At 43.9% G+C, this 72,089-nt stretch overlaps 3 protein-coding genes across 3 annotated transcripts; 2 read left to right on the forward strand and 1 right to left on the reverse strand.

The window, feature by feature from the left end:
- The first annotated feature begins 24,215 nt into the window (after positions 1-24,215).
- On the forward strand, positions 24,216-25,367 carry LOC123074375 (expansin-A24). Its single transcript, XM_044497241.1, has 2 exons — positions 24,216-24,790; positions 24,878-25,367. The coding sequence occupies exons 1-2, from the start codon at positions 24,318-24,320 to the stop codon at positions 25,188-25,190; spliced, it is 786 nt and encodes a 261-aa protein (XP_044353176.1). The 5' UTR covers positions 24,216-24,317; the 3' UTR covers positions 25,191-25,367.
- A 6,338-nt stretch (positions 25,368-31,705) lies between these two features.
- Positions 31,706-32,723, forward strand: LOC123074377 (CASP-like protein 1C1). Its single transcript, XM_044497242.1, has 3 exons — positions 31,706-31,983; positions 32,075-32,177; positions 32,277-32,723. The coding sequence occupies exons 1-3, from the start codon at positions 31,829-31,831 to the stop codon at positions 32,487-32,489; spliced, it is 471 nt and encodes a 156-aa protein (XP_044353177.1). The 5' UTR covers positions 31,706-31,828; the 3' UTR covers positions 32,490-32,723.
- Positions 32,724-34,321: 1,598 nt separating this feature from the next.
- Positions 34,322-37,045, reverse strand: LOC123077931 (40S ribosomal protein S15a-5). The gene is made up of 3 exons (XM_044500290.1): positions 36,772-37,045; positions 35,519-35,679; positions 34,322-34,705 (listed from the first exon to the last, which is right to left on the reverse strand). The coding sequence occupies exons 1-3, from the start codon at positions 36,899-36,901 to the stop codon at positions 34,607-34,609; spliced, it is 390 nt and encodes a 129-aa protein (XP_044356225.1). The 5' UTR covers positions 36,902-37,045; the 3' UTR covers positions 34,322-34,606.
- Positions 37,046-72,089: the final 35,044 nt, after the last annotated feature.

Raw genomic sequence — 72,089 nt, forward strand, 5'->3', positions numbered from 1 at the left:
AGTTTTGCTTTTACCTTGCACAGAAGAGGAATCTCAGATATCAAGGACAGCCACAGTTATAACGTCCTGGATCTCCCTCGCATTTTTTTCAAGGGCACGCAACCTCCTTCGCGTGCTTTATTTCTCTGCTCCTCGTATGTTGCAGCAGCAGGTAATTGCATTGGTATTATGTAGACGTTTAACTGAGAGTACTATCTTTAGCACTATCCATGTAGTCTTGCCTTGCACTCATATTAATTCGGATGAAAACGCCGTTGACTGCATACGTGCTTCATCTAGCACTTTCCAAGGACTAGCTGAGTATCAGAAACTTAAACTTGCAGGTGTATGTGCTACCCCCAGCCTCCGCTCTGCTCTGTCTGTACCATATACGTGCAAACACAACTAGCACTTAGCCAACATGGGTGAGTGCTGTGCAGGACACGGAAACGAGCTCGGCGAGAATTTGTCCGTGGCTGTAGAACTTGGCGCTGGCGACTTGATCTGGCTGCTGGCGGCTCACACTGATGTCTAAACTGGCCCGCAGCGGCGGGTTGGAGTCATCTGGCTGGGGGCTTGCAACGACCTCTACCTCCCCGGTTCACCTCGCGTATGAGAAACATCCAAGGCAGGCACTCGTGAAAGACGACTCGCAGACCGGCGGCAACTCGCAGGCCGGCAGTGACTTGGAGCGGCGTCTTGAAACATGCAGACCACGGGTCGAAACGAATCCGTGCAGGGGCGGGTTGAAAATTGATGCAGTGGTTCAGCGAGGCGGGACGGTAGGAAGGCGGCCCTGCAGTTTGTGGAAGCAGAGGCGAGTCGAAGCGGCTGGCGGATCGTGGACGCGCCCGCGACCACAGCAGCAGAGGCGGGCTGACCCGGAATGAGGCGCGGTGGGTTCGATCGAGGCGGGTCACAAGACCCGGCAGCCGCGGCTCAACGTGGTGGCGGCGATGGCAGGGCCGGTTCAAACCGGCGGCAGACACCAGCGGATTGCAGCTCGAGGAGTCCGGCGGCTCGAGGACGAGGCCAGGGCAGTTTAAGGCAGCAGGTGGCCAAAGCTATGGGCGTCGGTAGCTTGGAACGGCGGCACGGAGCATAAGCCGGGGCGCTCGGCAACCAACACGATGACTTGAAGCTGTACGCGAAGCTAGGCCATCGGGGCGAACCAGCGGAGGTGGAGATGGCCAGCGCGATGGTAGGTGGTCAACGAGGCACCGGAGGGTTAAAGCGGAGACGGGGCTCTGAGCAGTAAAGCGGCTTTGGCTAGCGGACCGGCGACTTAGCGCAGGGCGGCCCGCAGGCGACTTGGAGGAGACAAGGCTGCGGCGAATTGTAGCGATGATGGCAACTCAGGACCGTGATAGTGACTCAATCCGAGACCGAGCGGAGACGGCAGTTTAGGCGTGATAGTAGATGAGAGGCGACCCGGATGGTTGCAACATGACAGACCAGCCGGGCGGTCTTGAAGCAAGGCCGTGACGGCGGATTAGAAACAGCCGAGAAAGGCAACTCAGGGGAACGGCGGTTTAACAGCAGCCGCAAGGCGAGCGACAGACACCGGAGCGAGGCCGGGGCATCTCTGCGGCACGGCGCAGGTCCGCGAATAGCCGAAACAGTTTAGAGCGGCAATGGCGACTTGAGGCAGCGGCGACCGGCCGAGTTAACACGCAGCCGTGGAGACAAGCAGAGGTAGGGCGAGCGCCGCGAAGGCAGCTCAGCACGGGACGGCGGAGGAAGCGGGTCGATGTGCCGCGGTGGCCGGCCGCGGCATCAGAGACAGGAGGGCCGGCTTGGTGGCTCGAGCCCGGCCACGGCGATCCGACTCCATCTCCTCTCCACGTCCGTGTCCTGGTCGTTGTCGTTGGTTTGACTATGCACCTCCATGTCTTCCAGGTCGTGGTCTCCCTCCATTTTTTTTGTATTTTTTTAAAAATACCCCTTGAGCCTTGATGCGTGGAGTAGATTGCTTCCTGTTTCCTTGATGTGTGGAACAACCGCAACTTTCAGTCAATCTTTCCAAGTTTTTGAACAGCGTGCTGGTGCATTTTTTCCTCATGTGCACGCGTTGCCGCACATATGAATCGGTAAATCCTTCTGATTCAAACGCAAGTTGTAGATATGGATCAAATCCATCGTCTCAAGAACGCGCTCCAAAAATTGATCTGGCTTCAGACCGCCGGATCTAAGTGTATGCCACGGCGCGCAACGCAACCTTAACTTTTCTTCAATTCTTTTTATCTGATCAACCACGAGCTTCTCGATTCCTGAAGATATCCCTCCAAGAACCCAACACCACCGTGCACAAGCTCCATGGTGGGCGCCAACTGTCGTGGAATTGTCATGGCAGATGTCCTAGTGTGAGGACTTAGTCGTGAGGCCAACACATCTATGTGGTAGCTTGAGAGGGGTTGAGCGGAATCGAGAGACGCAACACAAGACAAGGATTTAGACAGCTTCGGGCCCGGGGAAACATCATCCCGTAACAACCCTACATGTTGTTTGTGGCTAGGTCTCATTATCATCACGAGGGAGTCGCCGTAAACCGGCTCTCCTAGTTATGTGTAGCCCTAAAATTCTTCTCCCCCCTTGGGGTGCCCTGCCCCTCCTTATATAAGTTGAAGAGGCGGGTTACATGTAGAGTCCAACTCGGATTAAGACTTAAAATATTTCGACTCCTCTTCATGGGCTTCTTAACGTCTTGGGCTTCATAACGTCTTGGGCTTCATAACGTCTCGGGCTTCATAACGTCTTGGCGACTCTATCTGCCGGGTTATGACTGTCAACCAGTAATCACTGTCTGTCGGTTTATGATGGTCTGCCAGTTTATGATGGTCTGCTGGGTTATGACTTCCTGCCGGTTTATGATTGTCTACCGGGTTATGATCTGACTTAACAACTCTCGGGTTATCATCTGACTTAACATCCACCGGGTTATCATCTGACTTAACTGTCTGCCGGTTTACCACCTGTCCGGTTTACCGTCTGGCTTAACCATCTGTCTTAACTGTCAGCCGGTTTACCAAGTCCCAGCCACTCCGGCCGGGTCATACCGCGGGGTATATCCCCGACACTACCCCCACTTTGTCACTGGGTGAAATCACAAGATTGAACCAGAAACTAAGCACCTCTCCCAGTGCAAGAAATACCAATCTACACTACAGGAATCAGTCACTTTGCCGTCCGCCAGCAGACGGCAATAGATCCGGCTGAATAAGCTACGGCAAAGGGCTCTTTGCAGTCTGTTGGCGGACGGTAAAGATGAAATGGTCTTTGCCGTCCGCCAGCGGACGACAAAGAGCCTGGACGACACACGTGGCAGCTTAGGGCCATTAAGGGGTTAATGGCGTGCTTTGCCGTCTGCTAGCAGACGGCAAAGATGCAAAGGTATTTGCCGTCTGCCAGCAGACGACAAAGCTGCCAAATAGGCCAGCCCAGTGCACCCCAGGTTGCACAGGTAGCTGCCACGTGGCAGCTTTGCCTTCTGCTGGCAGATGGCAAAGCTCTTTGTCGTCTGCCAGCAGAGGGCAAAGAGCCTATATAGCTCCTATTTTTTCTTAAATTCATTCAATTTGACAGAATTTCACACACACACACACACACACATATATATATACACACACACACACACACACATTTGAAAATAGTTTCAACAAGCATACCAACAATAAGTTTCCAACAACAGATCCAACATACAAGTTTCCAACAACATATCCAACATACAATGATTTCCAACAAGAAGTTTCCAACAACATATCCATATATACATACATATCCAAAACAAGTTTCCAACAAGAAGTTTCCAACAACATATCCATATATACATACATATCCAAAACAAGTTTCCATAAACAAAAATGAAGCCCAAGGAGAAGAGTACACTCCATCAATGCAAGCTTCCTCGTCTAAAGCAAATCTGCAAACTGGGAAAGATGAAAGTTAGAAGAAGAAGAAGACTAGCTAGAAGAAAAAGAAGAAAAGGAAGAAAAAGAAGAAGAATTTATCTTCTCTTTCTTTTTCTCCTCTCCTCTTCTTTATCTTCTTCTTCTTCTTCTTCTAACCAAGGTAGGTAAAAATGCCATTTTTTAGCTAAGCTAGGTAAAAATGCTAAGTGTATAGGTCATTTTAGAGCTAAGCTAGGTAAATAGGTCATTTTGGAGCTAACCTAGGTAAAATGGATCATATTGAAGCTAACCTAGGTAAACTTGGCCATTTTGGAGCTAACCTAGGTAAAATGGATCATATTGGAGCTAACCTAGGTAAAATGGGTCATTTTGGAGCCAACCTAGCTAATTATGCCATTTTTGAGTTAACTAAGCATATTATGTCATTTTTGACATAAGTAAGCTAAGTATGTGTCTTTATTGAGATAACCCAGGTAACTAAGCATATTAGAGCTAATTAGCATTTTAGAGCTAACTTAGAGCTAACTTAGGTCATTTTGGAGCTAACTTAGGTAAAATTGATCATTTTGGAGCTAATTAGGCTTATTTTGTAATTTTCGAGGAAAATAAGCTAACTATATGACATATATGAGGTTACCAAGATTGTTATGCCATTTCAAACCTAGAGTGCTAATTATGCCATTTTTTTACATAAGTAAGCTAAGTTTATGTCATTATTGAGCAAACCTAGGTAACTAAGCATATTAGAGATAACTTAACATATTAGAGCTAACTTAGGTCATTTCGGAGGAAACAAAGCTAAGTATAGATCATTTTGGAGATCTGACATACCTGACATACTTAACATTGACTTGATTTTCTTAAGATCTTCACTCCTCCTTCTTCTCCTTCTCCTTCATCATCCTGATGCGCTTAGAGTGGCGAGGTAGTGGGATGTACTCTTCTACCACAATTGGCATGGTCCTGTCACCCAACCGTGGGATCGCCAGTGCCACCACCATCGCGAGGTCATTGTCAGGCACCACCACCATCGTGAGGCCATCTTCAGGCACCACCATCGCTAGGTCATCGTCAGCCACCACCATCGCTTGCCCATCGTCAGCCACCACCATCGCGAGGTCATCGTCAGACAGAATAGGCTGCACCTCCTCATCCCTACTCTGCTCCTCTTCTTCCCCACTCCGTTCCTCCTCATCCTCGCTGCTGCTTTTGCTGTAGCCAGAGTCGCTGCTGCTTTTGCTGTAGCCAGAGTCGTTGCTGCTGCTCCCATTGCCTGACCAAATGCAACAAAGTTCTTTTAACAAGCGGTGTGAGACAAAGTCAAATGGAGAGGAAGAAGAGGCAGAGCGTACTGGCATCGTCATCGTCCTGGTAGCGCATGCAGCACATAGTCATGTTGAACCCCTTCACGGTGAGCATGGCGTTGCCGTCGTACCTGAGGACAAGGAAGTACCTGTGCCGCAGGTCGTAGGCACGGACGAACTGCTCCCAGCCACGACACAGGTACATGTGGCGGTCGGTGTCGAATACCACCTCCATGTCCCACAGCTTGCGAAGCCCGCTGTCGGCCTGTCGCAGCTTCACATTCTATGGCCGACGGCCATCCATCATCTTCATAAAAGTGCCAGACAGCCTCTGCAGCGTGGGTCAAGCAGTGATGTAGCAACAACAGAGTTATGATAAAGAGATGGGTGAAGGGGAGATCTCTCCTTTTATATACCTGCCTGCTGGAGGAATTCTCAAGTATGATCGTGAAGAACTCGAAACCTTCCAAGTCGGACTCTGGCGTGGCAGAGCGCAGCTGGCGGTGGCGGCCTCCCCCCATCTGTGATAAGCAGCAGAAGAGACCAAGTACTACCCTTACAACATTATCATACAACATTACAGCAGCAGAAGTTTTGAGCAGAAGAGAATCAACTACACCAAGTTATCATTTCACATTCAAAAGGCAATGCACTTGTGGACATTTATGATGGCAAGAACACCTCTGTTTTCTTCTTCTACTCATTCCCCATGAAATGAAATTATATTGCAGTTGAGTTAGTCAATATATGCAAGCAACATAGGAAACTTGGCTCTAATTCAACACTATCATATTTGATAAATGGACATAGTTGGAACAGAGCCAAGTTTTTAGACATGAAAGTAAAATGAGAAAAAAAACAATGCACTTGTGCTCAACAACATCAACAACACTTAATTAATTTGGTAGGTTAGTTGGCAATGGCAATCTAACAAAACATAGTAATCTAACAAAGTACCCTAATCAATATTGCATCCACCAAGAACAACTAGAAAAATTCTAAACCCCTAGATTCTCAAACCCTAGAACAATATGCCTAATCTGCTGCTACTCAAACAACTTTGCATCCACCAAGAACAACTTTGCATCAACCAAGCACAGCCCCAAACCCTAGAAAAATAACTTTGCATCAACAAAGTCAAGCTAGATAGACCAAGCTCCAGTTAAAGCACTTCCAATTTGCTCTCAAGTAAGTAAACATGACTAATTAAACTAAATTACCTAAACTAATTAAACCTAAACTAACTAAACTAAAAAACCTAAACTAATTAGACCTAAACCTAAACTAATTAAACTAATTAAACTAAATAACCTAAACTAACTAAACCGAAAAACCTAAACTAAACATAAAAGAAAAACGAAAAAAACAGGAGAGGGGTGGCAGGGGCTCACCGTGGGGGGCGGCGACGGGGCGGGGAAGGGGCGGTGCTCCTCGGGGATGGTCGACTCGCGGCTGCGGCGAGGAGGCATTGGAGGGGGTGGGGAGGCAGGGAGGGGGCGGCGACGGGGCGGGGAGGGGGCAGGGAGGGGCGGCGAGGAGGCATTGGAGGGGGTGGGGAGGCAGGGAGGGGGCGGCGACGGGGCGGGGAGGGTGCAGCGGCAATGGCACGAGGTGGCAGAGGAAGGAAAGAGGAGAGGAGACAGAGAGACGGGGCAACGGCGGGGCGCGGCCCCGTTAAGTCAATTTTGAAGCTTTGCTGTCCGCCTCTCCTTTGCCGTCCGCTAGTGGACGGCAAAGAAAGCTTTGTCGTCTGCTAGTGGACATCAAAGAGGGGGCCCGTTAGGGTTTGACAGCCAGTGGGCCAAACCCCCTCTTTGTCGTCCGCTAGTAGATGACAAAGAAGCTTTGCCGTCTGCTAGCAGACGACAAAGTGTTGGCTGATGGCAAAGCCTACCTTTTCCGTCCGCTGCCTCTTTGCCGTCAGCTTTGTGGTGGCTAATGGCAAAGCCTACCTTTGTCGTCCACTAGCGGACGGCAAAGAGTGGGCAGACCGCAAATCTGCTGATTCAAGTAGTGCTAGTTGGCCAAAACAAACCGATAATTCGAAGAGAAATACAAAGATATCAAATCATGCATATAAGAATTCAGAGAATATTCAAATAATATTCATAGATAATCTGATAATTGTCCACAATTCAACGGATCTCGACAAACACACCGCAAAATAAGATTACATCTGATAGAACTCCAAGAACATCAAGGAGAACATTGTATTGAAGATCAAAGAGAAAGAAGAAGCCATCTAGCTACTAGCTATGGACCCGTAGGTCTGAGGTAAACTACTCACACTTCTCCGGAAGGGAAATAGGGTTGATGTCGATGCCCTCTGTGATTGAACCCCTCTCCGGCAGATCGCCGGAAAAGGCCCCAAGATGGGATCTCACGGGAACAGAAGGTTGCGGCGACGGAAAAGTATTTTCGTGGATGCCTCTGAGGGTTTGGGAATATTTGAGGATTTATAGAGCTAAGAGGGAGGTCGGTGGACTCCCGAGGGGGACACAAGCCAGGACCCCCCTAGGGCACGCCCCTATGGCTTGTCGCCGCCTCGTGGGTCTTTTGACTTCATCTCCAAGTCTCGTAGGTGTCTTCTAGTCCACAAAAAATCATCGCAGAAGTTTTATTCCGTTTGGACTCCATTTGATATTCCTTTTCTGCGAAACTCAAAAAACAAGGGAAAAACAGAAACGGGCACCGGGCTCTAGGTTAATAGGTTAGTCCAAAACATAATATAAAATAGCATATTAATGCATATAAAACATCCAAAACAGATAATATAATAGCATGGAACAATAAAAAATTATAGATACGTTGGAGACGTATCAAAAACCTACAAGGAAACACAAAATCAAAACAAAGCATTATTGCTTTGTCAAGTTTTGTAATTAATGTCAACATATCTCAAGGAAATGATTCATAAAGTTTATCTCAAGTTAGTTTGAAAGTTGCAACAAAGGAAATGATTGGTGACCCCCTAAAATTTCCATGAAGAGAAGTGTTGGCCTAGTCAAGGACTTAGATTTTTCTATTTTGGTGATCCAATCACATTGAGTTCATAGGCAATGCTCATATTTTCAAAAGAGGAATGAGGTTGCTAGGTTAAGTTTATCTCTCCATGTGCTTAGAAATAAACTCCAAAGCCCTCAAAAGTCTTCATTTCTCTAGTATATCTACCTACTTTCATTCCTTCTGATCCTCCAAAAGGTTTTCTAGATATAGCCATTGCAGAAACCGCCGAAGCACCCTGCTCCCATATATGTTCATTTTTTGGAATTTACAGATAGCTTCGCTCAGGATTTCCGAACATTCCAGAGGCATGCACAGGTGTAAGGTTGGTCAGTCAGAGCCTCTGAACAACCTCTGATGTCTACTATGCAACTTTATTCTTGTAGACTCGTGTTGGGTGATACGTCCATTTTGCATCATGCTTTTATATAGATATTCATCGCATTATGGGCTGTTATTACACGTTATGTCACAATACTTATGCCTATTCTCTCTTATTTTACAAGGTTTACATAAAGAGGGAGAATGGTGGCAGCTGGAATTCTGGGCTGGAAAAGGAGCAAATATTAGAGACCTATTCTGCACAACTCCAAAAGTCCTGAAACTCCACGGAAGTTATTTTTGGAAATAATGAAAAATACTGAGCGAAGAAAATACCAGAGGGGGCCCACACCCTGGCCACGAGGGTGGGGGGCGCGCCCTACCCCCCTGGGCGTGCCCCTGCCTCGTGGGCCCCCTGGTGGCCCTCCGATGCCCATCTTCTGCTATATGAAGTCTTTCGTCCGAGAAAAAATCATAAGCAAGCTTTCGGGACGAGACTCCGCCGCCACGAGGCGGAACCAATCTAGGGCTCCGGGAGGGGGAAATCATCACCATCGTCATCACCAACGCTCCTCTCATCGGGAGGGGGCCAATCTCCATCAACATCTTCACCAGCACCATCTCCTCTCAAACCCTAGTTCATCTCTTGTATCCAATTCTTGTCTCTAAGTCTGAGATTGGTACCTGTAGGTTGCTAGTAGTGTTGATTACTCCTTGTAGTTGATGCTAGTTAGTTTATTTGGTGGAAGATCATATGTTCAGATCCTATATGCATATTAATACTCCTCTGATTATGAACATGAATATGCTTTGTGAGTAGTTATGTTTGTTCCTGAGGACATGGGAGAAGTCTTGCTATTAGTAGTCATGTGAATTTGGTATTCGTTTGATATTTTGATGATATGTATGTTGTCTCTCCTCTAGTGGTGTTATGTGAACGTCGACTACATGACACTTCACCATTATTTGGGCCTAGAGGAAGGCATTGGGAAGTAATAAGTAGATGATGGGTTGCTAGAGTGATAGAAGCTTAAACACTAGTTTATGCGTTGCTTCGTAACGGGCTGATTTGGATCCATATGTTTCATGCTATGGTTAGGTTTACCTTAATACTTCTTTTGTAGTTGCGGATGCTTGCAATAGGGGTTAATCATAAGTGGGATGCTTGTCCAAGTAAGGACAGCACTCAAGCACCGGTCCACCCACATATCAAATTATCAAAGTACCGAACGCGAATCATATGAACGTGATGAAAACTAGCTTGACGATAATTCCCATGTGTCCTCGGGAGCGCTTTTCTCTATATAAGAATTTGTCCAGGCTTGTCCTTTGCTACAAAAAGGATTGGGCCACCTTGCTGCACTTTATCTACTTTTGTTACTTGTTTCTCGTTACCGATTATCTTATCACAAACCTATCTGTTACCTATAATTTCAGTGCTTGCAGAGAATACCTTGCTGAAAACCGCTTATCATTTCTTTCTGCTCCTCGTTGGGTTCGAAACTCTTACTAATCAAAAGGACTACGATAGATCCCCTATACTTGTGGGTCATCAAGACTCTTTTCTGGCGCCGTTGCCGGGGAGTGAAGCGCCTTTGGTAGGTGGAATTTGGTAAGAAAAAATTTATATAGTGTGCTGAAATTTACTGTCACTTTTTACTATGGAAAGTAATCCTCTGAGGGGCTTGTTCGGGGTATATTCACCTCGACTAGTAGAGCAAAGAGTTGCTCCTCAACCTACTGAACCTACTAAAAATGAAAATGTCTACTTTGAAGTTCCTTCGGGTATGATAGAAAAACTGCTAGCTAATCCTTTTGCAGGAGATGGAACATTACATCCCGATGAGCACTTAATCTATGTGGATGAAGTTTGTGGATTATTTAAGCTTGCAGGTATGCCCGATGATTTTATCAAGAAGAAGGTCTTCCCTTTATCTTTGAAGGGAGATGCATTGACATGGTATAGGCTATGTGATGATATGGGATCATGGAACTACAAACGATTGAAATTGGAATTTCATCAGAAGTTTTATCCTATGCATCTTGTTCATCGTGATCGTAATTATATATATAAATTTTGGCCTCGCGAAGGAGAAAGAATCGCTCAAGCTTGGGGGAGTCTTAAGTCAATGTTATATTCATGCCCCAATCATGAGCTCTCAAGAGATATGATTATTCAAAAAATTTATGCTCGGCTTTCTGACAACAATCGCACCATGCTTGATACTTCTTGTACTGGTTCTTTTATGATGAAGACTATTGAATTCAAATGGGATTTATTGGAAAGAATTAAACGCAACTATGTAGATTGGGACCTCGACGAAGATAAGGAGTCAGGTATAACACCTAAGTTTGATTGTGTTAAATCTTTTATGGATACCGATGTTTTCCGTAAATTTAGCACTAAATATGGACTTGACTCTGAGATAGTAGCTTCTTTTTGTGAATCTTTTGCTGCTCACGTTGATCTCCCTAAGGAGAAGTGGTTTAAATATCATCCTCCCATAGAATTAAAAGTAGTTGCACCTATTAAAGTTGAAGAAAAGACTATCACTTATAATGATCCTATTGTTCCTACTGCTTATGTTGAGAAACCACATTTCCCTGTTAGAATAAAGGATCGTGCTAAAGCTTCAACTGTGGTTCGTAAAAGCAATATTAGAACCTATACACCTCCTGAGCAAGTTAAAGTTGAACCTAATATTGCTATTGTTAAAGATCTCTTGGCTGCTAATACTGATGGGCATGTTATTTATTTCTGTGATGAAACTGCTAGAATTGCTAAACCTTGTGCTAAAGATAAACATAGACCTGTGGTAGGCATGCCTGTTATTTCTGTTAAAATAGGAGATCATTGTTATCATGGCTTATGTGACATGGGTGCTAGTGCTAGTGCAATACATATTGACTTATACAAAGAAATTATGCATGATATTGCACCCGCTGAGTTAGAAGAAATTGATGTTACCATTAAGCTTGCCAATAGAGATACCATTTCACCAATGGTAATTGTTAGAGATGTTGAAGTCTTGTGTGGGAAAACTAAATATCCTGCTGATTTTCTTGTTCTTGGTTCCCCACAAGATAGCTTTTGTCCCATTATATTTGGTAGACCCTTCTTAAACACTGTTAATGCTAAGATAGACTGCGAAAAGGATGTTGTTACTATTGGTTTAGGTGATATGTCTCATGAGTTTAATTTATCTAAATTTCGTAGACAACACCGTGAAGAGGAATTGCCTAGTAAAGATGAAATTATTGGTCTTGCTTCTATTGTCGTACCTCCTAGTGATCCTTTAGAACAATATTTGCTAGACCATGAAAATGATATGTTTATGAATGAAAGAAGGGACATAGATGAAGTGTTCTTTAAACAGGGACCTATTTTGAAACACAACTTGCCTGTTGAAATACTAGGGGATCCTCCTCCACCCAAGGGTGATCCCGTGTTTGAGCTTAAACCATTGCCTGATACTCTTAAATATGCTTATCTTGATGAAAAGAAGATATATCCTATTATTATTAGTGCTAACCTTTCAGAGAAGGAGGAAGAAAAATTATTGAAAACTCTGAAGAAGCATCATGCTGCTATTGGATATACTATTGACGATCTTATGGGCATTAGTCCCACTTTATGTCAACACAAAATAAATTTGGAGAAAGATGCCAAACCAGTTATTAATCACCAACGACGGCTAAATCCTAAGATGAAAGAAGTGGTAAGAAGGAAATACTAAAGCTCCTTGAGGCAGGTATAATTTATCCCGTTGCTGATAGTCAGTGGGTAAGTCCTGTCCATTGTGTCCCTAAGAAGGGAGGTATTACGGTCGTTCATAATGATAAAGATGAATTGATCCCGCAAAGAATTATTACTGGTTATAGGATGGTAATTGATTTCCGCAAATTAAATAAAGCTACTAAAAAGGATCATTACTCCTTGCCATTCATTGATCAAATGCTAGAAAGATTATCTAAACACACACATTTTTGCTTTCTAGATGGTTATTCTGGTTTCTCTCAAATACCTGTGTCAGCTGATGATCAAGCAAAGACTACTTTTACTTGCCCTTTCGGTACTTTTGCTTATAGACGTATGCCTTTTGGTTTATGTAATGCACCTGCTACCTTTCAAAGATGCATGATGGCTATATTCTCTGATTTTTGTGAAAAGATATGTGAGGTTTTCATGCACGATTTGTCCGTTTATGGCTCCTCTTTTGATGATTGCTTGAGCAACCTTGATCGAGTTTTGCAGAGATGTGAAGAAACTAACCTTGTCTTGAATTGGGAAAAGTGCCACTCTATGGTTAATGAAGGCATTGTCTTGGGGCATAAAATTTCTGAAAGAGGCATTGAAGTTGATAAAGCCAAGGTTGATCCTATTGAAAAGATGCCATGTCCCAAGGACATCAAAGGTATAAGAAGTTTCCTTGGTCATGCCGATTTTTATAGGAGGTTCATTAAGGACTTCTCAAAAATTTCTCGGCCTCTGACTAATCTATTACAAAAAGATATACCATTTGTCTTTGATGATGATTGTGTAGGAGCATTTGAAATACTTAAGAAAGCATTGATTTCTGCACCTATTGTTCAGCCACCTGATTGGAATTTACCTTTTGAAATTATGTGTGATGCTAGCGATTATGCCGTAGGTGCTGTTCTAGGGCAAAGAGTTGATAAGAAATTAAATGTAATTCAATATGCTAGTAAAACTCTAGACAATGCCTAGAAAAATTATGGTACTACGGAAAAGGAATTCTTAGCAGTTGTATTTGCTTGTGATAAGTTCAGACCTTATATTATTGATTCTAAAGTAACTATTCACACTGATCAAGCTGCTATTAAATATCTTATGGAAAAGAAAGATGCTAAACCTAGACTTATTAGATGGGTTCTCTTGCTACAAGAATTTGATTTACATATTATTGATAGAAAGGGATCTGAGAACCCCGTTGCAGACAATTTGTCTAGGTTAGAAAATGTTCTTGATGACCCACTACCTATTGATGATAGCTTTCCTGATGAACAATTAAATGTCATAAATGATTCTCGTACTGCTCCATGGTATGCTGATTATGCTAATTACATTGTTGCTAAATTTATACCACCTAGTTTCACATACCAGCAAAAGAAAAGGTTTTCTATGATTTAAGACATTACTTCTGGGATGACCCACATCTTTATGAAGAAGGAGTAGATGGTGTTATCAGACGTTGTGTACCTGAGCATGAACAGGAACATATCCTACGCAAGTGTCACTCCGAGGCTTATGGAGGACACCACGCTGGAGATAGAACTGCACACACGGTATTGCAATCCGGTTTTTATTGGCCTACTCTCTTCAAGGATGCACGTAAGTTTGTCTTGTCTTGTGATGAATGTCGAAGAATTGGTAATATTAGTAGACGTCAAGAAATGCCTATGAATTATTCACTTGTTATTGAACCATTTGATGTTTGGGGCTTTGATTATATGGGACCGTTTCCTGCCTCTAATGGATATACACATATTTTAGTTTCTGTTGATTACATTACTAAGTGGGTAGAAGCTATTCCAACTAGTAGTGCTGATCATAACACCTCTATTAAGATGCTTAAAGAAGTTATTTTTACAAGGTTTGGAGTCCCTAGATATTTAATGACTGATGGTGGTTCACATTTTATTCATGGTGCTTTTTGTAAAATGCTTGCTAAGTATGATGTTAATCATAGAATCGCATCTCCTTATCACCCACCGTCTAGCGGTCAAGTAGAATTGAGTAACAGAGAACTCAAATTAATTTTGCAAAAGACTGTTAAGGTCTACAAAGAATTGGTCCAAGAAACTGGATGATGCATTATGGGCCTATAGAACTGCATATAAAAATCCTATGGGAATGTCTCCGTATAAATTGGTTTATGGAAAAGCATGTCACTTACCTCTCGAACTAGAACATAAGGCATATTGGGCCATTAAAGAGCTCAATTATGATTTCAAACTTGCCGGTGAGAAGAGGCTATTTGACATTAGCTCACTTGATGAATGGAGAACCCAAGCCTATGAGAATGCCAAGTTGTTTAAAGAAAAAGTTAAAAGATTGCATGACAAAAGAGTACAAAAGCGTGAGTTTAATGTAGGTGATTATGTATTTATAGAACTCTCGTTTTAAGTTTTTTGCAGGAAAACTTCTCTCTAAATGGGAAGGTCCTTACGTTATCGAGGAGGTCTATCGTTCCGGTGCCACAAAAATCAACAACTTCGAAGGCACAAATCCGAAGGTGGTGAACGGTCAAAGAATCAAACATTATATCTCAGGTAATCCTATAAATGTTGAAACTAATGTTATTGAAACCGTAACACCGAAGGAATACATAAGAGACACTTTCCAGGACGTTTCAGAGTCCGAAAAGGAATAGGTATGTGGTAAGGTAAGTAAACCGACTCCAAAACAGTTCCAATGGCAATTTTTCTCCGTTTTGGAATATTTAGAAAAATAGAAAAATAAGAAGCAGTCCGAGAAGGACACGAGGGTGGAGGGCGCGCCCTACCCCCTGGGCGCGCCCCCTGCCTCGTGGGCACCTCGTGCGCTCTCCGGACTCCGTTTTCTTGCACGATACATATTTCGGTGGTGAAAATTCATTATATAATCTCCCGAAGGTTTTGACTCTCGTATCACGCAATTATCCTCTGTTCTTGTTTCGAGTTGTTTTCTGTCAGGGTTATCAAGGCCAGGCATCATGTCGTCCCCCCTCCTCCAACAATGGTGGCAACGATGCTTGGCTAATGAAGATAGAGCTGAAGAGGGAAGAACCCATGGAGATCAACAAGGATGAAGGGATCAATAAGGCCACGGAGGACCAAGCTCCGGCAGCAGAAGACATCCTTCAACTTGATCACAATATTCTTACCCCAACTGAGATCGAAGCTTTCAAGATGATTGAGTTAGCTCGTATACAAAACAAGTATCTTACACGTGAAAATATTTTGTTGAAGGAGCATATCATCGCACTCAAGGGAATTATCCGCAAGTTGGAGGACCTCTTACGCTCGATGTGCGACTATCCATCATCACCTCCATCTTCTTCACCAGCAAAGGAGATATAATCACATGGGTATGGGCACTCCCCTTGGCAACTGCCGGGGACACTTCCCTCCGGGAGGGGGAAATCATCGCCATCGTCATCACCAACGCTCCTCTCATCGGGAGAGGGCAATATCCATCAACATCTTCACTAGCACCATCTCTTCTCAAACCCTAGTTCATCTCTTGTATCCAATTCTTGTCTCTAAGTCTGAGATTGGTACATGTAGGTTGCTAGTAGTGTTGATTACTCCTTGTAGTTGATGCTAGTTGGTTTATTTGGTGGAAGATCATATGTTCAGATCCTATATGCATATTAATACTCCTCTGATTATGAACATGAATATGCTTTGTGAGTAGTTGCGTTTGTTCATGAGGACATGGGAGAAGTCTTGCTATTAGTAGTCATGTGAATTTGGTATTCGTTCGATATTTTGATGAGATGTATGTTGTCTCTCCTCTAGTGGTGTTATGTGAACGTCGACTACATGACACTTCACCATTATTTGGGCCTATAGGAAGGCATTGGGAAATAATAAGTAGATGATGGGTTGCTAGAGTGACAGAAGCTTAAACCCTAGTTTATGCGTTGCTTCGTAAGGGGCTGATTTGGATCCATATGTTTCATGCTATGGTTAGGTTTACCTTAATACTTCTTTTGTAGTTGCGGATGTTTGCAATAGGGGTTAATCATAAGTGGGATGCTTGTCCAAGTAAGGACAGCACCCAAGCACCGGTCCACCCACATATCAAATTATCAAAGTACCGAACGCGAATCATATGAACGTGATGAAAACTAGCTTGACGATAATTCCCATGTGTCCTCGGGAGCGCTTTTCTCTATATAAGAATTTGTCCAGGCTTGTACTTTGCTACAAAAAGGATTGGGCCACCTTGCTGCACTTTATTTACTTTTGTTACTTGTTGCTCGTTACAAATTATCTTATCACAAAACTATCTGTTACCTATAATTTCAGTGCTTGCAGAGAATACCTTGCTGAAAACCGCTTATCATTTCCTTCCACTCCTCGTTGGGTTTGACACTCTTACTTATCGAAAGGACTACGATAGATCCCCTATACTTGTGGGTCATCATTGGGCCTCAAAGCGCAAAGTTTTGTAGGATAGTAGCAATTTTTACTCAAGTGGATGACCTAAGGTTTATCAATCCATGGGAGGCGTAGGATGAAGATGGTCTCTCTCAAACAACCCTGCAACCAAATAACAAAAAGTCTCTTGTGTCCCCAACACACCAATTCAATGGTAAATTGTATAGGTGCACTAATTCGGCGAAGAGATGGTGACACAAGTGTAGTAATGATAGTAGATATTGATTTTTGTAATAGGAACAATAAAAAATAGCAAGGTAGCAAGTAACAAAAGTGAGCAGAAACGGTATTGCAATGCTTGAAAATGAGGCCTAGGGTCCATACTTTTGCTAGTGCAATCTCTCAACAATGCTAATATATTTGGATCATATAACCATCCCTCAACGTGTGATGAAGAATCACTCCAAAGTTCCTATCTAGCGGAGAACATAAGATGAAGTTGTTTGTAGGGTATGAAACCACCTCAAAGATATCCTTTTCGTTCAATCTATCCAAGAGTTCGTACTAAAATAACCACAAGTTATCCTTTCCGATCGATCTATATAAGAGTTTTTACTAAAATAACACCAAATGATACACATCAACCAAATCTAATGTCACCTAGATACTCCAATGTCACCATGAGTATCTATGAGTTGATTATGGGATATGCATCAAGCAATTTCAGATTCATAATACTCAATCCAACACAAAGAACCTCAAAGAGTGCCCCAAGATTTCTACGGGAGAAACAAGGACGAGAACATGCATCAACCCCTATGCATAGATTACCCCAATGTCACCTCAGGGATCCACGAGTTGAGTGCCAAAACACATATCAAGCGAATCAATATGATACTCCATTGTCACTACAGGTATTCATAGCAAGACATACATCAAGTGCTATCAAATCCATAAAAGTATTCAATCCGCTAACAATGAAATCTCAAAGGGAAAACTCAATTCATCACAAAAAGATACAGATGGATAAACACCATATTATCCAACTATATTAACAAAGCTCGCGATACATCAAGATCGTGCCAAATCAAGAACACGAGAGAGGCAGCTTAAACACATAGCTACTGATACAAACCCTCGGACCCTAGGGTGGACTACTCCTCATCATGGTGGCCGCCGGGATGATGAAGATGGCCACGGTGATGATTTCCCCTTCCGGCAGAGTGCCAGAACAGGACCTAGATTGGTTTTTCGTGGCTATAGAGGCTTGCGACGGCGGAACTTCTGATCTAGGGTTATTTCTGGGGGTTTCTGTATTTATAGGATTTTTCAGCATTGGAATCACGCAAAGATGGGCCACAAGGGGCCCACAAGACACCAGGGCACGCCAGAGGGGGCGGGCGCACCCTGGTGGGTTGTGGCCACCTCGTGCCTCGTCTGGCCCTCCCACGAAGCTTCTAGTGCCTCTTTTGTTCCAAAAAAATCATCAAAAAGTTTCGTTGCATTTGGAGAACTTCTATTTCTGCACAAACAACAACACCACGGTAGTTCTGCTGAAAACAACGTCAGTCCGGGTTAGTTCCATGCAAATCATACCAAAACCATATAAAATTGTTGTAAACATGGCATGAATACTTCATAAATTATAGATACATTGGAGATGTGTCAACCTCGTTCGGATCTTTCGAGCAGTTTGAAAGTTTCCACCTTTAGCATCATTCGATGATTCCAAGCTGATCACTTTAAGCTTCAGAGCAGTAATAAAAAGTGTTTAATGGTCATATTTCCTGTCCCGCCTATTCATACCCCCACCTATCCCATCAGTTCACTAGAAGCAAACTCCACTCTCATCACATTTTCTAAGAGATAACACCACCTTATTGTGTCGAGCTCAAAGGGTTTTCTACTCCAACCATCAAGCCAAACCTTTGATCTCTAATGCCCTCTTTGTTTTCCTTTCCTACCTCTCCAATCCAACTATATATATTGAGAGAGTTTTGAGTGTGGAGGAGATTATCTGTTGAAGCACAAGTTCAAGGATTCATCGCCAAGCAAAATCAATCTTGTTAACTCGAGGATGTGCACCTGCTAGATCAACTAGGTGTAGATGGAAGCCTTCAAGGTGTGATGTAACCAAGAAGTTTGTACGGTCTTGGAGATTGCCTACTTCGTGAAGATCTACCCTGAGAGAGGCTAGACCATCATGGTTGTGTGCAATGATGGCATGGTTGCTCCTTCATGGACCCATTGTGGGGGATAGTCCATCGTGAGATCGTTCCTTTGTGGAACTCGCAACTGGGATCTTTGTCATCCTAGAACCTTAGTGATTTAAATCCTTCATCAACATGGAGTAGGATAGAGACAACATTCTGAACCACTGGAAGAATCTTCATCAATCCGCCCGTATTTGCATTCCTCTAACCCTGTCCTTACTTCTACTTGTGCAAGTTGTTGTCTTCTATTCCTCTACTCTAGTGAACTTGATGTGTAGGGTGTTCATTAGGTTACCGATAGAAAAGTTGAGGATTTCCAAGGAAACTTAAAATTGGGAGGAGAGTCCATTTGATAAATTTTTTGTCTATTCACCACCACCCCATGTACACTATATTAAACGGTCATACTATCCGTCAGAGTGATCGGTCACCATTGCTATGCCTCACAAGTCACGCATGTGTTACCACAATGAGTGGGCCAAGCTATCAAGGACCCATATCCATTCTACCTTTGAACCATCTAACTAAATATTGGTTATTAGCTCTAAATCATCTTTGCAAACAAACAAAATGTACCCTTATTAGATGTCTTGAAATATAGTATTAATTACCTGTAAATTCTAATATTTTAATTTAGCAATGAAATAAATATTGAAACTTTGCCAAAAGTACATGTATTCCAACTAGGCCTTGACTATATACTTCGTTGCTCTATCTGCACCTTCATTTCCCCTTTCTCTCTTTATAACAAAGGTTAACAATTGGTGGCAGGACGAATTGACACTAGTGTAGTGACAAGTGGAGACTACGTGTGCTCATTTCAATGGTAAAGTTGTAGTTATTTTTTTAACCATGTAAGAGATTTGCATGTATATTCATTAAGAAATAAGATGATATAACGCCATACCTGCATGACTCGATTGGAAATCTAATTGATAAGGATCATCGACCCAAAATTCAGCGATCCTAGAAAATGAAAACAAACCAGACCTAGATTAGATCAAAAGAACAACACAAGACGTGAAAGTGAGAACCATGCATTACAAAGCTAGAGATCTTCCACACACCATGAACTAAACTCGATTATGATGATGGCAACTGCAGTTGAAGCATAAACATTACATGGACATATAGGCCACTAGTCTTGACCTAAACCACTTGCACTAGTACCCACCCAAAGCCGCCGAAGATGCCACCACACGGGCCATAAAAGGGGTCTATGGAGGTGGACGGACAGAAACTGGGGGAGGCAGATCAGAGGGTGCGTGTGAGCACCGAGGACGAAGCTAACCACGACCTAGGTAAGTAGGGGATGCATCCCCAAGCACCGTGAACCAAACCGCTAGCGGCGTTCGAAACCACAACCAAGCAACACCAAACCATCACACTACTCATGGCAGATTCAAACTTAGCCAATGTGACATATTTCATTCACACATTTAGCACGATATGTGAGCACCTCACCCACCCTCTCGGCGTGAACACTACTACAAGCATGAATAGCTCTGACCGACGAAATGTAGTCATCACTGACGCACTTGAGGCCCGATAGTGCCTTAGTGATGACTTTATCATCACAGATGGGTCGGTTGATCAGTGCAAACTTCCACAAGGGCGCCAAGTAGATCCTTGTCACTAACCATCCTTAGCGATACAACCAGTTAGTGATGGAAATTCTGGCTGGTACCTTTGGGGTTGCACTTCTAGTAGTCCTACAGGACTATTACTAGTAGTGCAGCCCCATGCTTCACAACAATACAAATTAGAGCATCACATATATATCTTTCAATATTCAATTTCATATGCACATTAATTTTTTTTACATTGTGATTCATGACATACAAATATATTTCATTGGGCAACATCAGATACAAACAATGAATTCTAGGGAATGGATATATTCTCTAAGTTCATTCCAGGAAATGGATATTTTCCTATGTGCACTCAACTTTAGAACTGCAAGTTTCCATCACTTTTTATTATTATTTACAGGGTGTGTTTCAAGAGCATACCCTCAACAACGAATCGGTATCTTGTTTGATGCATCAACTTATTCTATTCTCAATCTACCAATCTCATCATCCTTCTTTTGGGTTGCTACTTGCAGGCCCGCTATATTCTGTTGAAGTTTTGTGTCGCTCCATTAGCTTGTGTTTCCTCCAGTTCTTTTATGCTGAAAATTTTGTGCTACTGCGGTAGCTTGTGTCGCCCTCATTGTTTTATCTGCAAGAGTAACGTGTTCTCTTTGTCTTCCATGTTGCATTTTGTACAGTGCAACATAAATCGAGAAGCATCAGCGGTGTGACATTTCTGTTGAACTATACAAGACCCTCTTCTAAAAGATAAGTTTTTGTACAATACACATAAAGGTCACAATAGCAATGAGGTGAATAACGTCTTCCTATTTGCAAAAAAGTAAAATATACACAAATAGAAGACAACACCAATTCCTTTATCAAGTAGTCTAGCTAAACAATCGCCCATCAACTCGAGGGAATGAAATATAGCACTCTCCCCCGTCCCCCCCCCCCCCCCCCCCCCCCCGCGGGATTTTCCAAAAAGAAAGTAGTGGGCCATAACAGAGCGGACCATGTTGGTTTTGTCCATGTTGCTCATGGGACAAAATAAAAAATATGATCTTTTTGTGTACTACGACAGAAATATATCTGTTAGAAAAAGGTGTGCTCACATCAGATGGAAGGAAATAAGGTAAAAGGAAAAAATATTTACTAATATATTCAAACAAGGTGGGAGGAGATAATGGGACTATGGCAGATAAAAGTGTAATATACAAGCATGCATGTTAAAATTCTGAAACATTGATAGGAACATTTTTCGAATTTAGAACTGTGAGCAGAACAACTAGCACAATAAAATAGCAATGGAACATTCTTATAATTTAGTACTATTAGCACAATGATATTTAAACATATAACACAACAATAACATAGCAATTGGACTTTTTTGTAAGACATAGCAATTGTAATATGATGTGTAACACAATTCATATTGCAAACAATATAGCCACATTCATCCAAAAAACTAGTTCAGACTTTAACAAAAACATATGAGTGTAACAAAAATCACCATCATGGATGATGGGGTTAACAACCACACACAGTGGCGTAGGAGAACCGGCAGCACCCCACACAAACTAGTGCTCGCACTGGCAGGAACGGGCACGGCACGCATGGGCACCAAGGCACAATGTGTTGATGAGGACAATTTTACTAGTAAGCACATGCCATTTTATTAACAATAGGACCGCATTTTTATCAATAATAGGATGGCATTTTTGTTATTGAGAAGATGGCCTTTTTATTATAATGGCATGACAGTTTTATTACTAAGTGCATGGCATTTTTATTAAAAATAGGATGACATTTTTATCAATAATAGGATGTCATTTTTATTATTGAGAGAATGTCATTTTTTATTGTAAATATGATGACATTTTTTAATGTTTGAGAGGATGGCTTTTTTTATTGGCATGCTAGTTTTAGTTTTGGGGCTTATCCAAATAAAGATTTTATCTCGAGGATGATAGTTTTATAAAGCAGCACGTCGATTCTTTTCAGAGCATGACATTGTCTCAGTTTATAAATTTGTGTATATTTTTTTGTTTATGGCATTTTATTCAGAGGATGGCAGTTTTATAGTTTAGCATGACAATTTTTATTTTGTAGTTCATACAACCTTTTTTTTTATCATACCCATTGTATATTTATAAAATTAGAGAGATGGTTGTTTTTATAAAGTAGCAAGGCATTTTTTCATAAATTAGATCATGATAATTAGGGTCTTTTTAAGTCATTTTTTGTTAAAAAAATAGTTAAATGGGCCTCTGGGTCAAACAGGGGTCGCACTAGAGGGAAGAAAGAGCGAACCACCTGAAATGTTTGTGGCAATATTCTTTGCATGCGACGCGATGGTTTCATCTAGGGCGGACGCGAGGGAATTTTCGGTCTCCTCGCCTCCGGCTGCCATCTTGGCGCTGAAAGGTGAGGGGAACTTGCATCTTCAAGAGTTCTACTTCATTATCGTCTAGTGATCATCATTTTTTGGGAATAAATTTACACTCGTTGTTTTAACGGTGCCATGAGACTGGAGAGTTTTCCGTCCTCGCAGATTCGATTATTCGGATCTGATGAGTTTATGTTGGTATGTCAAACCTTTTTTTGTTGGTTTGATTATTTGTGGAGTTGAAATCTTTCATTGACATCATGGTGAAGATATTGTGATCCGACGGCCTGCACTTCTAGGGGATCATCCCTGGCCCAAGTACGTTCATCGATCAAGGCTTCCCATTTTTTTGGATGGGCGACTCAAGGTGCTTTCAAAAACCACTATTGGTAATATTCGTGCAGGTAAAAGAGTGACAACATCGTTGCTCAGTCCAATTGCAGTCTCTTTACCAAAGTCTTTTGAGTAATTTTTCTAGCAGAGATTGATACCGCAAAGAAGATGTTTTAAAGATATTTTATTGTAATTCTTAATCATAAGAGTTACTTTGTATTTTTTTATATTTTAGATCCAATTCAGTATACCTATAATTTTATTTATACTGATAACAATTGCAGGTGTTTCTTAGAAAACAAACCTGAAACGTTCATTGGAGGGTGCCTTCACGAGCGAACGAATCGTTCGTTCGAGGGCAGCCCCTAGCTGACGTGGCCCTGATATTAGGTCCATTCTATTTAAAGTTCATCAAAAAATATTGCAACCATAATCGAATTATCAGCTCTGATGACAGATGAAACTTAACGGACCCTGCATGTAAACCGGATGGATTCAACTCTTTAGGTCTTCCTTGAGGGCAACTCAATGTTTCTTGAACTAATCATTACCTGACGATGGGCACCGTCGATGCTGTGGAGTAGGTGCAGTGCAGGATCAGCCGTACGATTTGAGGAACATACTACGAGACATCCTTTCGTAGCCAAGGGGCGAACGTGAACATGAACATCCCAAGGTAGGCATCAAGAAAGTCAAGCAAATATCCTCCCAAGGTGAAAACGTCAAGCATACACATCTGAAAATCGCAAAACGCCGCCTGTTTCTTCCGAAAGTGTCAAAAATCGTCTCTAGATGTCTGTCATAGACACTGTATGAAGCAAAGATCGATAAGAACCAACCGATGATATAATATTAAAATATAAACTAACGACCATACAAGGAGAAACAATACGTGTCTGCGCGTATATAAAATCTTCGGATTAGTCCATAAGCCATGGTGCGGCTGCACATGTGCACGCTACCCGCATCATTCATTCGTGGTGACCTTGCCCACTCTCTCAAGCTACGGATCAATCAAAGGGAAGGCTATATAAACACACAGGATCATCACAAGATCATAACACATCTAGCCATAAGAAGCAAATCCCCCTTGAAGCACGATAGGCAAAGAACACACAGTTTCCAGATCAGCTCCCTACAGATAAGTTTGTGGCGGCGTCCTGCATCCATCGATAGATATCGAAATGGCGCCGGCTCCCGCTCGAGCTATTGCGGTGGTGCTCCTCACGTTCGTCTGCTGTGGGTGTGCCATGGCCGCGGACAAAGCACCCATCAAATGGCTGAGGGCGCACGCGACCTTCTACGGCGGCGCCGATGCCTCTGACACTATGGGTGGAGCATGCGGGTACGGTAATCTGTACTTGGCGGGGTACGGTACGCGGACGGCGGCACTGAGCACGGTGCTGTTCAACGACGGTGCGGCATGTGGACAGTGCTACAAGATTGCATGCGATCGCAAGCTGGCAGATCCGATGTGGTGCAAACCAGGCGTCTCGGTGACGGTGACGGCCACGAACTTCTGCCCGCCTAACAACGCGCTCCCGAGTGACAATGGCGGCTGGTGCAACCCACCGAGGCCACACTTTGACATGGCGCAACCGGCATGGGAGAAGATCGGCGTTTACAAGGGCGGCATCATCCCTGTCATGTACCAGAGGTATGCACGAATGAGTTTTCTTAAAAAATTGTAGTTTTCCTCAAAAGTTAAATTGCTTAAAGTTGGTAGAAATCGATTTTTCTGTAGGGTCCCGTGCATGAAGAAGGGTGGGGTGCGGTTCAAGATCGATGGTCACGATTACTTCAACCTAGTTACTGTGATGAACGTCGCAGCCGCCGGCTCGATCAAATCCATGGATGTCAAGAGCTCCGATTCAAACGATTGGATGCCAATGTCTCATAACTGGGGTGCCAACTGGCACTCTCTAGCAAATCTTACCGGAAAAATGCTCTCGTTTAGGTTGACTGACACGGATGGGCAAACAGTTGTGTTCAACAATATTGTGCCTGGTGGATGGAAGTTCGGGCAAACATTTGCAAGCAAACAACAGTTCAAGTGATCATTCTCCGGTGATCAATTTAGAATATGATTGGTTCATGAATGTACCATACGTACATTGTAGCAATATTGTTGAATTTAAGTTATTTGTGTCCTGGTGTTCAATTACATTAATTTTATCCAGTTCTTGTATATACATGACATCAATTCATTAATAAAGGCATGTAACATCCTTGTATGTGATTAACTTGTTCTATGTTTTTATGTTTATATATGAGTTCTTTTACAGTACCCTTAAATGAATATAGGCCCTCCATTTGATATAATCTGATGGACAGGATTGGTTGGTACTCCAACATACTCCATCCGTTTCAAAATAGATGACCCAACTTTATACTAACGGAGGAAGTAGATGTTTAGGAGTACCACCGCCAAAAATTGGGGAGTACCTTGATTTTAAGGGTAAATTGGTAATCTATATGTAGCAATTAAGTTGGAAACTACTCCCTCCGGACAGCAGTTGCGGTAATTACGAGATTTGACTGCATGCAGCGCGAACCGGCCGGCAAGGGACTCGTTAGCCAATAAACTACGGATGCATCATCCGAAAGTCATGGCTCCTTCGTGATTAAATCAACGCATGAGAGATGCACACAAAAAAAACGAAACGTGATGTCGATAATCAATATTTACAACATTCCAATTTTTTTAGAAGATGCCAAAGAACTTTTAGAAAGGAGACTGCTCCTTTATGCATGTCCCGTCCAAGGGCTGGGATACGATGGAGATCGGCCTCGCCGGCGGCCGAGGCGCCATGTTTTCATGGGTGTCGAAGTAGGAGCACAAGCCAGGGGAGGAGAAGGCAGCCACGGCTATGCGAGATAAGGGAGACGACGGTTTGCGCTTGATCGGGAAATCAGGGGAAATTAGTAGGCCCAGAGAATACATCAAAAGATCGCCCTTAGATGAAAGAAAAAAAGACTGAAGTACCCTCTCAAACAAACGGCCAGATCTAATTTGTACTCCCAGCCCTGCCTATGGAGTATGAGGGTACTGTAAAAAAAACCTCTTATATATATTTGAATGGTGTACATAAAGTATGACTGATTCTACCGAGTTTCGTCTAATCTATATTTTGTATACTTGTGGAAACCAACATTTATAACAATATAAGGCAAAATGGTTGCGATGATGCAGAGGCTGGGGTGAACCCCTTTTTGAAGAAACAATATAACGCGATATATAGCAGCTTGTTAGTCTTTAGACATTTAACACAGCAGTGTACATATACTAATCAAGGGAAGACAACGGAATGTGGTCGGATGATTTTTTTTTTCTCTCGAAAAGAAGGACAACTCCCGGGCTTTTGCATCGAGTGATGCACACAATCATCTTTATTGCATTATTCAACAAAGCCTTACAAAATAAATACACAAGCTGATAAAACATCAGTTTTTGTTTGCTAATGTCTTTGAGTTCAAGTTCTCGCTTTTCTTTAAGTTCAATACATGTCATATGTTGTCCACAAAAAGCACAATACATCAGAAAAATACTGCTAGAAAATCCCAAAGAAAGCAAATCATCTAACCGTGGATACCAAAAACTCTTTTTTCGCTAGTAGTCCATAACCATTAGATCACCATAAATATGCCACACATATCTCCATTAAATTACCGTAATTTTGCTTGCAAAAATCACAATCACTGGTTCTAAATAAACAAATTATCTATATGCTATCTGTGGTACCTCCCTCCAATCTTTGTGCAAGGTATCTTACCAGATATTTGTCCTTGGGTGTCCAAGGTGGTCAAATGCAACTATGCCTTCATGCAGGGGCGGAGCTCCCAGTAGGGCGAGGTTGGGCACTCGCCATACCTTGATTTGCGATTCCGTTTTACATATACGTATGTACAGCCTTTTCGATCGCTAAAAAAATAAACTGCTTAAAAATCACCGTGAAACGTTTTTGGGCCGTGATGGAAAACTGCACCCACATGGACAGATTACTGGGCCGTAGCAACTATAAGGTCCCGCACCAGCCTCGCTCATCCAGTTTTCTGTTCGTCCATGCCACGCCATGCTCCCCTGGATGCGAACCATAGCAGCCAGCACGATGTTCTCAAAAAAAAAAAAAGCAGCCAGCACGAGTGGCACGCATTCGCGGCGGCCAGCATTACGCTTGGGCAGGGGCATTTTATTGTGATGAATAAATCTTATTGCTCCGACTGTTTTTTTCTAAGCCTGACTGAATGGATCATAAATTTGGTTCTGAGATTTCTTTAAACTGAGGCATAACAATTGAAAAATTGCAGTCACGGCATAGTCAATTTTGATTTCGCATTAAAAAGTTATGCTTAAGAGTTTGCCCCACCTCAAAAAAGTTCCGTCTGGCGCCATTGCCTTCATGACCAACAAAAAGCAGGAAAAAAGAACCACATATAGCCTTTCGTTAAAAGTAAATAGAGAAAGTTATACATAAAAAATGGCAACAAATTTTTCATTGTTTTACTCCAAACTTTGCGGCGGTGATGCTTTAAGTGTACACGGGAGATAAGACTCAACTACAAGACCTACAAGACAACACAAAATCAAAATAAAAGATTAGTGGTTCATCAAGTTTTGTAAGTAATGTCAACATATCTCAAGGAAATGATTCATCAAGTTTATCTCAAGTTAGTTCGAAAAGTTGCAACAAAGGAAATGGTTGGTGACCCCCTAAAATTCCCATGAATGTTGGTATCAAGTTTCTTTTTCTATTCTGGTGATCCAATCACATTGAGTTCATAGGCATGCTGATATTTCAAAAGGGGAATGAGCTTGCTAAGCTAAGTTTCCCTCTCCATGTGCTTAAAGGTCAACTACAAAGCCCTCAAAAGTCTTTCATTTCTCCATTATATCTACCTACTTTCACTCCTTCGGATCCTCTAAGCTCTTCCACTTAGGATCTTCCGAATGGTTATCCAGTCCATTACAAAGAAAATGTTGCTCGGAGCTCTTGAACAAGACCAATCCGAACCGATGAAGCCCTCTTCTCCCATCTTTGTTCAACTTTCAACTTCACTCAAAATTTCCAAACGATCCAAAGAAGTGCGTATGTGTAAGGTTGGTCAGTCGGAGCCTCCGAACAACCTTGTTTGGACCTTTTGAGCAGTTCAAAAGTTTCTACCTTTGGCATTGTTTTGTGATTCCACGCTGATCACTCTGAGCTTCAGAGTAGTGCTAAAAAGTGTATCACATACAGATTTTTGGCCTTTCCTATTCATCCCCCACCTATCCCTTCAATTCACTAGAAGCAAACTTCACTCTCATCATATTTTCTGAGAGATAACACCAGCTTCTAGTGTCGAGTTCAAAGGGTTTTCTACTCCAACGATCGAGCCAGGTCTTTTATCTCTAATCCCGTCTTTTCTTTCCTCTCCTACCTCTCCAATCCAAAGCTATATCTTGAGAGAGTTTTGTTTTGGGAGTAGAGGAGTTTATTGGTTGAAGCACATGTGCAAGGATTCATCACCAAGCAAAATCAATCATGTTATTTTTGAAGGATGTGCGGCTCCTATATCGACTAGGTGTGCTTGGAAGCCTTCAAGGTGTGAAGGAATCAAGAAGTTTGTATGGGCTTGGAGATCGCCTACTTTGTGAAGTCTATCCGAAGTGAGGCTCGATCGTCATGGGCGTATGCCATGATGGCATAGCTTGGTTGCTCCTTCGTGGACCCTTTGTAGGTGATAGACCTTCGTGGAACTCGCAACCAGAATCTTTGTCATCCTACAATTCTAGTGATTTGAAGCCTTCATCAACATGGAGTGGGATAGAGCTAACTTTCTGAACCACGGGAAAAATCTTCATCAAGCCACCCCGTATTTGCATTCATCTAACCCTATCCTTACTTCTGCTTGTGCAAGTTGTTGTCTTATGTTGCTCTGCTCTACTACACTTGAATGTGTAGGGTGTTCATTAGGCTACCGGTAGAAAAGTTTAAAATTGCTAAAGAAACTTAAATTTGGGAGGATAGGCTTGTTCTCTATTCACCACAACCTCATGTAGACTATACTAATTGATTCTACAATAGCTCAAGTGATAGGTCACCATCGCTACGCATCACAAGCCACTTGGGTGTTACCACAGTGAGTGGGTCAGGCTAATAATGACCCATATCCATTGTACCTTTGAACCATCTAACTAAACATTGTTTCTTAGCTCTAAATCATCTTCTCAAACAAATAAAATGTACCCTTATCAGATGTTTTGAAATATATAAATTATCAGTAGAATTCTGATATTTTAATTTAGTAGTGAAATAAATATTGAAACTTTACTAAAAGTACTCATATTCCAACCAAGCCTTGACTATATTTTACTTTGCTCCATCTGCACCTTCATTTTCCCTTTCTCTCCGTTCAACAAAGGTTAATAGCTAGTAACAGGACGAATAGACACTAGTGCGGTGGCAAGTGGAGACAGTATGTGCTCAATTCAGTGGTAAAGTTGCAGTTACGATTTCTTTAAACCACGTAGGAGAGTTGCATGTATATTCAATAAGAAATAATATGATAGCACGCCATACCTGCATGAATCAACTAAAAATCTAATTGATATAAGGATCATCAGCCCAAAATTCAGCGATTCTAGAAAATGACAACCAAACCCGGCCTAGATTAGAGCAAAAGAAACAACACAAGACATGAAAGTGAGACCCATTCATTATAAAGCTCGAGACACAACAACACGAGCCAAATTCAACTACAATAACGCTGGTTGCAGCTGAAGCTAGCATAAACATTATATGGACATATAGGGCACTAATCTTGATCCAAACTATTTGCACCAGTACCCACCCAAAGCTGTTGAAGATACCACCACTCAGACCATAAAGAGGGCCATGGAGTTGGCTAGACACAAACCCGGGGAGGCGGACCAAAGGGCGCGTGTGAGAATCGAGGACGGATTGTGTCTTACATGAAACGATTCACGAGCTACACTCGAAGAAATCTGATGGAGTTATCTTTCCTAGTGGATTTTTAGAAATCCTACGAAAAAGTTAAATGGCCATTCTTGCAACAATGTGTGCGAATGAAAGGCTTCCCCGATAAAATTGTGCCAGTGGATTGACTCATTTGTCACAGGAGGTAGTGTGGGTGTCAAGGTAAATAACGACATTGCTCACTATTTCCAAACACAAAAGGGATTGCAACAGGGAGACCCTTGTCGCCTATTCTTTTCAACATTGTAGGAGATCTTCTAGTGGTACTCATTAGCCGAGCCAAGAAGCAGGTCATGTTGCATGCTTAATTTCTCATCTTGTCGATGGCAAGGTTCTGTACTTCAGCGTGCCGATGACACTATTATCTTCATGGAACATGACTTTGAAAACGCAAAAAATATGAAAGTTATTCTTTGTTTATTTGAGCAGTTATCTCGTCTCAAGATTAACTTTCACAAGAGTGAACTCTTCTACTTCGAAAATGCCAAAGAAGAACAGAATCAGTACACACAACTGTTTGGTTGTGCATCGGGCTCTTTCCCCTTTAGATATCGTAGTATCCTAATGCATTTACGTAAACTTCTTAAAAAGGAATCGAATGGTATTAAGGATCGCTTTGAGAAAAGGTTGGGTTTTTGGATTGATAAGCACATGTCTTATGGGGAAAGGCTCATCCTGATCAATATTGTTCTCACAAGTTTACCTATGTTCATGTTATCTTTCTTTGAAATACCTAAAGGGGTAAGAAAAATATTGGATTACTACATATCTAGGTTTTTCTCGCAATCTGATGAACATAAATGTCAATGGATGCCCCATTTGTTGCCCTAATTAAAGACCAAGGGGTGTTTAGGGGTGCAAGACTTCGAGATTAAAAAGTGTATGTTGAGAGCATCCCAAGTTGAAGTCTGAGATCTTAGGGAAATTTGGGCTTTACTTTGGGCCATTTAGAACACGTGTAATGATTGTATTTTTAATAGAAGGAAAGTTCTAAATTTTTTTGCAGATTATCTTCAAGGCCATCAGTTGGATCCATAGATGATCATTACTATGCAAGGAGGAGGATTGGGAGCCCACGGTCTTTGAGTGCAATCGATACGAGATGGTCTCTCGGGATTTGTTCAACCAATTTAGTTGGTGGGCTACTAGTAGGATTTGTGGTGTATGAGATTCATTTTTCTACTAGTATTGTTTTTTATTTGCCCTTGGGCAACTATGTGCGGCAGTTATTGTGATCTTGAACTATGAAATAATAAATAAAAGGTTATGTGAATCACTTGATGCAGAGAGGCCGAGGGGTATTCCCTCCTTTGGAAAACAATATATTCATTTCAGTCAAAAATGGAAATTACTAGTGCTATTCCTCGATGACAGGTCTACGATACCTCACTCTTTCTTTAGATGGAAGTAAGCACGGTTTTTGTTCCTGGTTGGTTATCTTTGCACAATTTCAACTCCGAGCCCCTTCCCCATCATTCTTGAGATTTGTTGAGTTCAAGACCCAGGAAACGAGGTAGTCCATCGACTTCATAATTTAAGATAATAACGACTACATTGACTGGAATCGTAGTAGGAGTATATAATTCATCACAAACCACACCTAGTCGCGCACACGTATTCAATTCCCTCCTTTCTACAAGCTGCTCCGTGCATGAGACGGCGTTCTACCGAACATATTTCAGCCTAAACACAAGCGCTCGGCATAAGTGCAGGCAACCATGGCGAAAGCACGGCAGTTCGTCGTCCTCGCGCTCAGGATCGCGACGGCGGCGGCGGCCGGCGTCGCGGCGATAGTCATGGCCACGAGCCACAAGACGACCACCGTCTTCGGCGTACAGGTGCAGGCCAAGTTCCAATACACGCCGTCCTTCGTGTAAGTATCTATAGCTGGTTTCCATATCATCGTGCCGGCCGTGTCACCGAGAACGAACGAAACGCCGCGCGCGCGCGTGCGTGCCTTGCAGGTTCTTCGTGGCCGCCAACATCGTCGCGTGCGCCTACAGCCTCCTCGCCCTCCTCGTGCCGCCGGCGAGCCCCGCCGCGAGGCACGTCCTCGTGGCCGACGCGGTGAGTTCACGGCGCACCACGCTGCCCGGCCGTCTCTGTACAGTATCGCCACGTCTCTGATTAGGTCGTTTTTGCTGAACTCGTTGTCATGAGCTGCAGGTGCTCGGCATGGTGCTCACCGGCGCGGCCGCGGCCGCGGCCGCCATATCGGCCCTGGGGAAGAACGGGAACAGCCACGCGGGCTGGCAGCCGATCTGCGGGCTAGTGCCCACTTTCTGCGACCATGTCACGGGGGCTCTCGCCTGTGGCTTCGTCGCGGTCGTCCTCCACTTACTCGTCGTTCTCCATTCCATTTACACCATGAACAGCTAGGGCATGCTGCCTTTTGTGCCATTTGTCGCTGGTTTTTACTGCATGAAGAGAATAAATTCGAATATACACGCTCTCTCAGTGGCATAGTTTGTGATATTCTGAAATTACTTGCAATTTTTTAGACTTCAAAATTACGCTAGTATTGCTTTGGTAGAACTAAAGGTTCGTCGACCTGACTATGTACATCAATTTGAAGATAATTCTGTGAAATAAATGAGCAAATGTTATGTGATCCATGAGACAAACAATGTTTCTTGTCACTGTGAGTTTTTTTTTTTTGCGGGTAAAAACTTATATTACTCAAACATCAACCGTACAATCCTTCTTACATAACTCAATGACTTCTTGAAGGCCTGAGCCCAACCAAACTACGGTTCTACTATCAGTTCTAGCAAATTTAGCTAGGAAATCACTTACACAGTTCTGACCACGATTGATATGAGTAATACAAGTCATACGAAGAGACTTCAAATGCATGATCTCCTGCACCAGCGCCGCATAAACAGACCTGTTCATGCCACTGTCATTCAACATGTTCACCGCTAGTATCGAATCCATCTCAATGCAAATTGGGAGATCCGAACGTTGAATGGCTAGAGATAAACCCTCCATGCATGCACTTATTTTTCTGCTTCCAAGGCATCTCGACATGAGAAGAGTTCCCTGCAGGATGAATAGATGATATTGCCGCGATCATCACGAAGCACCATACCAGCTCCAGTCACTGTGAGTTGGCCAAGATCGATTCTTCATTTGATTATGTACGAGTATGAGCAAGTAATGCCAGAGTTAGTTGAGATGTCACTACCATATTCTTGTTTAAACCACATTATTTTGTCATTATAAATTTTCAGTTGAGTCAACGGGGAGGATGGCAGGATCTCCTTTTGGATTAACTAGCAAGGTCCAGTGTTCAATTCATGATACACACAATCAAGAGCACATATTAGCACATGTACAGCTACCCTGAGCAGACTGGTCAAGCTATTGTCCGAACATGTATTCCAATGCACATTGATTGTACAAATATTTAAGAGTCACACAATTCACATGTGAATTTAATAATAATAATCAGATAACATAACAGAAGGTTCCAAATCAAAAGGTGTCCAAGGGGAGTACTCCCTCCATCCAAAATAAGACAATTATTTTGGGATGGAGGGAGTATTTACTAGACTGAGTTAGGTGCTGTTAAACGTCCAGTTTTTGCAGAAAAAAAAATGTTGATTTGCAGTTTGGTTGGAAAAAAATTTGAGCTGGAATAGCATATTTAGGTAGTGGGGAAGAAGGCATAGGTTTTTTTCAGCTCACAAATCACTTTGATCCCTCCCTCACCATAAAATGAAAGTGGTGATCTCGTTATTCTTGGTTAAAATGTGTTATGATTTTCAGGAAACTTGTCGTCTAAAAACAATGTTAATGAGACATTTACATGCGAGGTTTTGGATGAGTAAAAAAAGTGTGTTGACAAGGGGTCTTGTGATGCAAGACCCATTTGATCGTTCGGGGTCTTTGCATTGCAAAAAAAGACTTTACATAATGACAGAAATCAGGAAAATTCCCACGAGGATAGCTACAGCCAGCTAGTGAGTGACAGATTAAAAGATATTTGAAATGCAGGTTAGAAAGACCAAGCGCATCATATTCTAGCAGAAACAAGATCATGGGGGTTGCTAACATCTCATCACATGCATATATATATAAACGAGTGCATCAATTTGCATAATCTTGCACCAATAATGGTCAATACTGCCTCAAGTAAGAACATAAACATACCCCAAATTAGCAGTGTGTTTTAAATCCCCGTGCATGCAAGATTTTGGAAAAGTGGCTGCGACAAAGTTCTCAGCAAGATCATAGATGCTCAAACTAGAGCTTTACTCGTGTATCTCGAAGTACATGGGTGTATTACACCTACAGAAATACCTGTCCCAAAGAAGGATTACAATATTTATGTCAGTGTTGCGAGACATACTTCTGAGATGTAATCGCATTTTCTGCTGGCCATGAACAAAAGCAGCAAGCTCTAAATGTCAAAATAAAATGACTTCAGTCATCATAACAAAATAAAATGCAACCCAGAGCTGACTCAGCATGGGATAACTGTGTTTTCCTTCTCAATGGAAGTAACCGAGGACCTGGCCACCCACATTCTGCCTAATTGCTTCCTCGTGATCTAAAACGCCATTTGGGGTGGTCACCACAACATAGCCCCACTGCAAAGCAAATAAGAGCACGAAAAGGAAATGTGTTAGAAATAACACACTAACTCTAAAAATAAATAAATAGCACATAATAAAGCAGGACAAATAAGCATTCGGAAGATAGTTTAGCTACCAAGTGCTTCGCTTGACATCCACACCAGAGATGCGATCGAAAGATATGAGAATAATAAGAGTAAAGACAAGAAAGTTTGCACTAGGTACCAGTATCAGTTAGTTGTTGTTTTATGTAATTTCCCTGAGAATGTGTGCTGCTTCTCACTTGCCAAGTCATCTCTAAATGAAAAGATGGAGTACTCATATTCGCGATAAAAGTAATTCAACCAAGTTAGCAAACTTCTATGGTCTGTCATTAAAAAGAGATAACTTGTGGACTTTTTCACTTGCTTCCAAAAGTGCTATTTGCAGCAGGGACAGATGAACATTTATACTACATTCTTCCATGGCTTGGTTTATATTTACTCAATTACTCAAAAATCTGCCACAACCCACAATGGCATGTTTATTAGAATGTTTTCAAAAGTTTACGTACTAGTAGAAGTAAAATACTGTTTGATCTAGTCAATATTTAGTAGCTTATAGCCATAATGTACATTTCATGATCAGTATTGTATATGTTGTCACTGCAAGTAGCAGAATGGATTCAGTAATAAGCATTTAAGCTAGCAAGGTCTGGCACACCATATCTTCACCTTCCTGATTCTCACGGTATGAACAACAGTACCAAAATAGACCAAGATAACTGTATCCCTCAACTAACAGAAGATATGAATGTTCACAAATATCAAATATGAGTTGATAAAATACCTGCCGTGTTGGAAGCATCCTAGTTCTGTATTTTTCTATTTCCGTAGCTCTGAGGTCCTGCCTGTAAGTGAGAGCTTTGCAATCTTTAATCCTTCCCTGAAGTTCCACGGTGATTTTTCCAACCCTATGTGGATCAAAGACCTCGAAATTTTTTATGTAACCTGAAAAATGTCCACAGAATAAATTTCAGGGAAAAGTACCACCGTAAAAGAAATGTTCTCATACCCTCTCAGGAGCTTAATTTGCAACAGCAGTGGGGAGGAGACTAAACAACATTACATGTTCATAATGTTTTTCCCCTTTCTTTTCACATGCTGTAAGTTAAATGATAAAGGAAAGGCTGCCAATACCCCAAATAACTTATTCTTTCACTTGTTCTCGATAAATGAAGGTGTATAATGCCTGGTGATTCAAATACAAGATTATTATATTACTAGGTAACAACATTCTTAAAAAAACAAAAACAGGGTATTAAAGAAGCAATTTGCTATTCTCACACATAACCTACTCCTCCAAGCAGGTGGAGTTGATCCATACAACACTCCACTACACCTTTCTCTCCTACACAAGGATGTTAAATTATGAGTGGTCACAATTTCAGTGTGACAGTTCCTCACGATGTAACTAGAGGACATTCTTGAAGGTAATCAGATGAGACAAGTATAACTAGCTCCAGTACACAATACCATTTTCCCTGAAATTTATTCTTAGAGTGGAATACTTGCATGATTCTTTCAATGGCTAAAAGAGATGACATAACTTCGTCTAAGCTATGAAGAACACAAAGATATGCATATTTATTGGTAGCTTTGTGTTCTTCATACAACTACAGCAAGTTGGGGGACTGAAAGGCTTTGTTGTTGTATGTATGTATGAAGAACACAAAGCTACCAATAAATTTGCATATCTGATGAATGTGTCGACTTGCCTTCATCTTTCCAATGCCAACTCACATTTTCACATCTAACACAAATCCGGGGCAATGAAATGATTTCACGGTACATTCTGCGCATCCAGAATCTAGTGAGATATAAGTAACAGACTGACAATAAAAATTCACAAGTTGTTGAAGAAACCACCACCAACCTCCTCTCCCATCTTAATAAAAAAAAAACTTCCTCTCTCATCATGGATGAAACCCTCGTGTTCTTCTTGGGCGTAACAGAAGATAAGATGAGATGCGAGGGACCAGGGGGTTTGTGCAGCAGCTGCTGAAAGGAGCCTGATGAGAGGGAGCACGGAGTAGCTTATACCTCGGTGCTTCATGATGTTGAGGAAGGAGATCATGACGCCGGAGATGGGCTGGAGTTGCGCCGTCGCCTTCCCCCGCCGCTCCGCGTTCACCATCGTGCGCAGCGCGTCGTTGAGGATCCTCCGCCCCATCGCTCGCTCGAGCTCCTCGCCTCTTCCGCTCGTAGCCGCACCTCTCGGCTCGCCTCTCTACCAGCCGCCGCCGGCGCTCGTGATGGAGAAGAGAAGGGTGGGAAGAGTTAGCAGTGGGCCTGGCGTTAGGGAGAGAGCCTGCCAGTGGCGAGAATGCGTGTTTTCTCATGGACCTGGGGAGGCTTTTGGGCTTAATTCCACGAGCAGTGTGACGCTGTTTAACGATTGAGGCATCTCCGGTCCATCCTTCTTTTTTAATTCTTTATTTATTATAATCTTATACTTATCCTTTATTTATTTATTTATTTATAGAGATATTAAACTTTTTATAATTATATCATTATTTATTTATTTATTTATAGAGATATAAACTTTTTTCATCTCACCTACTCATCAAAAAAATGCCAATTCGCAAACAATGTAATAAATGCATCACATTTAAACACAAACTTAAACAATCAATTCGCACAAAAAAAACAATTAAAATGCACCACATCATAATTCAACTACGAGCATACACATAATTCATTCATTACAAAAAAAACTAAAACATAATCATTTTGAGTCAAAAAGGCACCCCATGAGCAAGTTTGTTCCAAAAAACCAACAAGCAGATGGTTGATCAGAAGGCATCATCAATTACAAGGATGTCACCCACACGTGCCATCGTCACCGTCACCACCATTGTCATCGCCACCACTACTAACTAACTTGGCCAAGATCTCCTCATGAGCGATTTCCCAATATTGTTTCACCCTCTCATCCATCTTGTTTGGATCGATGAACATGATAGCACGATCCTTTGTCGCCCTCTTTGTTCTTCTTTTCCTCTGTCTCCAATGCAAGTCTTTTCTCCTCAATCTTCCTCTTGTTCTTTTATTCCTCGGTCTTCATTGCAAGTCTTTGGACCTTAATTTTACACAAATGTTAACGTCCACACATGTGGCACGAAGCAACATGGCACAAACACCTCCAGTATCATTCATTTTGCCACATCAAAACAGATGACATCAGCAGAATATTTTTGGTTTTCGGCTTAAAAATGTTTTATCTCATAATTAAAAAATATAATTAAAAATCTGTTTTCACTATTAAATATGTCTCGACGAGATCTTCAAAACTAGATTCCATGTTGATATGTTTCGACGAAATTTTTTTGGCCAAAAGTTGCCATGATGTTTACACTGTAGTTGCCATAGTATTACACTAAAGTTGCCATGTGACAATTTTAGTTTGTAGAGCATGGCAATTTTACTATTTTCACCATGGCAATTCCAGTACTTTGACCATAAAAATTATTCTTTTATGAACCATGGCAATTTTAAGTGCACGTATCACGGAAATTTTAGTTTAAAGTTCATGGCAAGTCTAGTTTCTTAATTCTCCGTTTTATAATATGTCAAAAATTACTTTTAAATGTAGAAGAAAATAACTGAAACATACATTGGCAACTTGAGTGTAAACACCATGGCAATTCATGTGCAATAGACATGGCAACTTTTAAAAGTCGTCGAAACATATTGATATGAGATCTAGTTTCGAAGATCTCGTCGCGACGGATTTAATAGTGAAAATGAATCTTCAATCAGATTTTTCATTAAAGAGATAAAACAGTTTAAAAACTGGAAATCCAAAAAGATTTCCACATGCATGCATGCGGTGACGTGGCGTAGTCTGTGTCTTATAGGGCGTGTGTGCGTGTGTCGCTCCCACCACACTTCTGGGCGTTATCAGCATCCTAATTTTAAGTATTTTTTCTTCTGCTTTCACCTTCCTCTCCCCGTCCACCACCTTTGTCTTCAACATTTCCTCCTCCATCATCTTGAGCTCGCATAAACGAATCAACTTCTCCTCCTTACTTTCGGTTGCCAATGCCCTCTTCACCTCCACCATGGCAATGAGCTCTTCCTTTTGTGCTCCAACACCTCCATTCTTCTTCACCTCCTTCGCATTTTTTTGTCCGTCCGAAAGCGTTTGAGGAGTGAAGAGGTCCTCTATCAAGTCACCATCATCAATAGCGGTGCTAATTCCTGTCCTCTTTGGTGTCGTTTCATAGTTCCTCCATGCCTATTTATCATTTGCCACAAGAGCATTGTAGCACTAATGCAAAGACAAGTCCTTGCTGCCACCTCTCTTGTCCTTTTGCTTGTAAAGAGCTTGGATAATGGGCTCAAACTCATTGATGGGCACCTCCGCTTGGCGATGCTGGGTTGACTTGATCAAGACAACCGGAACACTGGTTGCATTAGTGGATCACACTCCGATGATGAGTGAGAATGTGAGATAACCCGTTGTGCGGTTGGAGGGAATTTCCACATGGCTAGAATAGTAATACTCGATACTTCTCCAAAATGTTTAATTCATTTGATCAGCCTAGACGTGGCGTCAAGAGAAACGCTCATCCATGCATCTCACAAAGCAAGGCTTTTGGTATTGTAGTTGTACGACCTTTGAGCCTTATTTCTCATTCTTCGGGTACCGGGCTCTTGGCTAGCACATTTGTGTATCCCTTAAAACATTACCACATGAAATAAATCTAGTTCTAAAAAATGAAATAAAGCTACATTGTATCTAACAAAAACATAACTGACACATTTGGCGTTTGGTTCCCCCCCAAAAAACATGTTGTTTATTTTCCTGTTTCCGGTTTTTCTTCCCCAGCTTTTCTTATTCCTTTTTTTGGTTTATTTTAGATATTCTTTCTTTATCCCTTTTTCCGCTTCCTTCGCTTTTTTGTACATTTTTTGTTTTATATTTGTAACAAATAAGTTTTAAATAATATGTAAACTTTACTAGAAAAATACACTAACTTCTTCCTCACAAATACACATTTGAAATTGCAATATTCCATGATTTTTTTTCAAAAAACACCACTTTTGTTAATTTCAAGATTTTTCAAAAGTAAGTGAACTATTTTTGTAAATGCACAGACACTTTTCCAAATTGTATCAATACTTTTCAAAATGTGTGAACGCTTTTTTAACTACATGAACATTTTTCAAATTGTGCTAGCATTTTTAAAAAGCATGGATCCTTTTTATAATTTCATGAACATTTATAATAATGTGCACACACTTGTTATAAAACTCATGAACATTTTGCCAAATGTGTCGGTCCTTTCGGGATTTTTATTTTCTAATTCCTTTTTTTTCTTCTCTGGCTTTTAGGAAGAAGAATGCATGGCTTAGAGGAGAGCATGTACTAAATTCCACTGTGGCCAGGCATACTACCTCTTGTCCTATAAACAGAGGACAGGACTTGGGAGCGGGATTTGGGAGCAAGTCACCACTGTCGTGTTGTGCTCAAGCAAGAGGAGGGGCGCGGGGGAGGACGCAGGCCAGCATTCTGCGGAAGGGGAAGCCATGCATCCCCTGGACTACGCGAGTTGCCTCTCACCGCTGTTGAACCCCTCGACGGCCAGCGTTCCGCGGATCCCGCCGCCGTGGTCGCTGCGAGGAGGTCGAGCTGGAACCCCACGGGCTTGGTCTGGATCCAGCCTCCCTTCTCGATCTGGGGAAAGAGAAGGGAAGGAAGAGGACGGGAGGTCACCGGCGTGGAAGAGGACGGAGGCCGGCGACGGCGGTATGGAAGAGATGTTGCCGGTGGGAGAGAGCGCGGGCCGGCGGCGGGGTGGCGGCGTCGCCAGATGTAGCCGGGGTCGAGGGATGGAACAAATGAGTGTGGGTTGAATTCTTACAAATGTAGGGGTTATTTTGTGAAAACAGAACGTTTTCCTATATCTAGTTAAAAAGGGACTGTGGGTTCAATTATTAAAAAGTACAAGGACTTTTTTTGCAAAAACACCGTGACGGTGAGCAGGCAGAAGCAATAGTCGCTTTATTATTAGGGAAAGATTTTATTTTATTGTTTGTAATTTTTCTTGGTATTTTACTTTTTCTTATTTCATATGTTTTATTTGTATACTAGTACAAATGCCCGTGCATTGCACCGGGCAGAAAAATGGGCATAACCTGCTTTATGTGCCATTGTGCATCATTTTTATATTTATTTTTAATAAACATAGCACATGTGCCCGTGCGTTGCAACGAAAAAAAATTAGCCTGCGAAGGAGTTTTCAACGGGATGGTCGCGGCGACATTTGTATACCTGTGATGCTGTGCACAACAAGAATGGGCGTGATGGCATAGGGGGAGCGCAAGGGCAACGATGCTGCTAGCGTTGGAGAGGGGAGAGGTCGACCTCACCAAACCATGCTTCCTCACAACGTGTCCCTTCCCTCCGCGTCGAAGCTTCCTCTCCAAGATGTTGCTCTTGTCTTTTCACCGCCAACTTCCTATTGTCGGAAGCACCTTCCAAAAACAGATATACAGAAGCCACCTTCTGTTAAAGAGAAAAAGAAGAATGCCCAAAAAATAAATAATTAATCAAAACCATACTTTAGAACAATGTTCGTCATGTTTGGCACCTCGGAAAGATGTTCATCATGTTTGTCATTGCCAATAGATATAAAAATATGTTCACTATTACCATTGAAAAAATCCTTAGCATTCCCCATGTTCCGGTCAATCACAACTTCACAAGACAAACTTCAAGAATATGTATTCAAGAGGTCAAAGTGAACTGAAGCGGTTGATATATCAAACTAACAGAGTGATATTTCTTCACAGCTTTTTCTCGACAAAAATAGACATACCTCCTCTGAACCCCTTGTGTAGTAAAAGGCATCACCGCCCTTGCTTACACATGGGCCATGGAGCCAAATTTCGCCTAAAAACTTACCTGCTAGTTGGAATGGATGACCCTACTTCCCTGAAAGCAACTGAACAGTAATTTGATGTCAAATATAAAATGAACAATAATTTTGTGAAAACAAAAGAATTATAGTATTGCAGCCAGGGAAGAGTAGTGCTACATGCTGACAGTTTAAAACTTTAAAGTATATCTGAGATATAAAATTTACAAAACCAGATAGTAAAATTGACCTGAACACACCGATTTTATACTGGATGGACACCACAAAGTCACAACAAACCTTACTGACAAATCATTTAATAAAAATAGTATACTAAAAGGTATATAATAAGGGAAACGATTCTATTCACCCGACCGGTCTGTCATGGGCATCCGCCGGTTCCAATGCTCGACGCGTGTCATGTATGGGGTCTACCCATCACTATCTTGCCCATCCTTATCCATAGAAAATGGCATCTACACATTTCTCCACCTCTGAGTAGTCATCTTCTTTCCTGAAAAAATAATCACGAGTACCTCGTTAGCTCCGCCGCTAGCTGTTGCAGCGAGCGCTGTGCTGGAAGCCAACAACCCAGGTGTTGGTGTGCCGACTGCGCGGACGCTCGAAACCACCGGACTGCACCGGCCGTCCCCGTGAGAAAAGATGTCGTCCGAGCCGCGTCCGTCATCGCCCGCCATGTCGCCGCCGTCCTGGAGTAGCGCCGGTGTCCATGGCTGCCGCCTCCTCGAGCTCAACCGCCGGTGCCACCAGCAATAGTTCCTGCAACATAAATTTTATTGCAAAATAATTCTACAACATGATCTCTGTTGCGAAAAAATCATAAACTTTTTTGCAACATCATCTTTCTTGTAATTTTTTTGAAACATAACCTTTGTTGCAAATATTTCTACAACACGACTTATATTGCAAAAGTTTCCGCAATATTAGCTTTGTTGTAATGATGAAGGGTGTCGGTCAACCGCTCGATGGCGTTAGATCTAACATCTCGTGACCCGGCCGATCTTTCGGCGGACCCGTAGCACGCCCCATATAATAAGGTCCGAAAAAACAAAGGCATGAACTGAAGGATTGCTTGAAAACTTGATCACTTTATCGTGAGAAAGACATTGCAAGAGCTAAACATACCTCGTTAGGCAAGGAGAGGCAAAGCATGCAACGCTATACTTTTAGTTCTTGCCTGACACCATCCAGTGCTTTGACCTGTTTTGACCGAATTAGAGACTCGCATGTTGTTGTTGGCCTGCCGCCACCCAGCGTCATCACAGGCAAGCTCGTTCATGCCATCTTACAATCAGATCAAAATCTGAGCTGATTAGCCATTGGGCCGGCAGCCACCGGCTCTCTGTTGCGGTTTGCATTGACAAAGCAAAGTGGAGATATTAGAGGCCACTCACGGGATTAAAGTTGAGGCAGTGGTCGGTGGAGTAGGATCAGGATGAGCGGCCACATGAACTCAGCGTTTGTTCATCGAGGGCTGCTCGGCCTTCATCGTTTTGGCGGTGCAAACTATCAGGTGACGATCTGGGGGCGACCATGTATGCGGAACCCTCCCCGCAGCCGCTGACACATGGTGGTGACGCGTAGATCCGCGGTTCTGCCAGCACCTATGATCGGCTCTCCACTCCACCGCGCTCGGCATCTCTTAGCCATCGACAGCACTCTGTGACGGGCACCGCCATCAGGTCAATGAGCCCGTGCGCTTTACGCGATCAACGGCCATGCCTACAGGGTGGTCCATGCCGACGGAACCTGCCGTCATTAACGTTGGGCGCCGTGTCTGGATATCTCCTCATTGTTGTCAACGATCATCATCCATGACCGTGCTGGCGCAGCGAATCCAAAGAACGCGAATCCTCCCGAAGATGTGGACTTGTTGGCGTTGGCTTCGGCTGTTGCTACCGTCGGCTTCGGCAAGGGCTCGCACCTGGATGTATTGTCCATGGGATCGGCCTTGGTTTACGCTGCTCATCCGGCGGCACTGTCTGTTGTCTCGGGCGACGTATTTAAGGAAGAGGCTAGCGAAGATAGGCGAGAGACCAACTCGTGAGGGACTCCTGGATCGATCTCGAGGGACAGGGAGAAACAAATCTAGGTGGAACGATGACAGGAAAGCAATCTCCGCTTTTAAGTAGGAAAGCAATCAAGCTGCACTAATTAAATCATTGCCTTCCCGTGGACTCAACTTCTTCATTTGCCTATTTTTCTTGGCGTTATTCCTTCCTTTCTTGTCTTTCTAATTGTAGAAAATCAATTCATAAGCCAACACATACACGGCTTTAGCCCAGTTGGTTGTGCACGTTGAGATGAAACGACAGGTCATGAGTTCGATCCCCATGAAAATCACCTAATTTTTGCTGCGCTCCTCTACAATCTCGGCCCATATGCAAGGGCAAAGTCGCTGCTCACAATCTCGGCCCATGTGGGGCAAAGCCCATGACAGATAGAAAAACGTAATTTGTCAAATCTACATCGATGGCAACATTAGTACCACCTCACGTATATGTTTTAAATTCAAACTGAAAACGTAAAATTCACAGGAAGAAAGCGTATTGTGATGGTGAACCCGACAAAGTCAATCCGTGCTTTATTATTAGGGAAAGATTTAACTTATTTTGCACGGCAAATGGTCATCCCATTCTGTTATCTCCTTTTCTATTTTCTCCTGCATAAAAATTAGAAAACTAGTCGAACAACAAAACAAAAGAAGTCGACCAAAAGCAAGGTTTACCTTTTTTTGCAGGGGAAAAACAAGTTGTATTACTCAAGCATGGATGAGCTAGTTCATCCCTACATAAAGTAGGGATGTTTAGAGCAACTCCAATGCGGCGACTCATTTTGTCTGCCGCGCGTCTTTTTGGGTCGGCGCAGACAGAAAAGTCGGCCCGACGCGTCGACCCAAACGGACGCGCGTCCGCTTTTTGTCCGCTTGCCGACCCATTTCTGGCTCATTTTTTAGCCAGATTTGCGTCGGCGCGGACACGCGACGGACGCGCAAGCGCCCGCCTTCTCCTCCCCCCTGGCCCGCTGGCCGGTGGCACATTGGCCATCCTTTCCCATTCCGACAAGCCCTCGCCAGCCTCCTTCGTCGTCGCCGCCGCCGCCCACACCGTCCATTTCTACGGTGGCTCTGCGAGCTACCAACGCCACAACATCCCCTCTGCAACGCCGCCACCTCCCACGTCGCCCGCCACCGCCGTCTTGCCGCCGGGGAACCGAAAGCTTCCCACCCCCGCTCGCCCGACACAGCCACGACCGCGACCAAGAAGCCGCCTCGCCTCGCCGCCCCGTCCAGATCCTCACCAGCACACTCGTCAGACGCCGCCAGGGCAACTAGCTGGTCCGAGGGCGGCGCGACTCCCTTCGCCGGCCGTCTCCTTCGTCGACGGCCGCAAGCTGTTCGACAGTTTGCCAAGGTACAAAATGGACTTCGCCGATGAGTTCTTTTTTCACAATTTCCTTTGCGATTCCGATGATTTCTCGTCCGATGATGAGGAGGAGATCTTGGCTGCTGTGTTGGTGTTGGGGGACGTAGTATTTCAAAAAATTCCTATGATCACGCAAGATCTATCTAGGAGAAGCATAGCAACGAGCGGGGAGAGTGTGTCCACGTACCCTCATAGACCGAAAGCGGAAGAGTTTAGTAATGCGGTTGATGTAGTTGAATGTCTTCGCGATCCAACCGATCCAAGTACCGAACGTATGGCACCTCCATGTTCAGCACACGTTCAACACGATGACGTCCCTCGAGCTCTTGATCCAGTTGAGGACAAGGGAGAGTTCCGTCAGCACGACAGTGTGGCAACGGTGATGATGAAGTTACCGGCACAGGGCTTCGCCTAAGCAATATGACGATATGACCGAGGTGTTAACTGTGGAGGGGGGCGCCGCACACGGCTAGGAACAATTGATGTGCGTTCTAGGGGTGCCCTCCCCACGTATATAAAGGAGGGAGAGGGGGAAGGCAGCCTAGGGCGCGCCCAAGTAGGAGGAATCCTACTTGGGCCCCTAGTCCAATTCGCCCCCCTTACCATATTTGGACAAGGGGGAAAGGAAGGAGGGGGGAGGGGAAGGAAGTAGGAGTCCTATTTCATACTTCCTTTTCCTCCTCTCCTTTCCTTTTCTCCCCATGTGGCTTGCCCTATGGGGGGTGCACCAGCCCCTTGTGGGCTGGTGTGTTTCCTTACTTGGCCTATTAAGCCCATATGTTTGCCGGGGTTTGCCCGGAACCACTTCCGGTGACCCGGTATCACCCGAAACACTTCCGGTGTCCAAATAACATCGTCCTATATATGAATCTTTACCTCTCGACCATTTCGAGACTCTTCGTCGTGTCCGTGATCTCATCCGGGACTCCGAACAAACTTCGGTCATCAAATCACATAACTCATAATACAAATCGTCATCGAACGTTAAGCGTGCGGACCCTACGGGTTCGAGAACTATGTAGACATGACCGAGACACATCTCCGGTCAATAACCAATAGCGGAACCCGGATGCTCATATTGGCTCCTACATATTCTACGAAGATTTTTATCGGTCAAACCGCATAACAGCATACGTCATTCCCTTTGTCATCGGTATGTTACTTGCCCGAGATTCGATCGTCGGTATCAGCATACCTAGTTTAATCTCGTTACCGGCAAGTCTCTTTACCCGTTCCGTAATGCATCATCCCGCAACTAACTCATTAGTCACATTGCTTGCAAGGCTTATAGTGATGAGCATTACCGAGAGGGCCCAGAGATACCTCTCCGATACACGGAGTGACAAATCCTAATCTCGATCTATGCCAACTCAACAAACACCATCGGAGACACCTGTAGAGCATCTTTATATCACCCAGTTACGTTGTGACGTTTGATAGCACACAAAGTGTTCCTCCGGTATTCGGGAGTTGCATAATCTCATAGTCAGAGGAATATGTATAAGTCATGAAGAAAACAATAGCAATAAAACTATACGATCATTATGCTAAGCTAACGGATGGGTCTTGTCCATCACATCATTCTCCTAATGATGTGATCCCTTTCATCAAATGACAACATATGTCTATGGTCAGGAAACTTAACCATCTTTGATTAATGAGCTAGTCTGGTACAGGCATACTAGGGACACTTTTTTTATCTATGTATTCACACATGTATCAAGTTTCTGGTTAATACAATTCAGCATGAATAATAAACATTTATCATGATATAAGGAAATATAAATAACAACTTTATTATTGCCTCTAGGGCATATTTCCTTCAGTCTCCCACTTGCACTAGAGTCAATAATCTAGTTCACATCGCCATGTGATTTAACACCAATAGTTCACATCACCATGTGATTAGTTCACATCGCCATGTGACTAATACCAAAAGGGTTTTACTAGAGTCAATAATCTAGTTCACATCGCTATGTGATTAAAACCCAAAGAGTACTAAGGTATGATCATGTTTTGCTTGTGAGAGAAGCTTAGTCAATGGGTCTGTCATATTCAGAGCCGTGTGTATTTTGCAAATTTTCTATGTCTACAATGCTCTGCATGGAGCTACTCTAGCTAATTGCTCCCACTTTCAATATGTATCCAGATTGAGACTCAGAGTCATCCGGATCGGTGTAAAAGCTTGCATCGACGTAAATCTTTATGGCGAACTCTTTATCACCTCCATACCCGAGAAATATCTCCTTAGTCTTCTAAGGATAATTTTGACCGTTGTCAAGTGATCCACTCCTGGATCAATATCGTACCTGTTGGGGATATTACTACTAGTGTAAACCAGCCAATTAAGCCGGATTATCCCTATTGTTGGAAATATGCCCTAGAGGCAATAATAAAATGGTTATTATTATATTTCCTTGTTCATGATAATTGTCTATTGTTCATGCTTTACTTGTGTTATCCGGAAATTGTAATACATGTGTGAATACATAGACCATAACATGTCCCTAGTGAGCCTCTAGTTGACTACCTCGTTGATCAACAGATGGTTACGGTTTCCTGACCATGGACATTGGATGTCATTGATAACGGGATCACATCATTAGGAGAATGATGTGATGGACAAGACCCAATCCTAAGCATAGCACTAGATCGTGTAGTTCGTTTGCTAAAGCTTTTCTAATGTCAAGTATCATTTCCTTAGACCATGAGATCGTGCAACTCCCAGATACCGTAGGAATGCTTTGGGTGTACCAAACGTCACAACGTAACTGGGTGGCTATAAAGGTGCACTACAGGTATCTCCGAAAGTGTCTGTTGGGTTGGCTCGGATCGAGACTGGGATTTGTCACTCCGTATGACGGAGAGGTATCTCTGGGCCCACTCGGTGTTGCATCATCATAATGAGCTCAATGTGACTAAGTAGTTAGTCACGGGATCATGCATTACGGAATGAGTAAAGTGACTTGCCGGTAACGAGATTGAACGAGGTATTGGGATACCGACGATCGAATCTCGGGCAAGTAAAGTACCGATTGACAAAGGGAATTGTATACGGGATTGCTTGAATCCTCGACATCGTGGTTCATCCGATGAGATCATCGTGGAACATGTGGGAGCCAACATGGGTATCCAGGTCTTGCTGTTGGTTATTGGCTAGAGAGGTGTCTCGGTCATGTCTGCATGATTCCCGAACCCGTAGGGTCTACACACTTAAGGTTCGATGACGCTAGGGTTATAAGGAAGGTTTGTATGTGATTACCGAATGTTGTTCGGAGTCCCGGATGAGATCCCGGACGTCACGAGGAGTTCCGGAATGGTCCGGAGGTAAAGATTTATATATGGGAAGTCACCATACGGTCACCGGAAATATTCGGGGGTATACCGGTATTGTACCGGGACCACCGGAGGGGTTCCGGGGATCCACCGGGAGGGTCCACCTGCCCCGGAGGGCCTTATGGGCTGTAGGTGGAAGGGAACCATCCCTTAGTGGGCTGGGCGCCAACCCCCTAGGGCCCATGCGCCTAGGGTTTGGGGGGAACCCTAAAGGGGGGCACCCCCCTTGCTTGGGGGGCAAGCCCCCTCCCCCCTTGGCCGCCGCCCCCCTCTAGATCTCATCTAGAGGGGCCGGTCCCCCTTCCCCCTTCTCCCTATAAATAGAGGGGTGAGGGGAGGGCTGCAGCACCACATCCAAGGCGCAGCCCCTCCCCTCCCCAACACCTCTCCTCCTCCGCATGTGCTTGGCGAAGCCCTGCCAGAGAACTGTCACTCCACCACCACCACGCCATCGTGCTGCTGTTGGAGCCTTCTTCCTCAACCTCTCCCTCCTCCTTGCTGGATCAAGGCGTGGGAGACGTCACCGCTCCGTACGTGTGTTGAACGCGGAGGTGTCGTCCGTTCGGCGCTTGGATCATCGGTGATTTGGATCACGTCGAGTACGACTCCATCAACCCCGTTCTCTTGAACGCTTCCGCTCACGGTCTACAAGGGTATGTAGATGCACTCCTCCCCTCTCGTTGCTAGTAAACTCCATAGATTGATCTTGGTGATGCGTAGAAAATTTTAATTTCTGCTACGATCCCCAACACCAATATGGATTGTTTGTACTTAAAGCCCATGAAGACAAGGAATAAAGCGGTTTACTACAGAGACTCGAAGGCCCAAGGCCCAAAGATAGATTAAGGCCTGTAGCTATAAACCGGCATGTAGTTCATGATGTGTATTGTAAGGTATGACAAAGTAGAGACCAAGCCGGTATGTGTATAAACCGGCATCGGGATTCTGTAAGCCGGCGGGCGTCGACCTGTGTATATAAAGGCACGACCCGGCGGCGGGTCAGGGAAAAGAAACAACAGCTCGAGATCTAGGTAAAGCGATTCCGCTCCCTGATCCTCGAGACCACAGCAATACCATCACAACTGGACGTAGGCTTTTACTTTCACCGCAAGGGGCCGAACCAGTATAAACTCTCGTGTCTTTTGTCCGGTTTAACCCCTTTAAGCTAACCCGTTGCGATGGCTCCACGACTAAGTCCTTTCGCTAGGACATCTGCCGTGACAAACCCACAACAGTTGGCGCCCACCGTGGGGCTATCGCGCGATGGTTTCGAGTTCTTGAAGGGCAATTTCGAAGGGCTCAAGGGATACGCCGTGGGCCGGATGACCAAGAGTCGTCGCGGCAAGCTCTACATCGACGACGCAGGCTGGGGCCCCGAGGCCGGCTCAATCGAGTACGGGTACTGGGTCCCCAATGGAGTAACTCACGTCTTCATCGGCAAGATTGGCGAACCGGGCCCTGAGCCGGACATCTGCATCGACCTCGTTGAGACGGCTCAGCGTGCAAGCCCTGCCCGGATTCAGCCCGCCGTGAAGCGTGCGTTCGTAGGATTCATCAATGGTGCAAACTTGAACCGGCATCAGATAGCGAGACCGTCGTCTACTCAGATGGCGAGTCGTCCACCAGGGAGACCGAGTCACTGTATCAACTGCAAGATGGCGAGTTTGGGGGCTATTCCGATGGCGACAGTATTCCGGACCCCTTTGAACCGGCGAACCGGGTTGCGATCTTCATGGCTGGAACTCAGCCCACGTTGCAATCTTCATCCGCGGCAGCAGTAGTTTTAGGATCGGCAACTGGGGTGGGAGGCCCCGCGCGCCGGCCGGCCCAAATCTTGTCCGGATTATTAGACGCCTGGACGACCTTACTGGCCACACAAGTTACCGCCGACACCCAAGATCAGCATAATGCGGAGGTGGCCAAGCTGCAGGATCAGATAACTCAAGCTAAGGAGGACTTAGCGGCTGAAGAAACCAGGATGGCTGAGGAACGGGCCGCTTTAGAGACACAAGCACAGCGGATTCAGGCGGAAAATTATCGACTCCTGTTGGATTAGAACGCTTCAAACGACGTGTTAAGGAGAAGGCATCGGTCATGACTACCACCGGTTTATGAGGCAATGAATCTCTTTAGCACGCCAGGAGCAGGAACCAGTAATCCGGCAGCGGTGAACCGGATCGAGACGCCTAGGACCGGAGCGCCAGATCAGCCACGGGTGTCGGACCCCCCTAGACGGACCAATAACCCGCTGCAAGATATACCGGCGCCGCCGGGTCACTTCTCCACCCCTTTGGATAACATGATTGCCGCCGCATCACGTTTAGCTGCTATTCCAATGGAGGGTGAATCCCCAGCGGCGGTTGAGATGCGGCGTGCTAGGGATCTTCTTCAGACAGCCATGATGCAGCAGCAGGCTTATTCATATAGCCGAGACAGAATTCATTCAACCCCATGTCCGAGCCGGAGTTATAGCAGGCAGATCGATGAACCGGCTGTGTCAAGCAGTGTGCGGAACAGAGACGCTCCTCGAGGACCTAATCCAGCACAGGACCTTCAGCTCACTCCGGTTTGTCCGGTGGCCTCCGTAGAGCAAGGCCTTACTTTCAGCTCTTGGGGTGTGCCCTGCCTCGTCCCGGCTTTGGGCAACGTACGGCTACCCAAAGATTTCAAGGGCCCTCGTAAGATACCTAATCACACCGCCGATGTGCCCCCCGAGTCATGGATTGAGAGTTATGAGATGGCTATGGAGATGCTCGATGTGGATGAAGCGGCCTGAGCGAAATATTTTGCTATGATGTTGGATGGAACAGCTCGCACGTGGTTGAAAAGCTTACCACCTAATTCCGTTGGGTCATGGGCTGAGTTAAAAGCCCGGTTTATAGCAAACTTCAAAGACACGTGCAAATAGCCTATGTCAATTGTGGACTTAGCCGCCCGCATCCAGGGTGAAGGCGAGTCAACAACCCGTTGGGTGCGCCGGGTTTCAGAGATCTTACATTCTTCGGATCGCATCAATGCCGACTCGGCGGTTATAACATTAGAGGGTAATTGTCGGTTCCAGCCTTTAAAGTTGAAGTTCGGATGGCTCAAGCGTCACTGCAATGACATGGGAACACTTATGGCTGCTCTGGTTAAGTATGCTGATTCTGATAGTACCAAGGACCCCGAGTCTGACAACGATAAGACAGGGAAGGGAAAGAAGAGAGGCAACGCCAAGGGGCAGACGCATTCCGTCGAACCATAATCCGACGGGCCACAATAATAATGGTAAGCGGAAATCTGATCATAATTCAGATTTTGTGGCTAACACCTACACACAGAGCAATGGTCAGCGTCGTAAAGGAAAGCCGCCCTCAAGAAGGGCAGAGCGCAGTCCTAATCCGGAATGCCTGAATTTCCTGTTGAACCAGCCTTGCCCGAAGCATTCATTGCAGGACAAACCGGCCACGCACCTCTGGAAGGATTGTTATATCATGCGAGAATTCAAAAATTTAGATTTCTTCCGGAATGATCATGGACCGTCCGGCGGTTCAGGGTCCGGGTCCTATGAGCCAGGTTATGGAGGAGGCAACTCTGGTTCAGGATTCCAAGGCAACCAGGGTGGACATGGCAATCAGGGCAATCAGAGCAACCAGGGTGGTTATAACCAACAGGGACAGCAGCAGCAACAGTCAGGATACCAAAGTCACCCAAAGCAGTTGAATAGTGGACAGTACCACATTTTCACCACCAGCTTATGCAAACGCGATCATAAGCTTCATAAACGAGCGGTGAACTCGGTTGAACTGGCAGTACCTCACTATTTGCGATGGTCTGAGCAGCCTATTGTCTGGAGCCGAGAGGATCACCCGCCCCGGATTGACAATCCGGTCATTTGGCATTGGTGGTGGCGCCTCAGGTTGGAGGTTACAAGTTCACTAAGGTACTCATGGATGGAGGCAGCAGTATCAACATCTTATATTATGACACCTTCCGTCGTATGGGGTTGACGGATAAGAATCTTAAACCGTCGAACACTGTTTTCCATGGTGTGGTACCTGGCAAATCAGCTTATCCGATTGGTAAAATAGTTGTGGACGTCGCGTTTGGAGATGAGTATGACTCAAGAACAGAGACATTGACTTTCGAAGTGGTGAAAATCCAAAGCCCGTATCATGCCCTGTTTGGACGGCCGACTTATGCTAAGTTCATGGCACGACCCTGTTATGTCTATCTGCAGCTTAAGATGTCGGGTCATAAAGGGACCATCACAGTACGTGGAAGCCGCAAGATTGCTTTGGAGTGTGAGGAAGGTGACGCGGCCTATGCTGAGTCGGTTTGTGCAACAGAGGAGTTGAAGTTTTATAAGGACAACATTGATCCGGCGGATATGACTTCTTTGAAGAAGCCAACCACAGAGCATGATCCGGCCTTGAAGTTTAAATCGGCTGATGAGACTAAGACGGTTGATTTTGTGCCTGGTGATTCATCCAAACAGTTCATCATCAGTGCAAATCTGGATCCGAAATAGGAAAGCGCGCTCATCGAGTTCATCCGTGAGAATCGGGATATCTTTGCATGGAAGCCTTCTGACATGCCAGGTGTACCGAGGGAACTCGCTGAGCACACCCTTAATACTGATCCCAAGTTTAAACCGGTCCGACAATTCCTTCGCCGGTTCAATGAAGAGAGGCAGAAGGCCATTGGTGAGGAGGTCGCCCGGCTCTTGGCGGCAGGGTTTATTGTTGAAGTTTTTCATCCGGAGTGGTTGGCTAATCCGGTGCTGGTGCTTAAGAAGAATGGCACCTGGCGTATGTGTGTGGAGTAGACGGACTTGAACAAAGCATGTCCAGCTGATCCTTTTGCCCTCCCCCGTATCAATCAAATCATTGATGCTACAGCAGGTTGTGAGCGTTTGAGTTTTCTGGATGCTTATTCAGGTTATCATCAGATCAAGATGGCAGTTAAGGACCAGGAGAAGACAACTTTTATAACTCCCTTTGGGGCCTTCTGCTATGTGTCTATGCCCTTTGGGCTCAAGAGTGCCCAGGCAACTTATCAGCATTGTGTTCAAAACTGTCTTCATAACCAGATTGGGTGCAACGTTCATGCTTATGTGGATGATATTGTGGTGAAGTCCAGGAAGGAGGAAACATTAATAGATGATTTAAAGGAGATCTTTGGTAACCTCCAGGTTTATAAGATGATGCTCAACCCGGCCAAGTGTGTTTTTGGTGTGCCAGCAGGCAAGCTTTTGGGTTTTCTGGTGTCTAACAGGGGCATTGAAGCTAATCCGGAGAAGATTAAGGCCATTACTTCACTGGCTAAACCGAAATGCATCAATGATGTTCAGCGACTAGCAGGCCGGATTGCAGCATTGAGCCGGTTTATAAGTCGTCTCGGGGAGAACGCCATCCCTTTACATCAAATGCTGAAGAAAACGGACAACTTTGTCTGGAGTGATGCGGCTAATGAAGCGTTTGAGGCTCTAAAGCGGCAGCTTGCCGAACCACCTGTTCTTGCTGCTCCCATTGACAAGGAACCATTGCTGTTATATGTGGCTGCTAATGCTCGGGCTGTCAGCGTGGCTATTGTGGTGGAGCGCAAGGAGGCAGGAAAGGAGTATCCGGTTCAACGGCCGGTTTATTATATCAGTGAGGTGCTCATTGAGGCAAAACAGAGATATCCACATTGGCAGAAGCTTGTATATGGGGTTTTTATGGCGAGCCGGAAGCTGAAGCAATACTTTCAGGGCCATCCCATTACTGTGATCAGCTCTGCTCCTTTGGGAGATATCATCCAGAACAGAGAAGCGACTGGCCGGGTTGCCAAGTGGGCTATTGAGCTTGGGCCTTTTGGATTAAAATATATGCCTCGCACGGCCATTAAGTCTCAAGCACTCGTGGATTTTATCAATGACTGAACGGAGTTGCAAGCGTTGGAGGATAGACCGGATAACACATACTGGACGATTCATTTTGACGGATCCAGGCAATTGGAGGGCTCGGGGGCTGGAGTGGTTCTTACTTCCCCTCGAGGTGACAAATTTTGTTATGTTCTCCGCTTGATGTTTCCTTGTACTAATAATGCAGCTAAGTACGAGGCCCTGCTCCATGGTCTTCGGATGGCTAAGGAGATAAATCTGAGCCGGGTTAAATGTTTTGGTGACTCAAACTTAGTGGTTCAACAAGTGTCTAGCACTTGGGATTCCAAGGACCCCCTCATGGCAGCGTTTCTTCGAGAGGTGGATATTATTGCAGGTCATTTTAAGGGTTATCAGGTTGATCATGTAGACCGGCGAAAGAATGAAGCGGCGGACGCTTTAAGCCGGCTGGGCTCCCAGCGTAAACCGGTGCCGCCCGATGTTTTTTTGATGTTTTGCATAACCCATCGGTCAAGCTACCCACGGAGGAGGACTTAGCTATTCCTGATCCGGAGGCTCAGTTGGTGGCGGCGCTTCATGTCACCCCGGATTGGACGATCCCGTATCTGGCGTATATGAACCGGGGTGAGTTACCAGAGGATGAAGTTCTGGCCAGGCAGATAATCCGGCGTTCCAAGTCCATGACTATTGTCAACGGCGAGCTACATCATTGCAGTGTTTCAGGGGTTTTTCAACGTTGTGTTTCTCCGGAAGAAGGTCGTGAAATTTGCGCGAAATACACGAAGGTGATTGTGGTCATCATGCCGATTCAAAGTCCCTGGTGGCTAAGGCTTTTCGTGACGGTTTCTATTGGCTGACAGCTCATGCTGATGCGGAGGACTTGGTCAAAAGGTGTGATGGCTGTCAGAAGTTTGCACGCCGAGCTCATGTTCCGGCTCAGGAGTTGAGGATGATTCCAATTACCTGGCCGTTTGCAACCTGGGGGCTTGACATTGTTGGACCCTTTAAGAGGTCTAAGGATAAGAAGACCCACCTCTTGGTGGCGGCTGATAAATTTACCAAGTGGGTGGAGGCAGAGCCAGTTAGCAAGTGTGATGCAGCCACGGCAGTTCAGTTTATGAAGAGGGTGATATTCCGTTTTGGTTTTCCACACAGCATTATAACAGACAATGGCACGAATTTGTCCAAGGGTGCTATGGAGGAGTTCTGTCAAAGAGAGCACATCCGTCTTGATGTGTCTTCAGTGGCCCACCCCCAGTCTAATGGCCAAGCGGAGAGAGCTAATCAGGAAATCTTGAAGGGGATCAAGCCCCGCCTTATGGTTCCTTTGCAAAGGACACCGGGTTGTTGGGTTGAAGAGTTGCCTTCCGTTTATGGAGCGGAAGCTGTCCTTCCAAGTGATATTCGTCATGACTCACCACGAGTGGCAGCTTATGTTGAAGCAGATAATGAAAGAGCGCGCCAGGATGCGTTGGACCTATTTCATGAGAAACGGGACGTAGCGGCGGCTCGCTCAGCGATTTATCAGCAAGACCTGCGGCGTTATCACAGTCGTCGAGTTAAAACCAGAGCTTTTCAAGAAGCCGATCTGGTGCTTCGGCTTATCCAAGATCAGACTGATATATACAAGTTATCCCCGCCTTGGGAAGGGCCCTTTGTGGTCAGCAAGAATCTGAACAACGGATCATATTACCTCATTGATGTTCGAGAGCATAAAGACTCACGTAAGTCAGAGGAGGAGACGATCCGGCCGTGGTACATAGCTCATCTGCGGCCTTACTACACCTGAGCCATCGGCTCCTATCATGTACATATTTTGACGATGTATATATTATGATCAATATAATAAACCGGAGCCCCAGTTAAAGCGGGGTATCTGCTGTTCTCATATCATGAGTGGTTACACGGAGGTTTCTGTTTGAAAAGCGACATCCAGTTTACCCTTTGATTCAGCTTCTGCAGCAGTCTGTCAATCTAAGTCACTTGGGGGCTTGGTCATATTTGAACCATAGCTACACCACTTGGCTGGCTCAAGGCCACGAAAGAAAGTCATTTGGGGGCTTGGTCATATTTGAACCATAGCTACACCTCTTGGCTAGCTCAAGGCCACGAAAGAAAAGTCACTTGGGGGCTTGGTTGTATTCAAACCATAGCTACACCACTTGGCTGGCTCAAAAGCCACGACAGTAAGTCACTGGGGGGCTTGATTGTGTACAAACCATAGCTACACCTTTTGGCTGGCGCAACGCCATTACATGGGGGCCAAAGAGTGTTGTCAAGAACAACTCAAACATAGGCACCCCGGGTTAACCTGCCTTCATTAAGTAAGTCACTCCGCCCAGGTAAGCCTGGTATGACCCGCCAACTTGACAAGTCAATCGCATACGACCCTGAAGTTGTCAATGATAGACCGGCGATTGGTTAAAGACGGAGGACCATCTTAAAAGGCTTTGTAAAACAGTTTAACTCAGTGGCCTGGTAGCCCATGAAAAGCCTCACATTTGGGCCTGGCAGCCCTTGAAAAGCCTCGACTACAAGTTTACCTCTGGTTTTTTATTGGTCAGTTTTTTTTGTTTCTCCCTTGTTAAAGTTTTGAGCTAAGCCGGCGTCCCATGGCCTGGCCTGATTATAAGTCAATCATATGAACTTGGTGGTTATCATAACCCGGCATCACTTATTATATACCAGCATAACATGGTTTGAGTTATCAATACTCAGTATTTGGGTCGTCACCCTTATTACAAGAATGTTGGTAAACCAACAAAGTGATTCAATATCACAGGTATGACATGTTTCATATTTCATTATTTAAATCTGTAGTTATCAACCTTGGTTATATATTGGGCATTATGACCCGTCCGGCGGTAAACCGCCAGGACAGTTTTTACTTTGTTTTATGCAGAAATAGGCCGGTATAAACCGATAAAGATCATCAGCAAATATAGCATGACGGATTAAAAATATTGTGTGCGACAAGTATGCACGATGGCATATCAGATCAGTTGTTCAAGCTAGCCTATTACAAGGCATTCTGATTGCCCAAAAGAATGATTGTTTTTCAAGGATAACAAAAGGAACAAATTAAACCGGCTTCCGGATTATGATTCTGCTTCAGGTTGATGTGAAGGTTGCGGATCTTCCTGCGCCGGTTCATCCTCCTTCTCTCCACCCAATGGCTGGAAGTTAATAGTTGTCCAATCAATCCCTGTTAAGGCGTGAAAGACAGCTTCGTCGTGTATAAGATCAGACGGTTCAACATCAGGAGCGTAAGTGTGCTTACGGATCGGCGGGATCAGATTTTCCACATCATAAGTTGGAGCACTTCTTCGCTTGCCACTGGCATCATATACATTCTGATAAATTGACAAGTTAGTATCTTCAGCCAACTTACTTGCTAGTGGTCGCATCTCTCTCGTGATAGCCCGGAGATCATCATTGCTGAATTCTGAACCGTCCTCTTTTTGGCCTGGATAACCATTACCAATGTCTTCCGGATCAAGGTCAGAGATCCAGGCCTTGGCGCGCGTCAGTGCAGTAAGGGCACCGGACCTAGCAGCGGATTTCTTCAATTCCACAATCCGGGCAGGCATCATAGACAATGTTTCCAGTGTTTCCTTGATTAGCGACGGTGGCGGATGGTTATTGGAAGCTGTGCAGATGGCCCGTTGCGCGCCGGTATAAAGCTGCTCTGCCAAAGTATAGATGGCCTTCAATTTTTTGCGCATATCTGTGCCAAGATGAGTAACACTGCTACCTGCAAAAGGATCAAGTTTTTATTAAACTGGAAGTTTTTATAGCTGGTGTGATTACGGATTGGTGAAGAGGTTGTTACCAAAGATGGCAGAGGTCATAGCATCAATCTGCCGCTTCAGGCCGCTCAGTTCCTCTGTGGCCGGTTTAAGGGCGTTTTCTGCATCTTCTGCCCTCTTTAACAAGGTGGCTTTTTCAGTTTCCCAATCTGCCAGTTCGCCTTTGAAGGATTCCTTCAGCTGCTCCATGGTTGTTAAAGCAGTGGTCAGCGTGCTCTTGACTTTGCAAGTTTCATCTTGCTGAGATTTAATGTTCCCTTGGAGATCAGTGATTTGGGAGTCTTTTTTGGACAACTCAGTCTGCAACATACAGATAATAAATTACAACATTTAAAATCTCAAGCACATAACAAGTTATCTACTTGACACTTGGGGGCTAATGCGGATTGCTTCTTATCAGCTATTCATTTAAAGTCTCAAGAACATAACAAGTTATCTACTTGACACTTGGGGGCTAATGCGTATTCATTCAGATTCAGATGGATTGTCATCATTGTAAGTAGTGAGATTAATAGGATGCACCGTTTCATTCTAAAAAGATATAAGCCGGTTCATGGGGATTACACCGGCAAAATGCAAATAACGATTCAAGACCCGGTGCAAACCAAGGTTATGAACCGGCCCTTGGGGGCTACTGGAGTTGATACATTAGACCAGTTCTAACAAAAGTACTATTGGAATATTTATGCAAAGGGAAAGTGACATGTACCTCATACTGCTCCTTCATCAGGCCTACTAAACCGGCTTCAAAGTCGCGGCTCGTATACAGGCGGTTTAAAAAACCAGAATGGAGATCTTGAGCACTGAGGTTGGTATAGCTGGATAACTCGGATTTCCATTTCCCTTTGTCCATAGCAGAAATTTCTTCTTTGGCGTTATGCTTTGATAAAGCGACAGCACGACCAGGGGAGTTGAAACCAAGGCCAGTTACGACAACATCATCGTCCGTAGTTTTGGCAGGGCTTGGCGGTTTACTGGATGCTTTGGCCGGACTCGGCGGATCAACAGTGGGACTTAATGGATCAGCTGACTAGTTTGTTGGATTATCTTCTACCGGTTCAACTAGCGTGTCGGTTGCTTGAGGTTCCGGATTATCAACAGCAGTGTTAGCCTCCGGGTCAATAGCCTCTGGGATTTTCTCCGGCTTAGTGGCCGGTTCATGGTCGGTTGGCTTATTCAATCTAGCCTTCTTGCTTGGTCTGGCCTTGGCACTGAAAAAGAGCAGACACAAAGATCGATATGACAATATAATACAAGACCAAAAAAGTTAAGAGTACGTTATGCTTACCCAGGGATGGTTTTCAGAGGAGGAAGTTGTGTCGCTGACGACTCACCGGAGGATGAATGGGAAGTTCCCTGATAATTTGAGTCAGATGGATTAAGAGGATATCGGATGTAACCCGCCTTAGGGTAAAAGGTGTCAGGAGTATAAACAACCTCTTGGCGGCGTTTGCGAACCAGTGAATTTGGTAAACCGGAGGAGGTCACCACTAGGCCGCTATGTCGAGTTGTGCGGCGAGCTTCATGCTGCCGCATCTTTAAAAGAAAGTGTGGGTCCAAGTAAGAAAGAGGGCATGAAAATTTAACCTTCCGAATGGCTCGACGGATTCTTGGTGCTGGCACAGGATCAGAGTCAGAAGAAATAATAGTTACCTCATCAGCATGGCTGGCTTCCGCTTCATCCTGATAATGATCATTGTCAATAAGGTGTATAAAAAATGAACTGAGAGAGTCAAGTTCTAACTCTGAGTCCGGATTATCCAGAGCATCATCAATAATGGGCTCGGTGTAGGAGATATGCCCTAGAGGCAATAATAAATGATATTATTTATCTCCGAGTTCATATTATGTTTATGTTCCATGCTATAACTGCTGTGGTTCCCGAGCCCGTATATCCATAAAGGCTTTGGGGAGAACCCATATGCACGTGTGGAATAATAAACGATAAATTGTATTCCTAGTCGTGCCTCTAAGACTAGCTCAAGTGTTGCCTGATGATTATGTTTTCCCAATCATGGGCATGTCTATGCCAAGCAACTTTGAGGGCACAATGTCAGGAAGGACATTTGTGTTGAATCGACCCGAATTGATGTTATGCTATGAGATACATTCGTCACAAGTTAATGGTTTATAACACAGAGATAGTTAATGTTTGCATAATTCCTTAGACCATGAGAGTATCGAGTTTCTTCATGCTTGCTTCATGAACTTTGGGATTTGTTAAACGTCATCCGTAACTGGACGGCTATTACGGCGGCTTACGGGTTCATGGGAAAGTGTTAAGTAACTTGATAGCTCGAGATTGGGATTTGCTCCTCCGACGATGGAGAGATATACTCGGGCCCTCTTGGTGTTACGGTATCCATCATCGTCTGGCCAGACACTTTGTGATTTGATCACGGGGATGCCGGAACACAATAACGAGAAAAGAGAACAATACCGGTAACGAGGTAACTAGCATAGTGGACAAGTTGTTGATCCACGGGAATGCCAACATGTCTCACCTCGGGTATTTGTAACATATCGCGAAGCAATAGGAATAGCTCACTGCAACTGGAGGTTCACTCGAATATTCATTCGTGTGGGTATAGGGGTCAATATGGGTGTCCACGGCTCCGATGTTGATCATTGATCGGAAGGGGTTCCAGGTCATGTCTATACTTCACTGAACCTATAGGGTCACACGCTTAAGGGTCATCTATTTGCTGAATACTAGACAAGGAGTCTGAGAGAAAATCACCGAAAAAGTTTCGGACACCGAAAAGTTTCGGACAGCGGAAAAGTTCCGCAGAGAGAGGTCACCGGATGAGTTTCGGTGAAACCGAAAAAGTTGTTTCGGGGTATGCCATTAAGTCAAAATGGTTTCTGCACATGCCTGATAATTCTTGGAGGGTGCCAGAATCATTCTGGAAACTTTTTGGAATTTTCAGAAATAAAAACCGAAAATGTTTCGGAGCTGCCGGTACCGCTTTGGCTGTTTTTCGCAGATGAAATTCACTAATATGAAATTGTTTCAGAACGAATCCAAAATCATTTTAGTGGGTACTGGAATTATTCTAAGACCCACAGAAATATTTTCGGATTTAGTGGACGCGAAAAATTGTCTTCATGAATAGTGAAAACGCATTCTTGTTTGCTTTTCGCAGATGAAAATCACTAAACCGAAATTGTTTCGGAACGCGTTGAAAATTATTTTAGTGGGTACTGGAAATGTTCTGAGCCCACATAAATATTTTCAGTTCGAACGGACACTGAAAAATGTCGTCATGAATAGTGAAAGTGCTTTTTGCTTGGCTTCTTGGAGAAGCCACCTTGAGGGCCTTTTTGGTATTTCCCCCCTTGGCTTCTTGGAGAAGCCACCCTTGGGCTTGGCCTATAAATAGGGGTGGAGGGGGCTGCCTAAAGGATCATCCCTTCTCACATACAAGTGCCATGCATGATCTGGCTTCTCTCTCCCTCCCAGCGAAATAGTTTCATAGAGCCGAAAGGCTGTCTGGGTTCCGGTGGGAACTAGTTCTGGACGGCGAAGCCCTGCCGGATAGATGACACCGTATGTGTGCAACTCTGTAGAGAGATCGTAGTTTCGGTCTTAGTTCATGAGTGCCTCCCGAAGGGCTGTCCGTGTGACCGTCCGAGTTTCGAAGGTCCTCCCGAAGGGCTGTCCGAGTGACCGTTCGAGTTTTGAAGGTCCTCCCGAAGGGCTGTCCGCGACACCGTCCGGGGGACTGTTCGACCGCCTCCCGGAGGGCTGTCTGAGGAGCAGATGAGGGTATACATCCTCGCGGTTGGGAGGTTGTAAATCCTAGCTGCGGGGATCTGCACCGACGATCGTCATCGACTCTACTTCCCGCTGCGCTACGAGTCGGTAACGAAAAAGATCAAACCTTGTATGCAGTCTCCATAGTGGTCCTGGGCTGGTGCGTAGGTCAGAAAATTTTTGTTTTCTGCTGCGTTACCCTACAGTGGCATCATGAGCCGTGCTATGCGTAGATGCAGGTTGCGATCTAGAATACATAGAGATGTATGGGTATTGCATAATATAATTAGGTAGTAGATGAGATCTATTGCTGAAAATTATTTATGCGGGTGACAGATGAAATCTGTTACCCGATGTTCTTGTTGCTTCCCTAGAATTTGCGTTTGCTCAATCTCGAGACAGCATGGTGGAATTTGACAAAGTTCTGGCAATCCGTGATCCTGATTGATCATGGAAGTGCTATCAGTTCTTTGGGTTCTGCCGTAGTCAAAAGAAAGATGAAATTCGCAGACGACAGGGCAATGCAGATATGATCTGCACGGGGGTCATGCGTATGACGAAGTTTAGTATGGGGTTCGAGATTTTATTGTCTCGTGCTTCATACACCCTGCAAAGTTAATCTAGCGACAAGAACTATCATACTTGATGATGAACGTTGGTCGCTGCGGTTTAAGTCAAAACCTTAGAAGCCACGTAAAATAAATTTTGCATAAACCGATTAGAGGCGTCTAACTTGGTTTTGCAGGATGTGCATGTGATGTGGTATAGTAGTGCTCATACTAATTCGATTATGTATGAGATGACTATATGATGTAATTTGATTAACATGACCTGCGTGTCATGATTCGGCATGATGGATGGAGCCATATGATTGCACTTTAATGACCTGCGTGTCAACCTTAAGTAATGCATTAATTTTATACGCTATGGAGATAGCAATATTATCTGGTGCATCGACAAGGTGGTGGCAATCTTCGCGAAGGTGAACACCAACACGAATGCCGAAGACGAAGAAATGAAATACTTCTCCGTCAGAAAGGGCTATACCATATCATGCTATTATGAATTGCCTGAGATGTTTATCCCTTATGATGCACCCTTCTTGATTGCGCGGTAGTCGCTTTTTATTAGGGTGATCTCTCACAAAAATACCAAGTAGTTAGTGTTCTCCCAAGTGTAGCACCGTCACGGCACCTATCTTTTCGGGGTGCGCCGTGTCACACGGGTACGAACGATTAGAGAAGTGTGAGGTGGGTGAGTTGAGACCTCGCAGCGAGATCACTTGGTTGTCTTGACGTTCAGGCATGACCGTCATGAGCTCGGAACACACGCATCGAAAGATGAACAAGAGTCACATAGAGATGTGATTGGCAAGTTGGCCTACCGGTTGAGATTTTTCGTCATCAGTGGTGTTACACCAATGGCGAACAATTGAAATGTGGGTCTTGTATCACTCACAATCAATTTTGAGAGATATTGATTTGAGTGGGAGCGCACTGTTGAATTAACATGTTTAATTCTCAATGCAATTAATTTTGAACACTGTCAAAGTGTGGTTTGCATAATAGTTGTAGAATAATGGCTCGCATTTCCACCTTCCCTATTAAAATTGAATAGCTGTTAAATATCTGGTTAAAACTTTACGATTGGTACGTAATATGAGGATTGTCCTCAAAAGTGCCGAGAAGGACTTTGTCCTATCGCATGCTTTCCGTATCCTCCCGCTAATGCTATGGATCATGTGACTCTCGTCCTTCGATCCAAAAGCTAGAATTCTGTTACGGTCAAGTGGAATATGTTTGCTTCCATGAAACCCAAACTTCGAAAGTTGGGATAGTTATATGATATTCATGGAACTGAAAATTATTTTCAGATACAAACAAAGCAATGTTTGTTTGCAAGTATTAGTAAAAGTGTTTACTATGCATTTGACTGTTGGGAAAGGGATCCAGAAGAACGCCTGTCATATAATGAAAGGTGAATAAAACAACAACTTAAAGAGAAAGGAAGTCTCCAAAGGGTGTTAGTATGACTTACACGCCTAGGAAGTCCGGGGCTAATGCCACTCTTAAGTTGGGTGCTTCTTCTAAGAGTAGGAGAAATACTAAAAGTTAAACTGTTAGAAGTATAAAGGCAAAAGGAAAGAAGACTGGAATATCCAGCTCATGTATGAATGTCATACAAGTTTTTGATGTATAGAAGGCTGGTCAAAGATATAGTTCTTGCGAATTATGGTTAAACATGTTAATCACTAATTCTTGGGTATTGTGAGTTCATCACAAAAATGCCCGCTCGATTGCATTCTGTTGCAACTTGATGTAAGAACTACTATGGCCTGAAAGACTAGCTAGAAATGAGGTTAAGGTATACACAGGGAACATAGTAAATGTTACTATACCTTCCATCGGTGTATTGCCATCTGTATTTATTTTCATAATTCATTTAGAGTTTTACAAACTCTATCCCATTGCATAAGATATCTTGCAAGAAGGTTGTTCATAAGAGAACTTCTTATGTTCGATGTTATGAATAACACAAGGGCCATACTTTCATTATGAATGAGATGTATGTTATGAATATTGATAATAATACAATACCTCTGGGTTTACTTTCATAATTCATTTTAGAGTTTCATAAACTCTAGCCCATTGCACAATGTTTGTTGCAAAAGAGTTGTTCATAAAAACAACAATTGTTGTTAAGTATTATGAATAACATGAAGGGCCATGCTTCCATCCAAGATGGATGTATGTTATGAATATTGATGGTAATATAATACATCCATAACACTGACACTAAATGTCGCAAGACTATGAGAATACCACACATGTGTGGCACTGTATTTGGTCACATTGGAGAAACCCGCATGGAAAAATTCCATTATGATGGATTTTGAAGTCTTTTGATTTTGAATCATCTGACACTTGCAACTTTTCTCCGAAAAGTGAAGTGACTGAAATACCGTTCACAGGCCATAAGGAACGAGCAACAAACTTATTGGTGATCATACATTTTGATGTGTGTAGTTCAATAAATGTTGTTGCAAGTAGTGGATTTATATATCTTCAGAAATGACTCAAGTAGATATATGGATATTTGCTTGATGAGACGTAAGTCTGGATCTTTTGAAATCATTCGAAAGGTTCTCAAAAATGAAGTAGAAGTTATTGTAAGAAGAAAATTATGTTTCTGCAATTTGATTGCACGAAGGAATATTTGAGTTACATGTTTAGCGAATGTCTGATGAGTTGTGAAAGGGGTTTCATAACTTGCACCTCCCGGAACACCACTGCAAGTGAAAAGTCCGTGGAGATGTAATCTAACCATTTATGACATGGTAAGGTCAAAGATGACATAATAAATTTGCCATTATCCTTTTTAAAGTGATGCTTTAGAGACTGCGGCTTTTACACTGAAAAGAGCTACATCGGGTCTGTTGAAATGAAGCCATGGTATGGTACGCCCAACCATGTTATATCTTTTCTTAACATTTGGAATATGGGGCTTGTGTAAAAGGTTACAAACCTATTCCAAATCAGACAAGTGCTACTTTGTAGGTTATACCAAAATGTTGGGTATTCCTTCCTCACTATACCGAGGCAAATAGTTTTGCCGCGAAACGGTGTGCTTTTAAAGAGAATGGTACTTTCAAAAAGGTGAGTGGGAGAATAGTGCAACTCGACGAGATAAACAGTATCTTCGTCATCAGATCAAAGGAAAGAGACCTTGGAAGTAATTCCAGAGTTTCCTACTGCGACTGATACAGAAGTCTCTACAATAAAATGTATGAACTTCGGTCGAACTTGGAGCTGAACCACGTAGGCAAGGCTCGTGCAAACCTCTCAGGTGCGCAAATGAGATATTGTTGTTAGACAACATTATACCTACGATACACAAGGAAGCGTTGATGGGCCCTGACTCCAGAATTGGCTAAATGCCAATACAACCCGAGTTAGTTTCCATATAAGTGATTCAAGATTAAAACCTTGATACACCTTTCGGAAGACTTAGAGTCTAACGAATATTTATGGAACTTAAAACTAATACGGATAAAAATGTTTTATCCATAAAGCTCGACTTGTTGAAATAACAAGTTCAAGAGTTGACTACGATGAGGTTGTTTTCATCGTAGCGATGCTTAAAGTCGGTTCGGGTTGAACTAGCAATTAATACATATTTCAATCATGAGATATGAAACATGGATGACAATAGGATTTCCATCTGATGGAAATGAAACCAAGGACTTGCATGTGTTACAGTCCAAGGCATTTTGTCTATCCAGGGGATGCTAGTAAGGGTGCAAACTTTAGAGTTCCAGCGATGGACAGAAGAGAGCAAAATGGAGTTGGAATCTTCGTGCTTTGATGAAATGGTCAAAGGGGTTTGACTTCATCAATGGGTAACGAAGATGCTTGTAATTCAAGAAAGTAAGTGGGAGCGTAATAATATTTCTAAAAACCTTATGTGCTTGTCACATTGGTAATTGGAAATAAATTTCTTGACACGAATTAGGACTTCATTTGAAAATAGTTTTTCGATGAAGTGCTTAGGCTAAATAGCCTCAATACTAGACATGATGATCTATGGAGATAGATTTACCTAATGGGGCTAAGCAATGAATACATATTGACAAGATGCTAAAACCTTTTAGCATTTAAAACGCCAAGGAGTGATTCTTGCCAAAGTCACATGGAAAGAGTTTTTGCAAGACTCGGTGTCCCAAAACACTGATGAGTAAAATACATGATGGAGATTCCACACACTCTTGTGTTTGGATTAATCATGTATTCCATGGTATGTAAAACAACCAGATATGTCCGATACTCCCAAGGTGTTGCGAGTATGGATATCAAAGTGATCAAATTACTGATCATGGGACAACAGTGAAAGATGTCATTGAGTACTAGAGTAAGTACCGATGATATGTTTTCTCGCAAGCGGAGATCATGAAGAGTTCGTTGTAAAATGTTACATCGATACAGTCTTCATCTTTTCTCCATGCGATTTTCGATTTAAGTTAAGGGTTTTGTGTAATACACAATATGGTGGCACATTAGTTGGAAATTGTTCCAAACAAGTTACTGTGGCGAATTCTGTAACAGAGGCGAAGTATGTTGCCGCTTTAGAAGCAACAAAGACAAAGATGTTGAATCATATAGTTCATTCATGAACTTAGTATGGTTGCAAGAAGGCTTTGGTCAATGGACACTATTGCAGATAGTTGCTCCATAACTCAGTCTGAGGAATCAGGTTTCGACCAATGATTCACATATATACAAAGCCAAGTCCACACAAAATATGAATTTTGTGAAAGCATGAAAATGTGAGGATATGCAGAGATACACATGGAGCTGAAGTTGTCAGATCCGATGGACATCAGGCTATACCACATGCGAAGCATTTTTTACACCAGTATGCCATAGGTGTAAAGTGCATTAGCATTAACTAGATTATTGAGTCTAGTGCAAGTGGGAGTCTGTAGGAGATATGCCCAAGAGGCAATAATAAATGATATTATTTATCTCCGAGTTCATATTATGTTTATGTTCCATGCTATAACTGCTGTGGTTCCCGAGCCCGTATATCCATAAAGGCTCTGGGGAGAACCCATATGCACGTGTGGAATAATAAACGATAAATTGTATTCCTAGTCGTGCCTCTAATACTAGCTCAAGTGTTGCATGATGATTATGTTTTCCCAATCATGGGCATGTCTATGCCAAGCAACTTTGAGGGCACAATGTCAGGAAGGACATTTGTGTTGAATCGACCCGAATTGATGTTATGCTATGAGATACATTCATCACAAGTTAATGGTTTATAACACAGAGATAGTTAATGTTTGCATAATTCCTTAGACCATGAGAGTATCGAGTTTCTTCATGCTTGCTTCATGAACTTTGGGGTTTGTTAAACGTCATCCGTAACTGGATGGCTATTACGGCGGCTTACGGGTTCATGGGAAAGTGTTAAGTAACTTGATAGCTCGAGATTGGGATTTGCTCCTCCGACGACGGAGAGATATACTCGGGCCCTCTCGGTGTTACGGTATCCATCATCGTCTGGCCAGACACTTTGTGATTTGATCACGGGGATGCCGGAACACAATAACGAGAAAAGAGAACAATACCGGTAACGAGGTAACTAGCATAGTGGACAAGTTGTTGATCCACGGGAATGCCAACATGTCTCACCTCGGGTATTTGTAACATATCACGAAGCAATAGGAATAGCTCACTGCAACTGGAGGTTCACTCGAATATTCATTCGTGTGGGTATAGGGGTCAATATGGGTGTCCACGGCTCCGATGTTGATCATTGATCGGAAGGGGTTCCGGGTCATGTCTATACTTCACTGAACCTATAGGGTCACACGCTTAAGGGTCATCTATCTGCTGAATACTAGACAAGGAGTCTGAGAGAAAATCACCGAAAAAGTTTCGGACACCGAAATGTTTCGGACAGCGGAAAAGTTCCGCACAAAGAGGTCACCGGATGAGTTTCGGTGAAACCGAAAAAGTTGTTTCGGGTATGCCATTAAGTCAAAATGGTTTCGGCACATGCCTGATAATTCTTGGAGGGTGCCAGAATCATTCTGGAAACTTTTTGGAATTTTCAGAAATAAAAACCAAAAATGTTTCGGAGCTGCCGGTACCGCTTTGGCTGTTTTTCGCAGATGAAATTCACTAATCTGAAATTGTTTCAGAACGAATCCAAAATCATTTTAGTGGGTACTGGAATTATTCTAAGACCCACAGAAATATTTTCGGATTTAGTGGACGCGAAAAATTGTCTTCATGAATAGTGAAAACGCATTCTTGTTTGCTTTTCGCAGATGAAAATCACTAAACCGAAATTGTTTCGGAACGCGTTGAAAATTATTTTAGTGGGTAATGGAAATGTTCTGAGCCCACATAAATATTTTCAGTTCGAACGGACGCTGAAAAATGTCGTCATGAATAGTGAAAGTGCTTTTTGCTTGGCTTCTTGGAGAAGCCACCTTGAGGGACTTTTTGGTATTTCCCCCCTTGGCTTCTTGGAGAAGCCACCCTTGGGCTTGGCCTATAAATAGGGGTGGAGGGGGCTGCCTAAAGGATCATCCCTTCTCACATACAAGTGCCATGCATGATCTGGCTTCTCTCTCCCTCCCAGCGAAATAGTTTCGTAGAGCCGAAAGGCTGTCTGGGTTCCAGTGGGAACTAGTTCTGGACGGCGAAGCCCTACCGGATAGATGACACCGTATGTGTGCAACTCTGTAGAGAGATCGTAGTTTCGGTCTTAGTTCATGAGTGCCTCCCGAAGGGCTGTCCGTGTGACCGTCCGAGTTTCGAAGGTCCTCCCGAAGGGCTGTCCGAGTGACCGTTCGAGTTTCGAAGGTCCTCCCGAAGGGCTGTCCGCGACACCGTCCGGGGGACTGTTCGACCGCCTCCCGGAGGGCTGTCTGAGGAGCATATGAGGGTATACATCCTCGCGGTTGGGAGGTTGGAAATCCTAGCTGCGGGGATCTGCACCGACGATCGTCATCGACTCTACTTCCCGCTGCGCTATGAGTCGGTAACGAAAAAGATCAAACCTTGTATGCAGTCTCCATAGTGGTCCTGGGCTGGTGCGTAGGTCGGAAATTTTTTGTTTTCTGCTGCGTTACCCTACACTCGGACGGTTCAATGTTCCTTCTTTTAGGCTTTTTTGAAGCCTTGGTCTTAAGCCGAGGATTTTTTTACCGGTTTATCTTGTGATTTTTTCTTCCAGAATGGATCATCGGCCTGTATAGACAAATAAAAAGTCATCAAAAGAGAAATTTAACAAAGAGTGGATAAAGGCAGAAATATGGTAGATTATACCTTTGGCGGTTTATTGGCAGCATAGAGAGGACTGAGCCCGGTTTTGCTGCATACATCTAATGGCTCTTTACGCATCTTTTTGACAGCTTCGGTGACTTCATCATCAGTCAGCTGGATATCAATATGGCGTTGCGGGTCTTTCAGATCCCCTGTGTATTCACACATTAAACCAGGCCGCCGGCTTAAAGGTAAAACGCTCCATGAAACCCAGCATCGGACAAAATCCACGCCTGTCAGCCCATTTGCAATGAAGGCTCTGAGCTTTGCCAGTTGAGGGGCATATTTTGCTCGCTCTTGGGCGGTCAACCGTTGAGGAAAGGGATGAGCTTGGGTAAGCCGGTGTGGACGATAACCCGGCAAAGGATTTTCATTGGCTGGGGCTGTGTTGCGGCAGTAGAACCAAGTCTGATTCCAGTCCTTAGGATAACTATGAAGCTTGGCATGAGGGAAATCAACATCTCTCCTCTTCTGAATTGTAACCCCGCCTAGTTCAGTATTGGGGCCATCCATAAACTCAGTACGGCGGTTTAGGTAAAAGAAATCCCGGAACAGATTAACAGTAGGTTCCTCTTGCAGGTACACTTCACAGAATACTTGCTAGTCACAAATATTGGATATGGAATTTGGGCCGAGATCTTGGGGATGGATTTGAAAATCGGCGAGCACGTCACGGAAGAATTTTGATCCGGGAGGAGTGAAGCCTCGGCTCAGGTGATCAGCAAATACAATAACTTCTCCTTCTTGGGGTTCAGGAGGAAATTCTGGACCGGGGACTCGCCAATGGATAGTGTCTTTATTTGCTAAAGTGCCCGTTGCAACACAACCAGCCAGTTGTGCTTCCGTAACCCGGGAAGGAACCCAATTACAGGAACAGAATGTTTGGCCATTTCTGGTGACAGGCTGGAGAAAAGCATGATATCCAGTTTAAAGTTCATGGTTACAACTTACAAAACCGGTGCAATGATGGAAGACGATGATATTTCAAGCATTTGGGTGTACTAAACCGGATTTCAGCATTTAAAGCAGATTGGCGGTTTAACAGAGGGCTAATGGTATATGATGAGTTATCAAAGTTTAAAGGATAAACCGCCCACAATGGTATAGAGGCTACAGATTTACAAAAAATTTCTAAGTATGGCGCAAACAGGTTTCACAGATCGATGGTATAAATTTAGATCTGCCGCAGTTCTAAAAAGAGGGAATAAGTTTAACCTAAAGCCGTGACAGCGGAAGAACACATATGCTTGGATGGGATCTTATGCAGGAAAGGGCACTTTCTGAGATTTAAAAGGGGTGCTGAACTACTATAGCTCGCCTTTGCTATTAGATTCGAATCAAACTATGTGATCTAGAAAAGAAAAAGACGAACAGTGAAGAACACCGGCGAACAGTGGAAACCCTAATGCAGATCTGACGTTCGAGAAGAGGAACACTTATTGGTGCTGCTGAACAGCGGAGGTGCGTCGCAGTTCTCTGATCGAAACAGGTTGATGCAGCGGCCTTGGTTGGTGCAGATGCGAAGGTTTACGGCGGCGGCGGAGTTCGGGCTCTGAGTCGTCGCGAGGAGGAAGAAGAGTCAAAGAGGCAAGGGAGGAAAATGGAAAGGACCCTCGGCCTTATTTATAAAGGTGAAGGGATAAGTGCCAGATGCGAGAATCGAGGAGCCTAAAGGCTGGATATGTGACAGTTGTCGCCTCGATTATTGGAGGCTCATTAATGAAGGTGAGGTATATACCATTTTAAATAACAGGTGACGTCAGGACGGTTTATCATGATACTGGATGGTGACGTCATGGCGGTTTACAAGATTTATGCGAAGACATGGAAGAAGGAAGTCTCTCAAGGTTTTGGAGATTGACATGAACCAGTTCAAATCAATCTGGGGCCTAATGTTGGGGATATTACTACTAGTGTAAATCGGCCAATTAAGCCGGATTATCCCTATATGGATTGTTTGTACTTAAAGCCCATGAAGACAAGGAATAAAGCGGTTTACTATAGAGACTCGAAGGCCCAAGGCCCAAAGATAGATTAAGGCCTGTAGCTATAAACCGCCATGTAGTTCATGACGTGTATTGTAAGGTATGACAAAGTAGAGACCGAGCCGGTATGTGTATAAACCGGCATCGGGATTCTGTAAGCCGGCGGGCGTCGACCTGTGTATATAAAGGCACGACCCGGCGGCGGGTCAGGGACAAGAAACAACAGCTCGAGATCTAGGTAAAGCGATTCCGCTCCCTGATCCTCGAGACCACAGCAATACCATCACAACTAGACGTAGGCTTTTACCTTCACCGCAAGGGGCCGAACCAGTATAAACTCTCGTGTCTTTTGTCCGGTTTAACCCCTTTAAGCTAACCTGTTGCGATGGCTCCACGACTAAGTCCTTTCGCTAGGACATCTGCCGTGACAAACCCACGACAGTACCCCCTTGCCAAACTCA

Source organism: Triticum aestivum, chromosome 3D, assembly GCF_018294505.1.
Source record: "Triticum aestivum cultivar Chinese Spring chromosome 3D, IWGSC CS RefSeq v2.1, whole genome shotgun sequence".
NCBI classification, from domain to species: Eukaryota; Viridiplantae; Streptophyta; class Magnoliopsida; order Poales; family Poaceae; genus Triticum; species Triticum aestivum.

Bases quoted from the DNA above. Each gene is read 5' to 3' on its own strand.
- LOC123074375 (XM_044497241.1), top strand. From the start codon at position 24,318: ATGGCGCCGGCTCCCGCTCGAGCTATTGCGGTGGTGCTCCTCACGTTC. The intron at 24,791-24,877 runs GTATGCACGAAT...ATTTTTCTGTAG, and splicing joins ATCCCTGTCATGTACCAGAG to GGTCCCGTGCATGAAGAAGG.
- LOC123074377 (XM_044497242.1), top strand. From the start codon at position 31,829: ATGGCGAAAGCACGGCAGTTCGTCGTCCTCGCGCTCAGGATCGCGACG. The intron at 31,984-32,074 runs GTAAGTATCTAT...CGTGCCTTGCAG, and splicing joins CAATACACGCCGTCCTTCGT to GTTCTTCGTGGCCGCCAACA. The intron at 32,178-32,276 runs GTGAGTTCACGG...CATGAGCTGCAG, and splicing joins ACGTCCTCGTGGCCGACGCG to GTGCTCGGCATGGTGCTCAC.
- LOC123077931 (XM_044500290.1), bottom strand. From the start codon at position 36,901: ATGGGGCGGAGGATCCTCAACGACGCGCTGCGCACGATGGTGAACGCG. The intron at 35,680-36,771 runs GTATAAGCTACT...GACATTTTTCAG, and splicing joins CAACATCATGAAGCACCGAG to GTTACATAAAAAATTTCGAG. The intron at 34,706-35,518 runs GTATTTTATCAA...TTTGCTTTGCAG, and splicing joins GGATGCTTCCAACACGGCAG to TGGGGCTATGTTGTGGTGAC.